This window comes from Ixodes scapularis, unplaced genomic scaffold (genome assembly GCF_016920785.2).
Source record: "Ixodes scapularis isolate PalLabHiFi unplaced genomic scaffold, ASM1692078v2 PGA_scaffold1__304_contigs__length_218370807, whole genome shotgun sequence".
NCBI lineage: Eukaryota > Metazoa > Arthropoda > Arachnida > Ixodida > Ixodidae > Ixodes > Ixodes scapularis.
Window position 1 is genome coordinate 146,607,402 of NW_024609846.1, and position 68,871 is coordinate 146,676,272.

At 47.4% G+C, this 68,871-nt stretch overlaps 1 protein-coding gene across 1 annotated transcript; it reads right to left on the reverse strand.

Moving 5' to 3' along the window:
* Positions 1-15,491: 15,491 nt before the first annotated feature.
* On the reverse strand, positions 15,492-49,321 carry LOC8039827 (maleylacetoacetate isomerase). Its single transcript, XM_002413721.5, has 7 exons — positions 49,271-49,321; positions 43,997-44,048; positions 40,648-40,709; positions 27,762-27,842; positions 24,487-24,564; positions 23,378-23,504; positions 15,492-15,742 (listed from the first exon to the last, which is right to left on the reverse strand). Exons 1-7 carry the CDS (start codon positions 49,280-49,282, stop codon positions 15,492-15,494), a joined length of 663 nt encoding a protein of 220 aa, XP_002413766.3. The 5' UTR covers positions 49,283-49,321.
* Positions 49,322-68,871: the final 19,550 nt, after the last annotated feature.

The window sequence follows — 68,871 nt, forward strand, 5'->3', positions numbered from 1 at the left end:
TTGAGACTTGTTGTTGTTTTGTCCGTTTTTTTATTTTTCCGTGTCTCCGGTTTACGATAGAAGTTGGACGCTTCTTTCCAACAGTGCTACACCGCATGTGGCTTCTTCGGTCCCGACGGGCACAAAGACACTTGACGGCGGCGGCAGGTTTACGTGGCTTGTAAGGACTCGCACTGCAGCTAACGTCGCTTTCGATTTTTCCGCCGATAGGACAGGATTCCGAAGCGTCAGCTTGTTCTCCGCAAGGTCGATAATGGCACCGTATTCACACAAGAAGTCCATTCCGAGAATGACGTCCCTCAAGCAGTTTTGCAGAATGACGAACTTCACAGGGCAGGTTTCACCGTGGATCTCAACGCGAGCAGTGCACCTGCCGACAGGTGTGATGAGATGTCCGCCGGCGGTTCGTGTCTGCGGTCCGTCCCACGACGTCGTAACTTTCCGAAGCCGGCGAGAGAGTCTCCCACTCAAAATGGAGTAGTCTGCTCCGGTGTCGACGAGCGCCGCCCCGTCGTGGCCGTCGATGATAGCGTTGAGGTTATTCGACACTGTCGCAGAAACCTCGTTTCGGGTTGTTGCGGCGTTAGAGTGGGAGGGCTACGACGATCTTGGAGGATCTTGGCATTGTTCGGCTTCGGCAACACTACCTCCCAGCATTGCCGCGCTAATTTTCCCGACGGGATGCGATGGCTGATCGACGCCGGCTGTCTCGGCGAGACCGGCGGAAGGGTGATTTGCGAGTGTCGAGGAGACAGTGAACGGAATCCTCGGCGGGGAGACGACTCAAGAAATGAAGAGCGGCTGAGGTGGTCCTCGATGTCCCGAGGTCGCTCTCCAAGACGTGGTCGAGGGTCGTTGGGCGCAAACCCTCGTAGGCCCAGCTGGCGGTAGGGGCATCGTCGGTAGATGTGGTCCGCTTCACCGCAGTGTTAGCACAGCCGGCGTCGATCAGCCGTTCGCCACACGTCGGTCTTCCTGGGCGCCGGTTGTTCTTGCCGGACGTACTGATGTCGATCGTCGGGAGGTCGGGGTTACGGCTGTGTTGGTGCGTCCCGTCGTCGTGGCGCAGGAGGTTGGTGGGCAGCGGGTGGCGGTCGTCGGGCCATGGTGGCGTAGCTCGCCGTCGGTTGTTCCGGTGGTGGCAGGTCGACGGGAGCTTCTGGCTGGAAGGCTCGCTGAATCTCCTCTCGCACTACTTTGGTCAGGGAGAGCGAGGCAGGTCGACCGGCAGTTTACAGCACCTTCCTGATCTCCTCCCGAACGACGTCGCAGATGATCTGGCGAAGGTTGTCGACGCCAAGGCTGCCCAGGTAAAGTGGTGACGATGCCATCGCTGAAGCAGCATGGGAGCCGGCGAGTCGATTGTAGTGGTTTGATCGTGCTTGCAAAGCCCGCTCCATGCTCGTGGCTTCAGCGACGAATTCATCTACTGTCTTCGGGGGATGACGAACGACGCCGCCGAAAATTTCTGCCCTGACTCCAAGCATGAGGACTCGATGTTCTTTTTCCTCGGCGGCCTCCGGATCGGCTCGGGCACTTAGACGCAGGATGTCCTCAACAAAGCTGGTCACACTTTCGTTGGGTCCCTGCACCCTTTTTTGAAGAAGGTTCTCTGCTCGCTGGCGACGGTGGTGGTTAATGAATGTCCGCTTCAGTTTGGCGACGCAGGACTCCCATGAAGTGAAGGAGGCTTCGTGGTTTTCAAACCAGTGCCTCGCAGTGCCTTCAAGCGAGGCGTAGAGGTTGTGGAGGCACTGCTCAGTCGTCCGTCCGTTGTGGCGTGCTACACGTTCGTAGTGTCGCAGCCAGTCTTTAATGTCCTCGTGGACCTCCCCGTGGAAAGGCGTCGGAGTCCGGGGTGCGACGGGCAGGACGACGACGGGTCAAGGTCGGGATCTTCCGGTTCTCGTGCAAGAGGCCAAATTTGGGGGACTGACCTCTGGTACGACGGCTTCTTCGGGCTTCGGCGTCTTCGACGAAGGGTAGGTAGCCTTCCGGGGCTGAGCACGTCGCTTGGTCGGGATGTCTTTGGAGGGGTACGCTCAACGGGCATAGAATGCAATACCCCGCACCTCCACCAAAATGTCACGAATGACAAGTGATGAGGCGAAAAAAACTGAAGTAAACTCAGCATTTAATGAGGCGAACTTGTGCCCAAAACAAGAAGTAAACAGAAGATAACAATAGAGCGCCGCGGGCGTCGAAGTCGGCGTAACAGCGGGATCGAACGCTGGGGCGAGACTGACTCGACAAGGTCGCGGGCGGCCTGTTATCTAGGGTGCGTCACTATCTAAAAGATTCGGCGAAGGAGGCTCGAGCGTCGCGCGCTCGGGACGAGAATGAACACGCACTTGTAGAACAACAAAAGCAGGAACGAATGGTAGAAGTTATATCTGGATCAAGAATAAACGTGAACCTTCTACAAGCTCGTGACCGAGCGTTGCTTTCTCGGCCTTGCGTCAGAAATATTACGTCACGCTTCGGGGTTCGTAATTTGCTCCTCGGCGCTCTTATCGGCCAGTGGCTTAACCTGATTGAGTTTGAAGCCATAATGAGACCATTGAGAGTCGGCGCTATCTGCCAGTCACTGTACCATAGATAATTGACGAGGTAAGAAAAGTTTGCACCTAAACGCAAAATCTGTGATGTTGTCGTTTGTTCCGGCACAAAAAAGAAAAGGTTTTCATTAAATTAATTCATATATCGCTATCTGCCTTGCATTACGCGTAACTTCAGTATTTTGCGATATCAGTAATGTCATTAGTTTCGTGTTTGTTTTTCGGTGCGCTTGCTGGAGCATCAAGAAACAAAGCAAAACATTCATCGTTTACCTATGGTGGACATTGTATAATGCTAACATAATTTTCGTATAATATGTTTTATTGTTTCAGCTCTCGAGCAGTTGACGAGCTAGTTAAACTTTCTTTGCAGTCAGCTGATGGGATTTAGAAATATCACCGCTATTTCACTATACCCTTTGCTTTGGGATATAAACTATATCATGATCATTGATGCGCACAAATTGACGTGTGTGTGTGTGTGTGTGTAGGCGTTGCAGAATATGCTTAGGGGGAAGTGAGGGTACATCACGGTCTTACATATATTATTGCATACTATCAGCAATTTAATTTTGAAGTTGTTACCTTGTTAGATTGGAACAAGTCCTCTTCTCTAACAGCTCGCGCACATGCAGTAATCCCAAATTGAGGAACTTCTTTTCCCCCACACTCAAATTTTGGTATCCCCTTTAAGGTGTCGCTTCTCTGCAGCACTCAAGTGCTCGGCAAGAAGCGCACCCAGTGAAGCTTGCCAACTTGTCCAAACACAAGTATACTGTCAGAGTTGGTTACGGAGGTCGAATCCTATTGTACGCTGTATGATCCCATATAACAGTTTGGAAGTTCTCGCAAGCTTACATACACGGTCAAGCAATGTAACCTGATATTTTTTTTTTATATTTTTGTTTAAAAACTAAAAAAAAATATACTTTTGGTACGTATGCAAACGCTGGCACAAATTCTTCAGATTTCATTGGAATGTAGCTGGATGAGGTACGGGGAGCATTTTGGTGCAGCTCGCTGCAGATGGCGCAGGAATTAGATCACTCAATTATTTAGCACACACGAAAATCATAACTTCTTTATAATGCGCGATGGAGCTAGGTTAATCGTAAAATTAGCACATTTTATATTTGGAAAACGGGAGACCGTTTCAGCTTTAGCCCAAAAGTAGCCGACGCTACGAGGTAATGGGAGAAATCAAGCCGCGTCAAAAGCATAAGTCCCTAGGTATTTCATATATATTATTTGTTCACCGATGACAGAACACGTTAAAAAACATGACGTACACCATGATGGTGCTCTTTTGACGCTGTCTGGTTGTTCCCATCAGCTCGTAGCCTCAGCTTCGTCTGGAATTTTTTTTTTATTTTAGCTATATATTCTTGAGTTGAAGATGTCCATCAACAGCTAAATGTCGTACCGGTGGTACATTATTAAACATTAAGGTGACTCAAGGTGGAACGAAGTATAGGGTACAGTTTTCTACTCTATTGTCATCTGAGAAAGAGGTTAGGTGAACTACGATGTATTATATTTTTTTGAAAACGGGGTATCTTCTGTAGTAAAGGGAAGATGTAAATAACTTAAAATGTGATAGATAAAAAAAACGTGCATAGTAAGGTAATGCATAATTTGCATATATTTTTGGTACACACAGCTCAGCGCAACGTTACATACAATATGGTTTCGATTCGGTGCACCTTTGAGAGCGCAATAAAGGCTTCAAGAGACATTCTTTCTATCCTAAAATCACTTCAGAAATTAAGCGGCCAAGAAGGTTTACAGAGTCATGCCACAGATCTTACCATGCCCAGTAGATAATTTGTTTCTACTTGGTCGAATCACTGCCGCTGCTGCTGCTGCTGTGTCTGCTTCATTCCAGCATTCATGTGGCGTTAAATCTCTGGAATAGTAGAGCCCATGTACATTTCATATGCAAGCGAAAGTAAAATATCGATGTGCGGCGTTTGAAGCACTCTAACAAATTACCTAGTTAGCGTAGTAATTGATGGTATGAATGTCTAGACAGTCGGAAGTTAGCCTGCCGCGAGGAGCGTTTGATGCTTCTGCGGCAGATGAGAAATTTAGCGAGGGCAGTGCGTAATTCACCGGGTGCACCACGTAGTAATAAGACACGAATGCATGTGGGTACGATGATTATCTATATTAAAACGCACAGGGGTGGGGACTGAGGAAAGGATTCATGAATATTTGAGCGAGGGCATTCGTTCTACCTGCTCCGAGCTCTGGTGCTCTAATACAGTCCGCCACCAGATATGTTTTTTTTACTTGATTAATTATTAAAGTAAGTTTTAGTACGTGCAAACTTTGTTTCATTCAGATCATATTTTTATTCTCAAACGACTTACCGAGATAAAATATAATGGGTAATTTTAAAGACATTGTTCCCCGATATATGTTCCATCTTCTGGATGTGCCCAGTTATAACGTTAACGTCACCCAGCAGAAAACTTTCTACACAGAGTGTGTTATATCGCTGGCCACTTATTTACACGGGGAATGCTTTTCGGGGCATGTACGTGACGTCAGTGATCGGCGTAACCAGCGGGACTCCCTTCCGGTCTCAAGCATCCAAGCGAACGGCGGAGAGCCGAGAGGGAAGCCGGTGTTATCAGACGCATTTAGCCCTGTCGCACTCTCCACGGTACAGGGCTCGGTGCACGCTCACGAGAGTAGACAAATGGATGCGTGCACGAAACGTCGATACGCGATATAGCAGCAGCGCAGTTGGATGCAGAAGACAACGAACGGCTTCATGCTAAAAGAAAGACGCTTCTTGATTGGGTAGATGCACCGCGAATGACGTGGTATCAAAAACCAGTTTTATGTGGAGCGACTTGAGGACGGCACTGATGCGTATCGAGGAATCTTTCGGGTGCCTCGGACCAACGTTCTTATATTTTTATAGTAAAGTGGCCTCGAACGACACGAAGCTCCGGACTCGGAGCGAAAATAAAAGTTTTCTCTCTGTCTCGAACGACACGAGCAACAGCGCAAGCGCAAGTTAGGCTGTCCCGATCGATCCCACCGCTGGCATCACGCTGAGCGAAATCTGTATAAAGTTGCCAGACACGCGAACACCATACCGCCAATAGACCGATCTCACTCAGCGTTTGGCGCATGCGTGACGCCGCCATAACCTTAGTTCACGGGAGGCAGACGGCCGTGCACGGGAAGGCTCGTGCCGTCTCGTGCTTCACACGGGGAGAGCTCAGGCGGGACGTTGTTGCACGTGCAGAAAGACTAATAAAGTTCCCTCGACGCATTGCGACAGCGATGTAGTACTCAAACTGTCCGGTTGAGATCGGTCTATTGCAAAGGGATCTCACGCCATGGTGGGGAGTGTATGTGCAGCCCGAGCAAAAGTTCCCCCGGGGTGTCTACGCAAAAGCGTGACGTTGTCACCACGCGAAGCGCACCCCGGGGAGCAAAGGGAGAGATTTCTTCCCCGTGTGAATACCCTTTAACCGTTTAGGTCCGTGCTCTCGAGGCGGATCTAGAAAACGCGAATGCCGGCCGAACGATGACAAGGCGTTCGTGTCTTCACTGATTGAACGCAAGTGCCAGCCGCGTGTCTTGCTGAGTAGATGCGAGCTATCCTATAACGCGGGTCATATCACGCGATGAAACATAGACGTAGCGGCGCGCTCTATACTCCCATTTAAAAGTGTTCTACGCTCTGCTTTCATCCATGTCGGGCCCCTCACTCCCGCCGGCGCTGCCGCCGTTTAGAGCGGGGCGAGTCTTTCATCTTCTCCGTTGCGCGTCTCGTTCCCGGTGTTATGGCGCCGGAGCTGCCGCGGCGCCAGAAACGATGGTGCTGCGATCGTGTCTATATTTTTGGGGGTTGTATAAATATTTGAACAGCGTGTAGTTGGTGATTCATTTCAAAGCTGCGACGAGTCACTCGCTGTAGATGAGCAATTTAGCCAGTGCAGTACAACCGCTAGCCTGGGGTCTTTAACGTGCACCACGCAGTAGTGATGCACGACCGCACGCCGGTACGATGCTCATCCAGATCGAAACGGGCAGGGGTGGGGATTGAACCCAGGATCCCTGGGTTCTGCAGCGCGAGCTCTCGCTCTACGTGATCCTAGCTGGTGTGCTCTAACCCATATGGCTTGCACCTATAGACGATTGCAAGCTGGGCGACTGGCCGCCGCCATGTCTCTGCTCGAGCAGGCACGCCCGTGCGATTACAAGCTTGCGAAAGCTACGTTCACCCGCGCGTTGCACGCGCTTGCACGCATGGGGCACCACTTGTGGCGCCATGCTTGCAATTGTCTATAGCTCGACGCTGCATCACATTTTGTGTTATCACTGCTGGTAACACAGTGGGGAAAACATAGTAATGGAATGGGACAATTTATTTGATGTTTTTTTTTTATTTGGAGAAGAATGTCTCTTACGCCCGTCCACCCATGGGCTCTGTCAACACACGAACTTAGGGTACATGTTCGATATTGCGGAAATAGATTTCTTAAGCGGATTTCACAAGAAACGATTCCGTGGCCGAGATCGCTGCCGCTAGCGGCGCGGCGACACGGATCGCGAGGTTTCATTTCGCATGAGCGTTTTCTGCCGTTACGATGGCCAATGTTGCTTGGAGCAAGCAGATGCGCACATTGGTTACAGCGGCTTCTAACACTTCTAACAACAATTTTAATGCATTAGCTTTCAGTTTACCCTTTAATTTCACCCTAATAAAACAAAAACAAAAAAAGCGTTTAAAATACTAAATCAACCTTGCTCTTATTTGTTTATGTTTTTTTTCAAACTTCACTGTCTCGGAGGATGAAACCTCGGATTATCCTCGCCAACGTCACGGGCAGCGCTTTCCTCGGATGTAAAGACTCCAACTTATATGAGCGACCCGAACCTCCTTGACTCGAACCTTCCGTAGTAGTGCAGTGGTTTCATACCGGTCTTGTAGATCACTGTTACGGCCTCAGTCACCTTTTCCCAGACTTTCTCTTTGGTCCCATCGTTCCTAAATTATTTGAGCTGCGCGTCCTAAAGAATCCGACGCTTCGGCACTTCACTGATAGGCAGTTCATTGAACTGGGCGCTATAAATTTGGTCTTACTTTTTGTTACGATCACTGTTGGAAAAGACACGTCAATTTCGCTCAATTCTTCTTCTTCTTCTTCTTTTGTTTTTCTTACTAGCCCTCGCACGAGCCTCTTTCGATTAGCGTCACTTGCGCTTGCTACAATCGCTACTCAGGCAAGGAAAGTAAAAAAAAAAAAAAAAAAGAGCCGCGTAATTTATTGAGAAAACAAATCCCGAGGAAGGGGACAGCAATCCCGCACCTCCATAATCTCCTGAGCAGTTCCGACGCGAATGCTGAAGCAAAGAAGCTCGAACCGCCGGAAAAAAGAAACGGCAAACCAGTCGCTAGCGTACTTTCTCTGCTTGTCGTCTGCTTCAAGAACGTGAAAAAGCCGCCGTCCTATGTGCCAGCTTTCCCGCAATGTTTCTCTTCCTGTCACGTGATATCCCGCCGCGCTGCGAGTGGCCAGCGCGGAAGCTGCCGCTCTGCCGCGGCGAAACAGTAGGGAGTTTTCGTAGATCGTTTTTGTCGTCCCGCAAGGCCCTCCGGAACCCGCTACGATAGCGGGAACTCCACAGTCAAGGCTATCGGCGCGCAGGCGCAGTATCAACTTCTTCGTTGCGGAACGCTTAGCGGAGGAGGCAGCGCGGTCTACGAAAACTCCCTATTTCCAACCTGGTGGAACCGTGCCGCTCGATCAGCCGCTGCGGTAGAGTGCCTTCATACACACGCGCGCCTTTGCGATAGACAGACATGCAGGCACCCTACGCTGCGGCTGACCAGAGCGCCGCGACGGCAGAAATCGCGCCGCTCCAGGGCTAAAATCGCTGCATGTGAAACCCGCTTTATCCTTCGGTTTCGTGTGCCTCGCCGTCATGCGGAATCGCCAAATGCTAAACGATCCTGTCAATATTAACGGATGATAAGGAATGCAATCTTTTGCTTTCATATTCAAAGACTTCACTGTGACAAACGTTACGTAACAAAAACTCTTTGTTTACTTTTGGTTGGAATGTATCCCAGAAGAAAGTAAGCGTCCCAACAATGACGAAAACATCATTTGTACTTTCGAATTGCTTAGAAACAAGGCTTTTGCCAATCGCAGCTACATAAACCCGGGACTGATTATGTCCGCGGAAATGTCCGTGATTGGTTCTTTGGCGTTATTATCGGCTTGCACCGCAACCGCATTGCTTGCGGAGCGATAATGAGACGCCGAAAGATCGTCACGCTCCACGTCTTTTTTAAAAACCTATCGTTGCCTATAGTTTGCCGATCAGGCTACAGATGGACATCTTTATTTTTCCCACACCTTTTTGGGTAACGCCGAGTTGCACAATTTGGAGAAAACACTATTTTACCCACGGCTACTGGCCTTTCTTTTTTTTTTTTTGTTCGCGCTAGTGCGTTTGCTGGGACCCCATTGTTAGCCTAGAAAGCACAACATGGCGTGGCGCCAGCTGCAATTAGTGGTTCGCATTCCCATCCCACTGGCCGGGTCGTTGGCTGGTGCCAAGGAACGCGGTACTGTTGAATACGCAACCTGCCATTCAGCGACTGCCGGGCCACATGCCAAGACTGATCACTCGCTCTTTCCGTTTTCCTCCTCCCTCTTTTCCTCGCTCCCCTTACCCGTGAGTTGGTTGCCCTCCTTGAGCTAACTCGGTCGGCTCCTCACTTCTCCGACGGTGGTGTGTGATGTACGCCTGTTTCTCACAACTAGTGGCGCGAAGAGAGAGCATCGCGAACTGTAGACTTGGAGGGATGTCGGAGAGGAAAGCCAAAGGCTACCCCGGACACGAACGTCGACCGAGAACGACCGTGAGCGGAAGGCGTTGAAAAGGCATCTCTTGAGTTGGTAAGAAGCGTACTTGACACGTTTCATCGCGATGTCACGTGACGTCGTTACACCACGACTTGATGCCCGACGTTATTATAGTCGGCGAAAGTTTAGTATTCAGTAGATGCTCCGCCCTACGCGACTTGCCTTAAAGGACCATTGAAGAGAAAAAAATCTTTTTACACAGTCTGGTTGAGACACGGGTGCCAAGAAATAAATTTTACAAAAGAAAAAAAAAAAATGTTTTAGAGCAATATCGACGGTGCGAGACGCGATTTAGTCGGTAGTCACCTCTTTTCCACTTGTTTTCTTTCTCGGCATTTCGGGCGCGTGGAGGAGGGGTGGATCGGCTCGGCCAACACGTTGAGGTGGAGAGAGTGTATGACCACGTCGTTTAGCTGGAAAGAGTGCATGACCATTCCGTGACGTCATGGACTTTGCGCGTAGAACTTGAAATAAATCTCGCGCCTTCAATAATGCTCTGCAGAATTTTCTGTTCGCTTAAAATTTATTTCTCATTACGAATGTCCCAACCATACTGTGTAAATTTTTTTTCTTCTTTTCAGTGTTTTTTTAAGAGGGCTTTGAACGTTCCACATTTTCTCAATTCTCAGAATCCAGATGGCGCGTCGAACGGGCCGTCATCCGCGCCATCTAGATTCTGAAAGGCGGAATAATATAAAAATTGAACGCGCTACTTCTAGATGGCGCCAGCATCGAGGGGAGTGACAAGGCTGGCGGTCTCCGCCACATTTTCATGAAGAAGATAGACACCGCAAACGTGGCCGTCCTCGGTCGAAGGAACTTTCTCCTTTCACTCGAGCGTTTGCTGCTGGCGCTGACGAGGTGTTAGTCCGGTCGCTGCGCTGTTTGATTATGCAGCGAGTGGCACTCATAGCTGATGGGAGATAGGATGCCTGGATTTCTGCCTGTGTTAGAGCAAAGCCACATTTTCTCTGTGTCCATTGCCACTTATCAGATGCAAACATTCTCGAGCTGTAAAATGTTACCAACTAATAAATTCGTGTATATTAATCGCATCCGATTTGAGTGGGCGGTTGTAAACATTACTGATTTTTGGCGTAGACATTCCCGCTTTGGAGTTATAGAATTCCTGTCGCATGTTAATTCTGGACAGTAAAATCAAAATGCTGGTCCTCCTTTTTTTTTTAGACGCTTCTTTCTAAAGCTTTGCATTTTACCTCAATACAGCCGCGCCTTTTCTGAATCGTACTTTGCCAGGAGCAATTGACAGGTCGTTTAGCATTTTTATGTGGTCGCTACTTCAAGATTCCTGGCAGCGACGTAAATATTTTTTGGTCCCCAAAGTGTGTTTCATGTCAACTGTATTAATAACCAGACTGAAGTCACGGATTGTGCGGTCTTTAGGTAACTTGCTTCGTGTATGTGAATAAATAACTGTTGTACCTTTTCCGTACTCGGTGCTTTGCGAGAATCGCTGCAGTCAAAAGAGAGGTTTTGATAGCGTTGCGTGTGGCGGCGTTTTGCGTGCTGACTATACAGCTATTGCAGCGCTGTGCACGGCGTGTTCATATCAAACGTTTCAAGTCGAATTTCTGACCAAATATACGTTCACTTTGATATTATGTCAATCATACTTTCGTGATTTCAACTGGTTCCTCCTTGTTCTGAGCCTAGTTTCAAATTCTAGAGTTCCCAGCGCCGTAACAGCCATATTGCGCAGAAAGAAATAAGCACGAGGAAAGACTAAAACCAGCTGCCACGATCTTATGAAAGCAACGAATGTAGAAAGGATATCATCGTACATTCTCACTTGCTGCACGTCTTGACACGTGAAACGTCGTGACATATTCAGATAAGGTTTATTAAACTTATATAACTTACATAGGATACTTCTAAAGCTATTGAGGGAGCCTTTTCCGACGAGGCTATGCTGCCGCAGAGGTATGACGCTCCAACCGCTTATTTCGACGAGCTCGGCGGTCCTACGAGAGCCAAACGGGAAATAAAGGGAGAACTTTGGGCGCTGATGGATCCTACAGGCATCGCGATGGTCTAACTATAACCAGACACACTAAACAAAGTAGGCTTTTCCTCTAAAAATGGTGCAACCTTCCAAATAAGTCACAGCTACGGAACCGCCGCTAGGTATTCCTGGTTTTGAAAGGACTCGCGATCGTTGGGGCATTTGCCATGCTTCCCTGCAATGACAACGTCGGAACCCAGCTTCCATCAGCGTATCTCAGAATACGCCAGGAACTATTCGCAGCCATTTCTTCAGTGTGTCGTGAACCGGTGAGTCCTGGGAATATTCTCTTCGCACCAGCCTCCACAACACTCTTACCCTTCCCGGCCCTTCCGTCCTCTCTGCTTTTTTCCCCATCCCAATTCCTCCCTAGAGAAATATGTTTCGAAGTCGAAGGAAATAAATATTGTTGCAAGCTCAGAGTTGCCTTCTGACGCTTTGGCACATTCAGCGACTTCATTGTTCGGCGTTTAACGTTTCAACATTTCGATTATCCATGCGTTTCGACGTTTGACATTTTGATAATTCGAAGTTTTGAACCACACAAATCACCTCTCTCTCTCTCTCTATATATATATATATATACGATATTCGAAACGTCGAAGATTAAATCTTCTGTTGTTGTTGTTTTCACCAAGGGTTTTTTCTTCTCAGTTATATACCCACGCGTTCGGCCTCCCGCCATCATGCCCGTTATATATATATATATATATATATATATATATATACGGAAGAAAACGCACCTGAGACGGTTCTGGAGCTTTTAAAACATATTATTGGTAAAGTTGGTTGACGTTTCGGCCTGGCTCAGGCCGAAACGTCGATTAACTTTATCAATAATATGTTTTAAAAACTCCAAAAACCGTCTCAGGTGCGTTTTCTTCCGTATATACTTTTCGTCATACTGCGCTACGTTTCTCTCTCTCTCTTTCTCTCTCTCTATATATACATATATATATTCTTTCCTTTTTCATGACGTACTTCAATATTTTGAGTCTTTACTTACCCCACGTTTAGGGCAATATATCAATTTCCCCAAGAACGGAGAGTTATCGCGCTCCCCTAGCTAGGAATACCCAGACTACGGGACTCGAAACCGGATTCTCCCCGAGTCAGATTGTGGTGGGACGGACCGTACGGTGGTCAGAGGACTTCCGTGACAAGCAAAAAGGACGGAAGGAAAGAGATACTTTGTTCATGTTTAATCTCCGATTCTCGGGACCCCACGAAGGATGTTTATGTAAAAAATAACAATACAAATACAAAAAAAAAAAATCTTTGCAGTGTTACAAAAAATACAAACAGGCAGCAACTTATTTAGGAGCCGCGACGTCGTGGAGCACCCAAACTATAGGAGTGTTCCGGCGTTCCCGCGGAACGTAAGGTCTAGGGAGGTTGATAGCTGCAACGCAAAGAAACAGATAAAAAAAAAAAAAAAAAAAACGCAGCCTACTTTGTTTATAGATAAAAACAACTCCGCCTTCTCCTTTAAAATAAGGTCTCCGACAACCCGACCAACGGGTAAATAAAGTTTTGCGCGAATGCCGCTCAAAACTGTTGTTTTCGGGCTGTCATCCACTCCGCGCAGCAACTCCGCATCGCACGTATTGTTTGCATGCCGTGCAATCGCCGACTTTCTGTTTCCGGCTTCCCCGGCGTCTTCGCTCACCACCGCTAGATCGCGGCGTATGAATACGACTTTGTGTTTCGGTCGACTTAAGAATTTTTTTGTTTGTTGGTTTAACTTAAATATTGTCAGAGAGATCGTTGTTCCCAAAGTCATTCCGCTAAAGAAGCATTCGCATTCTGCGGGACCTTACCCAATAGTAAAATATATTTTCCAAAAGCGTTCTGTGTGCAAATAAAAAAAAAAATGACCGCATCTCCACGTGGTGAAAGATGTTGATTGGGGCAAAGCTGTGGAGGTGCTGATGATACTGATTTTATTGTTCCTAGGTAGTGCTGATGGTGCTGATTTTTTTTTATTGCTCATAAGTAGTGCTGAGTTCCGGGTTGCGTTTCGACTTCATTATTACTGCTTTATGATCGGTGAAATGCAGAGGCAGTGCTTCTTCTAGCGGATCAGCTTGGATCCGCTAGAAGCCGTGGGAACGCATCCCCACCGCTTAAGTCAACGGTCCGTCTCAGAAAGAGAATATGTAGTATGGATCGTGGTTATATGCGCATTTGAGCATTTGACCGTAGTGCCCTCTTATCTATAAACGTTGAGCCAATGCATGCAAAGTTTAACGCGATTATATACGCATTTGACCGCAGCGCCCTCTCCTGTAGAGACGTTGAGCGGCTACAAGCAACGTTTCATCCATGACATCCCCAGCTCTTGAGTTACTACCACATCTCAGAGCCCCCTACTCGTCCCGCAGTCGCGGCCGAGTGGTTAAGGCGATGGACTAGAAATCCATTGGGGTCTCCCCGCACAGGTTCGAATCCTGTCGACTGCGCAGACATTTTTTTGTTTTTTAAGACAGATGGGATGGCAATCGATGTGAGCACGGACGCCGGACGGACAAGGCTAGACCCTAAGGAGCTTCGCCCCCAATAGATTAATTTGAGTTGGGAGTCAATCATATTTCTTCTGCTGCCGAGCTAAATCCTTAAAACAACGTAAGTTTTTTTTTTTTCTATTTACCCATTTAGACATCATCCAAACCAACTTTTCTTTTTTTTTTTTTTAAATTCTGGAGACGGGGCATGGCGATGACTTAGCATCTTATGGGAGTTGCTCCGAACACATCAACCGCACTTTTTCATAACTTGGTACCCATAATTAACAGATAGATGCGTGTATCCGGTAATGTGGTTCCTGACTTTGCATCGAACGCAGTCTCATCGAAGCCGTTTCATCAAACGCCGTTTCAGTGGACGCGATTTAATCAAACGCGGTCTCGTTAAGTAATTAAGTTTCACAAATATTAACTATAGCTTGAATTATAGTTGTAAAACGATCGTGAAATTGGTCAATATTGACTGTTTTATCACTTTGGTGTTCGAAGAAAATGTAAATTCCTCTTCTTACAAGTAGGCCCCACTTTCCACTTTTACGACGTTATTGTCCAGGTTGGGTTTTAATTTCAAGCGACATAGAGAATCGCCTCTTGTGGATCGTACTCAATCCGACGATTGTCATTTTAGCATTTTGTTTTGGGCAGTACACCGTAAAAATAAAAACATATGTCCTCGCTTAAATATGTCAGTCCCCGAAGCGCGTTGAAGGCGCGCGACCGTCGGTGGCTAAAATATCTTCGTCGGACGCAACTTTCTAGACAAATCCTTTTTGCCAATCTAACCATCATCTGTTTCAACACAGGACATGGTCGGCTCTGTATATAACCTCGGGTAAACTGAAACCATGGATTGTGCGGTCTTCAGATAACTTTGCTTCGTGTATGTGAATAAACCGCTGTTGCCTCCTTTCCGTACTCGGTGTTCTGCAAGAATTGTTGCGATCAAAAAAGATGTCGCCTTAGCGTCAGGTGGCGACGATACGTATGGTTGCTTGCATTTGGTGTGCACTACATGTTTTCAGATGGAACGTTTCAAATCGCATGTCTGATTGATCTGATACGTTCGCTTTGCTGTCGTTCTTTCGTTATTGAACAGATTTACTTGTTTCTAACTGCCTTTCTTTATTTTACCAGCAGAAAATGCATTTTCTTCACAAGTTTGAAAGTTACCATGAATCATTAATACCTATTTGAAACGCGAAGCAAGTTACACCAGCTGTTGGATATCAATATAAATGACGAACTGCGACACTTGGAAACGCGTTGTGGGGTTTTCTTGGGTATATGTTTTTGAAGTGCACTTCTTTTAAGGCTTGCGCATGACGTCATACCGAGTGGCTCCCCGACCCGCCCCAAGCGGCAAAGCTCGACGAGAGAAGAAGCGTCGCGCTTGCGAGACCCACTGGCGGCGGCAAGACCTTGTCTTCCAGGCTTTTCGCTCTTGGAGACAACGGCGTCATGGCGGGAATGACCGGCGCGGTCTTCAGCAGCGCATGTACGGGTCCTCCTCCCTCATGTTCGCCGGCGTGTCCGGTTGGCACCGTGGGTGGCCAAGCCTAAACGAGGGCAGTTCTTCGAGAGAGCGGTTTAACTTCTCGACGACGGGGTACGGCGCCATGTCCACGCCGAGGCGCTTGGCCTGGTACACCATGGGCACTAGGCAGACGTCGGCGACGGTGAGGCTGTCACCCACGCAGTATTGACCGGCTGTCTTGGCGAGCACAGCTTCCAAGGCTGGTGCGAAGCAAGAACGAGAGAAAAAAAAGTATTAAATTAGTAAATCAATGTATTTTTTCACGTGTATATTTTTTTTCAGTGCCGTAGGTGCCACCTTTCGCATTACGAAGTAAATATGTGGCACTTTTAAGAGGGTAAATCAGCTTTTCTCGAGGCTAAAGCGCTAAGGGACACGCTCACGGCCCGTTCACACTCTTGCGACCGAGTAAGACTGAGAGAGACCAGACCGGTTTTTAAGCCTCTTGTGATCTCTTAGGACCAGCTCCGCTGCAGTGCATCCGGTCCTAAGAAGTCGCAAAAGGCTTAAAAACCGGTCTGGTTTCTCTCGGTCGTACTCGGTTGCAAGAGTGTGAACGGGCCTTTAGGCTAAAGCCCTAAAGGTGTCTTACAGCTACGCCCTTTGGGCGTAGCTGTAAGAGAGACTATCTAAGGGTATTACAGGAACACGCTTAGATAGTTGGTGAACACCCAAAGACAGAACTTAGGGGTGTTACAGCAACACCCTAAGATAGGTGAACACGCAGACACACCTTACGAGTGTTACCGCAGCACACTTAGACAGGTGCCGCCTCGGTGGCTCCGAGGCGAGAGTGGCGGCCTACGGATCCCCAGGTGGCGGGTTCTAATCCCGACCGAGGTGCCCGCAATATGACGGTGGCTTATTGCGGAGAAGGCGCCGTGTAACCGAGCTTTCGGTTGCACGTCAAAAGATCCCCAGGTGGTCGAAATTAATCCTCAGTCCTCCGCTGGGGCGTGCCAGATGCCCGTCGTAGGTTTGGCACGTAAACCCCCCCCCCCCCCCCCCCCCCCCCCAAATTTGACCCTTAGACAGGTGAACATCGAAAGCCACAGCAGACAAAGGACACGGTGTTCGCTACAGATATGATGACAGGATTACTTGCGGGCATGCCTCACGCAAGTTTGAAGCATTCATACATACCTATGCTTCGAACCTATCTGCAGACAGCTTGTGTACGTACATGACCAATGTGATGGATCATCGTACAAGGTAGAAACACGTCTCAGAGGTCGTGTTTCAAATTTTACTCACCCTTAGACTAGGACAAGGGTTTGGTACCTCGGCGTTCCAAAACTTACCCGCGTCCAGCGCTTTTCACCCAGTGTTGTCACGTGACACGACCCGCCGGAGTAACTCGGATCCATTTGGGTTAGATTTGGAGACAGACAGTGTGTGCAGACTGCCTGTTGTGCTTCCGGTAGTGCTTCCGTACCTCAACCGTGTTTCCCATATTAGGGTCTTTAAGCAAACCGTTGCCGTGTTCCGCGTACCGCACTACCTTTGAAGCATGCTTTTAAGCGCGCGCCCGAGTATTACTGTGACCGCGGGGCGCGCACTTAATAGCATGCTTTAAGGGCTTCGGTAGCGGGGTGCGCGGAACACAGTGGACGGTACAAACCAAAACGCCAAACGGGTCCCGCAATATTGCGGCAGGCGGAACCCGTTTTAATATATATATATATATATATATATATATATATATATATATATATATATGCTGTAAACGACTCAATTTTCGCGGCCACACATTTTCGCGAATCGGGCCAAAGCAGAAAATTTGAAATTATTCGCGGGTTCTAATTTTCGCGAATCGAATGTAGCTTCCGTAGCGTTCACATATGGCCCGAATTGTTCGCAGGACATTTTTTTTTTGCGAATTGTAGGCGATTCGCGAAATTTGCGAAAATTAGGTCCACGCGAAAATTTAGCCTTTTACAGTATATATATATATATATATATATATATATATATATATATATATATATATATATATATATATATATATATATATAACTTCCGCCTGCCTTTTTAGCTGTGTTACTCATATGACTGCAAAGTGCTTTCGGCAAGAACAGGAAAAACTGTTATAAGTGCTATATCGACCACCAGATCACCTAGGCCCGTTTGCTCGAAGCGCTAACCATGGCTAAAGCACGGTGTAAGATAATACTCTTTAGGTGAGGACAGCGCGCTCCTCGCGACGTGCCCGATAAAGTTCGCTCTTCACTCTCTGTCACTATGGTTTGAAGCGGCGCCGGCAGGTGACTCGTCGACCCTTGGGCACGTACGAGACGGTTCGTGCCGCCTCATGTACCACACGCGCAGAGCTCCAGCGAGGTTGTCGCACGTTCAGAAAGACCACGGTGTACCGGGGTGTCATGGCAGCGAGCTAATTTTTTTCGCTCTCACACAGTTTCGCCGTTTGGCCGCCGGTGACACTGTCAGCCGCGGGCACGGTGGCAGCGAAAGATGCAGCCTTTCGGATGCCCGTCGAACGAACACTATCTGATTCCTCGCGCCGCGCGTTCAGCCCCGCCGTGTCCTCAGCTAAAGAGTGTATCCACTGATCTCTATGACAATTGCTGGATCGCGCTTCCCCGCACCGAAAATGAGGCCACCGTCGGCCATCTCACGAGATATGCTCCATACTCTCTTTCACCTTATGATGTACCGCAGGAAAGGCTACAAGCGCGAGCTCCTTGCTCTCGGCGGCACAAGCTCTCGTGCGTTAAGAATAGCTCCCAACGCTATGAGCTCGCGCTTCTAGCCTTGTCTGCGGTACAACATAAGGTGAAACGGAGTATAGCGCTGTCAAGTCTAGACAGTTACCATGGTTACCGTGTGTAGGTCACGTGAAAACAGAGGCAAAGGTCACGTGACCGCCGCCTTGACAACGCTTCAGCGGAACTCGTAAGATGGCCGACCGGTGGCCTCAATCGCGCAGTGGGCTCGAAGCGGGGAAGCGCGATCCAGCAATTGTCATTGAGATCAGTGAGTGTATCTTACACCATGGGCTAAAGTTAGGCGCAGCACCTAGGAAAGGGATTTTGAAATCACGTGACTGGCTCGGTAGGGATGCGGGGAAACATGGCGGTGCCCCGGTAAATGAGCGCCACTCGCTTTGAAACTAATACGTCGTTGTAGCTGCAATATCGGGCGCGTTAGTCAACAATGAATGGTGCAGGAGGCTTTCGCTGCCTTAGCTCACTTAAATCGCAAAGCATGAGCAAAGACCTCGCCGCATTTTTTAAATAGTCCTTCGATTCTGGCCATTCCTAAGCCTAAATGAACGCCATAATTGTCGGCATGGCAACGCCTTTGGAAAGTGGATTGCCTTGACTCAATCGGCCGGGTATTGATAGCACACAAAAGCAGAGAGCGTCTCAATAGACCTTTTCCTAAATTTGCCTAGCACCTAGATGCATGCTAAGAGCGTAGTTACACGCGTTGCACGTGCTGGCGTCTGCAATAGTAACTGTTCTAAAGCAAAAAGTCTAAAACAAATTTTGTCTTGCACGCGCGTTGTGTCAAAATTTTATTATGATTATTTACTTCAAATCTTTTTTGAGAGGAAGGCCAGCGCGCGCGGACCGTAGGATTACACGTCCAGCGTTCTTCTCGATGGTTGGGTAATCTAGAAAAAGGTCTATTGAGACTCTGTCTGCTTTTCTGTGCAATCAATACCCGGCCGATTGAGTCAAGGCAATCCACATTCCAAAGACGTCGCCATGCCAACAATTATAGCGTTCATTCAGGCTTAAGAATGGCCAGAATCAAAAGACCATCTAAAAATTGCGGCGAGGTCATTGTTCATGCTTTGCGATTTAAGTGAGGTAAAGCAGCGAAAGCCTCCTGCACCATTCGTTGTTGACTAACGCGCCCGATATTGCAGCTACAACGACATATTAGTTCCAAAGCGAGCGGCGCTCACTCACGGGGGCACCGCCATGTTTCCCCGCATCCCTACCGAGCCCAGTCACGTGATTTCAAAATCCCTCTCCTAGGTACTGCGGCTAACTTTGGCCGCGGCTAGCGCTTCGAGCAAACGGGCCCAGATGGCCATACTAATGATTTTGTTTTCTGTTTTGTGAGTGGTTTTCTTATGACATTAACGAAAACCATTATAATATTAGCGATCAACCTTCCAATATTCTTGTGCCTAAACGTGAAGCCACACTAAAAAAAAATGAAACCTTTTTCATTTCAACATATAACAAGTGATAGCTTAAATGCTTTCAAATAAGATATTTTTTAAATTAATTGGGATCTACTGTTGTCTTAGAAGACGTAAACTTAGCTTATGATGTGTCTTAGTGAATTTCCCACTGTTTACAAGCGCCAGTTTCGTATAAAGCTGTGGAAGTGTCAAAAAAGATCCGTAAGCCATGGGTGACGCCCGGACATTTGTAAAATATCAACGTAAAAATATACGAATAATTTCTCATAACAAGAGATCGTTATCAGCTTTTAAGATTCAAATTATAACGGAATCAATTAACAAAGCTACTGTGTAATGCGAAAATCAGTTTATAATACCCACGTTTTTCAGACAGAATCTAGACGTACGAATGCTATTTGGAAAAACTTAGAACTCAGTTTCAACTTGTATTCGAAATGGGCAACCTGTCGAGAAAATTATTCCTAAAGGACTGTCTTCGGCGGTCGCTCGCTAGCTACCCTACGTTTACTTGGCGAACTTGGGCAGTGACTGCAGTCAAAATGGCACGTCTAGCAATTGCTTAGAATATAGAAATAACCATTCCTTTGTTTTTAGCCCGTCACAAATTTCGAGGTACCTTATTTTTATTTTTATGCAGTTGAAGAACAGCAGTAGCTGTGACTGTAATGATTCGCAAATTCGACGTATTAAGTGCGTACATGAAATAATAACACCCTGTCTATGTCGCACTTTCAATCTGTCTTTAAATCCAGGATGCAGATGGCAAAAGTAACAGTTCTGCATAAGAAAAGAGATACAAATATTCTCAGTAACTTTGAAATCCGTTCTATCGTCCCGTTATTCTCAACAGGCCTGGAAAAAATATTGTAGACTCGTTTAGTACAATTTTTCGACAAGCATAACTTGCTGACCTCCACACAATTTGGATTTAGAAAAAAGTAAAAAAGACAACATATATATATATATATATATATATATATATATATATATATATATATATATATCTGGAGGAAAATAAGTTGGTGCTGAGTGTATTTATTAATTTCACAAAAGCCTTTGACTTCATTAATCATGATGTATTACTTCTTCAAATCGAATGTTACGGTATCCGTGGTTTGCCCCTACAGCTTTGAAAGTCCTACTTGCAACATCGGAATCAATTTGTTTCCATTAGACGATATTTTTCCAATTTTAAGCCCATTCAGTTATGCGTCCTATAGGGTACCCATCCTTGGGCCGTCCTTTTTTAATATCTACATAAATGACATTGTAAACATAAGACCTGCGAGATTTATAATATATGCGGACGACGGCGGCATTTTTTTTTCTTCGAATAATTGCGATGATCTTGTTAAGAATGCCATATTACCTTCACCAAACGTTCCGCTTGGGGAAAGGATAACTACCTAAAAATTAATACTGATAAAACAAAAACCAAAAATTTTCGTGCAAAAAATTAGTGTTTTTCAAACTATAGAAACATCGTACTTGACTCCACCCCAATTGAAATCGTTAGTACTTTTAAAAATCTCGGTGTTATTTTTCCCTGAACGATTGTCGTGGGACAGTCATATTAACCGTTTACAAAACTGTCTAGTATTATAGGACACTTACCGCAAACGAGACGCACTACCATTTAATGTACAACTTGTAAACCCATATTTCTTTATTTCAATCCCACTTAAACTACTGCAGTCTCGTCTGAGGTAACACCGCATACCGTTACGAACCTGCAAAAAGTATGTTTTTTGCAGAAAAGAAGGAGGTAAGAATAATGTAACGTGTCTTATGACTCGCACACAGAGAGTTTGTTTCATGATCTTAAAATACACACACACAAAAAAGGTAACCTTTATGAATATACATTAAGTATGAGTTTAAAGCTAGAAAAACGTAAACGTTCTACATTTCTATCAAATCTAGCGGAACTGATATCCAAAGAGCATATTTTAACTCTAAATGTGGAATATGGAGGAATTATGGTACGCAAATGCTACATTATATCGTACCTAAAGTGTTAAATTTCCTAAGACAAAATAAGATTTGTATAGATTCTATTCCCAACAAGGACTTGCGTTTATTTCATTTGCGCTAGTGACTGTCTTTATTTTGCAGTAAAATTGCTTTTTGAAATGAGTTTGACAAGGTACATTTTTTTCTGTTATTTATTTTGCGTGTGTGTGTTTATTTCTTTTCTTTTTTCCCTTTCTTGTATTGCCGTAATGCACTGTATGGGACTGACGGCTGGTCAAGCCTCCGCTGAGGCTTTTTCTCTTTTTGCTCTACCATATTTCATGAAAAATAAACATTATTAAAAGCATGCAGAAGTGTTTGGACGAGCAGGACAGCCAGCGCGCAGGAGACGGGAAGGTTGAGCGAGAAAGGGAAAAACGCACATCACGGGCGGGAGAGGGGAAAAAGTCACCCTTTGTGGGATTTCTTAGTGGATTGGAGAGAGAGAGGGGGGGGGGGGTACCAACTCCACCCCGCTCAAGGTTGTCAAGGGGGGTGAGCCATTTTCTCCTGATCGGCTGAGGGGGTTGCTGGGCCCGGAGAAACGTCACGCTGACGTCGCCGTTATTCCTGGATTTCTCCGGGACCCGTTTTTGCGGCTTGGTTTGGACCACCCAAGTTCCTATACTTAAAAATGTCGTTGTGCGTTATGATGTGCCGGTTGTTTTCAGTGCTCCCAGCAAATTGCTGCGGTCGTGCAAGAAGGTTCGCTTGTCAGGAAAGGAGATGTGCGTTTCCTCATGGGGGAAGAAACATGTAAATCATTTTGTCCACTGCCATGTGGGCGTTGTGTATTACTAACGTAGCAGCTTGGGCGAGTTGGTTGCTCATATTAACACACACTACAGCGCACTAAAGCAAAAGTACACTCACACCGTGCACTCACTCCTTACACACGAAAAAGAAAAAAATCAAATTAACAGTGCGGTTCGTTTGATTTTTTCTTTCTTTTTTGTGTGTAAGGAGTGAGTGTACGGTGCGAGTGTACTTTAGCAGTAGTACACTGTAGTGTGTTGTGTATACCATTCCACTGTCTTGTGGTACGACTTATGTGGGCCAAACGGGACGTTGCATTAATGACAGATTCGAAAAGCACTGAAACTATCTTCGTACTACTATGTCTGACCATTTAGCAGTCCCTTGCAATAGGGTGTGGGTTCGCTCCTGTGTTTGAAAATACAAATATGTTAGGACGGTTTAAAGACCAGGAAGCGCGGGAGTCCCTAGAGGCTTTTGATATCAAAACTTTTGGTGATGGCTGCATAAGCCACCCGTCGCATGTTTTGACAGAAACTGATAGAGCATACTTATCCCGAAAAAAAAGAGGGGGGGGGGGGGGGGGGGGCGGGAGGCGCACGTCGAGTGCCCCCTCCCCTTCCCCCCGCCGGATGCGCAGCAAGGGAGAGGGCTAATCGTTGGTTTCTGATATCCTATCAAACTTCCAGTAGTGAGTAAGCACTTGTCGATCGTACGTGTCCTCTTTGTTTGTCCTGGTTTTATGTGCGCTTTTTATTTCAAGATGAACCACTACGAACTAGCCCAGCTTTCGACGCGGCACCAATAGAAAATCTGCCTTTTCTCCCTCCTCAGTCTGGGGAACACTGCCCAGAAGGTTTTCGGTGTAGAAATCGTTCCGTACCTCGAAATCCTTTGTTGATGTAGTGGAGTGCCCAGCCACTTCGCTTCTCTTCATCCAACCGAAAGAGTAGACTCTTGTTCTGTAGCGGATGAATTCCTGACACGATCAGTTCCGCAATGGCGCGGGCCTGAAATTGATTTATAGCCCGTTACGAGCTGTACGCGGTCGATGTTATGATCGACAGTTCTGATAGAGTGCACGCGATCGTCCCGGATATATTGTATGGCTGTTTGTTAAATTGTCACAAACCCCGAGTGTAGTTCTAAAATGGGCGCAATCTCAAACTTTCACCAAAGGTGTAATTTAGTGGTGTGATTTCCCCGGTGAAATTTCAATGCGTAAATTCTTTCCTGCAAAAAAAAAAAAAAAAATTCAGGTTACCAAGCATGTTATTGTCAAAGGCGGACGTGTTCGCAGACGACTGAGTTAAGCCTGACTAAGATGGTACGATTTTACTTGCGATTTCGAAGCTGCGGCGTTAAGCCCAGCAGCCTTCACCACGAATTTTGTTTTGTTTTTTGCCGCACCAGGGACCTTGCAATTGCGGAATCGGAAGCGAAATCGCACCATGTGAACCAGGCATCAGCAAAGGTAGAGAACTTGGTTGTAGAGAGGGTCCGTCTCACACCATGGGGCAATTTATTTGCAATTTATTGGCGGACGCCTCCGACGAGTGTTGGTCTCAAGTGCGCGTGCGCTAAGTTTTCAAGGTCGCAAAGAGGAAAGCAGGCGGAAAGGCGGGGGACGCTCACAGGCGACCAACACGCTCGTCACCTGCTCGTAGCTCGTATTGCAAAGGCGGCGACCCTGATCCTGATCAATAGAAAAAAGGCGTGACACTGATCAATAGAAAAAAACTACGCTTCGAAACTGAAAAAAAAAAAATAAATAAAGGCACCACTAGAATACACATTTAGCGAAAATGTGAGATCAGGGGCAAGCACCGATCTTTCCAGGCCGGCCTCAGGATTTCTGACTCTAATATTATCAGCCAATTACTCTCTTGTGATACATTATCCGAGCGTAGCTAAGCCGATCGTGTCCTGAAGGACGCCTGACCTACAATGACGTCAAACGTATTCCCCCATAATGTTTTTTTCTAAACTCACTTTTTGACGTAGAATGAGGTCCTTCGGCAGCAATTTTGGCTCCGGGTATCTCTCGTCCAAATACTCGATGATGGCGAGCTTTGAAAGAAGTTATTCACAACGTCTATTAGCATGCGTATTCCTTAAACCGAGCGGTTGGCACCGCGAATGTGCACAAGCTCACTTTACGAAGAGCCACACGAAGAGATGCACCAGTTCCTGTAATTACGTCTTTCGCAAATATAGTTCAACTGAAAACACTATAAGCAAATTTTAGATTTCCGTGAACAATTAGATGTTGGTTTACATACTTGCGTCTCAGTGTTGCACAGTGTGTTGCAGCGTCTTGCAAGAAAAACAAAAAAGAAGAAAAAACTAGCACCATCTAGCGCTAGCTCTAGAACACTTCCGATCATCGTATATTTCTAGTTTCTTAAGCATTACTCCTGTACACCGTGGTCTTGAAAAAAAGTTTGACAATTTTTTAAGCGGTCATTTTTCATAGATAGCTTTGCAGCTGCGATCTCGCAAATATTAAGGCACCTTCATTCTAGTTTTAATTAGAGATGCCGCAATATTTCGGCAATATTTCCGCAATATTTTAATTAGAGATGCCGCAACCAAGGGCTTCGAAAGAATCGCAAAATTTCAAAACGTCAAAACTATTACAAAAAAAAAAGTGTACGATTTTTTTATTTTAAAAATTTGTGGCGCTGAAAAATACGATTGCTTTCAAACTTACGATATTTTTTTGCGCTATGAAATTCGACGTCTTTGAGCTTATCACGCTAAGAAATTCGAAGCTTTTCAAACTTTCGAACCTATTAAGTTCAAAAGGTCGACGAACTTCGACTTTCTGAACAAAAGTTCGACGAAGTTCGAAATAAGTTCGCCCCCATAGGTTCGAGTCAACAAATATAAATAACGCATACTGTCAAGTGAAGTTGAAATCGCACTGGAGTTCCACCGCTGATCGTGCCACAAATGACTCGCTTGTGAAGCGCTGTATGATCACTTTGGGGTGGAACGGAGTCATACTTGACACCTTTTTCATTCGAATTCCACGCCTCTCCCGCGCACAACTCCGAGGGTTGCCCAGAGGTAACCTATCGGCCAACAGATCCCTGATCTGCTGTGGGCTTGAAACTCAACCGCGGCGCTTCGCTGGGAGCGTCCTTCATAGCATTAGTTGTTTTTAAATGAAAGTCCCCCGCTTTCCTTGAGTCAAGTAAAAACGCGACGCCGATGCGCTACAGCGAACGCTGAATTGGCGCTTACAAGAAACGAATGCGCCGCTAAACTCTGTTTTGCTCGGACAGAGTGTGACCGCTCGGACGGCAAATTCCCGGACCTGGGCGCTCGGCGTAAGGATTTTGTCGATCGTTTCGCTAGTCGCACTCTTCCACCATCATTTTGAATGAGCGTGATTGAAACATCACGTGCACCGTATTTTCAGTCACCGAGAGTTACTTCAATGCATTTATCAGGTTTGTTTCTCGCGACCACCGCCAGGGTATTATTTCCGGCTTCTGGTTGGTCACATCCGAATTTCTGAAGACGCCCTGGAACACGCCCAGCCCGCCTTCGGCCAATGGCGCCGCCTCATTTGTCTCCTATACTTCCCAACAAATGGCCAAACTCTCTACATATACGGCTTTGAGAGTGGCCAATGTCTCCATTCATCGAAGAAGAAAAGTTCCAGGCAGCGACAATATGGTTAGCCCGATAACGACCGGTTTTCACCTAATAAACTGTACTGTAGGGGGCGGGTGGTCCCCTAATTTAGTCTGGCTGCATCCTCTTTAACTTTGCCTTGTGTCGGGTACTGTGCCAGTTTTCAGTCTTTTTTCCACCCCACGGGTCATTCCGCTGAAAATAAACGCACAGAACAGCTAAAAATATTTGGGAAGCCTGGACGTCTTTATATGCATGCGTTGTCCCGTATATTTGGTTGTCTTATGCCAGCCTTGAATTTAGGCTTCGTTTAATCGCATTGCCACTAGTTCGCAAAGTAGTAGTAGGTTGCGTTCACCTGACCGCCTCAGGGCTTTTCAATGAACTGTTCATCCAGTTCAATGCTTTTCTCACAAGTTACGACAAATACCGAGTAATACAGGTACCGCAGGGTTGAGAAGGAAAGAGTAAATTTACGACATAATGGCAGTGGGCAACTTTTTCCATAAAATTTGTAGCACATTTTGCGATATTTTGTAGATTTATTCATAAAAAAAAAACATTGTTTAATCTCTGGAATTTGATTTACGTCCGTGAAATTCAGTCTTCGAACTTAAAATCGAAACTTCCTAACTTTTCAACCTTGTACTTCGACAAAATTGAAAACTTCGAATATTTCACATTTGAAACTTAAATAAATTCGAAATGTCTGAATTTTTCAAACGGTCTGTAAAAAAAAAAATTAAAATCTTTGAGCTCGAACTTTAAGAACCTTTACATTTTCAAATTATTTGAATTCGAACCTCAGCGGGGTTCTAAAGTGGCGAATTTCTCAAATTCAATCTTTAGCGAGGTTCTAAATTTTTTATATCTTACGAACATAATTTTTGGGAGGTTCGCGGCATCAATAGTTATAAAACGCAGTTCCATAAGAATTTAATAGATGGCGACAGTGTTTTCTCTTAGAGGCGGTTGCAAGAAAATACGACGCGCTCGAGCACGCTCAAATACAAATGTGTGAACCAGCCTTCCGCACTCAAACGGAAGTGTGTGAACCAACCTTCCACACTAAAATGCAAATCTGTGAACTACCTCTCCGCATCCAAGCGCAAATGTGGGAATCAGCCGTCCGCACTCAAACGCAAGAATGTAAACCAGCCTTCCATACTCACATTCAAATATGTGAACCATCCTTCCGCACTTAAGCGCATGTGTGAACAAGCTTCCATACTTAAGCGCAAGTCTATAAACCAGTCGCGCACTCGAACGCAAGTGTGTGAACTATCCTTCCGCATTCAAACGCAGGTGTGTGAACCAGCCTTCCACATTCAAGCGCAAGCGTGTGAGCCAGCCTTCCGCATTCAAACACAGGTGTGTGAACCAGCCTTTCACACCCAAGCGCAAGTGTGTGAGCCAGCCTTCCGCACTCAAATGCAAGTGCGTGAACCAGCCTTCCTTATCAAAAGGCAAATCTCATTCAAACGCAAGTGCGTGAACCAGCCTTCCGCACTCAAACACAAGTGTGTGAACCAGCCTTCCACACTCAAATTCAAATGTGTGAGCAGGTTTCCGCGCTCAACCGCAAGTGTGTGAACCAGCCTTAAAGGAGTGGGACATTATACCGATTGTGATAGCTGTTCGCCGTCGATGTCGAGCACGGGGACCTGGGCCATGGAGTTCAGGTTCATAAATTCCGGGGAGTGCTGCGGGTGAACGAAGACAATGACGTCATCAACAGAGATATGGTTGTACACAGGGGTGTCTTAATTTGCTCAAAACAGCAACTCCTTGTTATGCTGTGCACCGGCTTTTTGGAGTGAATGCTGGAACACGCGCGAAAAGTCACACGAAAATCGGAAGACAATTGGACAATGTGAAAATTGTTTTAAGCTCTTTTTCTAATTTATTCGAGGTACCCTTCAAAGCTCGAAAGCATTACAAAAAGGGGGGAAAGAGGGGAGGGGTACATAATTCAAACAAATATACACAGCCATAAAATAAAAAAAGTACATATATTACAGCGTGCAAACTTCAAAAATGGTTTTGTTAGAAGCACATTCAAAAGTTACGTACCGCAAACCCCCTTTTGTGGTTCGCCTCGTGAGAAAGAAAAGATATGGAACTGCATTTTCTAGGCTCTGATTTTGGTGCGTTTTTTGGTAGTTTTCGCGTGTTGCAAAGCAACCGGCGCAAACACGTAGCTTCATTTAACGTCTCATTTGCATAAAAGCGCGTGCAAATCAAACACTAAATGAAGACACAGGCTTGCGCCAGAAACTTTCGACAACATTGTACAGAGGCTTAGGAACGAAATATAGGTCAGCAGAATGCTTAGTCTGCCTCTTCGTCTCTGTGAAGTTGCGGGCATCGGGTGAAAGTATTCGAAGAAAGATTGTCGAGAAAGCAGGGACTTAAACCGAAATCTATAACGTGTCGGTTAAGGTTAGGTTTACCGTTTTCTGTTGATATCGATTTCATTTCGGTTTTTTTGCGGTATTAATTTTTCGCGGTTTCGGTTACCGGTTACACGTTCTTGAAATTTTTTTTTCGGTTTCTCCAGTAATTTGTTTTATTGAAATGCTAGAAAACCTTTTTATAATGAACGGTCTAAAGTAGTCCCAAATATCCAAAAGTTATTGTTATTGTGAACGTCCCGTTCACAATAACAATAACTCAAAAACGTCTTAGTACGTCTAATTGGTCAAAAGTTGCACACGTTTGTAGCTCCAACACTTGTTCACTGGATCCAATAGCATTACTTAGTTTGATACCCAAGCACATATGTTATCCCCGCTACTCGGGAATCATCGCATTCTATATAACGTGGAGACTCAAGAACAGACAACCGTTTCGCTGGTGTCCACACCCGTTCTAACCCGCGCTCGTCCTGAGCGCGCGCTCGCTTGACGCGCCTCACGAGCCATCTTTATTCTCCTCTTTTTCAATCCCCACATCATTCCCCCTCTCGGGGGGGAGGGGGGGGGGGGGGAGGGAGGGAGGGAGTTTCTTAATCAGGTGGTTTTCGTTGGTCCCCTCCCAAAGGAGACGCCATGATGGTGGAGTTTTTGGCAGGGGGCATAGTGATGCCGTGAGTCCAGTCACTGCACAGCCTCTGTCGACGATAGGGTTGCGTTGGGAGCTGTGCCTCGGCAAGTGATGCCGGGGTGGCCAGGACAGACGTGCTTTGTCGGTCACGACTCGTCGGTGGGGGGGGGGGGGGGGGGGGGGCGGTTGGTGAAGTCTTGGTGATGGGCGGTCGTGGTACCCCTGCGCAGCGCCAGGCGGCGCCGCCTCCGACGCACAGCGGAAGCCCCCCGACATTTTCCATGCGGCCGGGAGTCTAAAGTGGCACGGCAAGTCGTCGCACGCTTCAACGACCATGGCTTGGATACGCGCGCTGCTGGTCGTCGTCGCTCTGGCCGCCCCAAGAGATGGCTTCTATGTGGCGAAAGATGGGTTGTATGTTGACTTAGCGGAATGGTTTGAGTATTCTTTTGCTTGTGAGGGTATAGACTCTAGAGTTTGATGTGGTGGTTACATTTCGTCGTCGCTTCGACTGATGTTCGCCAGTTCTGGTGGTAAGGTTAGTGTTGGGCGCAAGCGTTCAGGGCAGGCACGGCCAACAGTAAGGAGGGCGGCCTCGATGTCGGCAGGTGTGAGGGCCCGTGATTCAGCCCGCACCAGCGCCCGCTGGCGGTCTTGTCGGTCGTGGTGAAGTGCTCCTTGATGATGTCGTTCGCATGAAATGAGTGGGACGCGGAAAAGTTCACAGATGTCGGTGTATTCTTCATCGTCGTAGGCGGCGGGCAGATCTGCAGCACAGCGCTCCGTCAGTGTCCGTCGCCGGAAGAGATGGGGAACGTCCTCTGGGGACGTGTGGCACTTGAGGCTGGTGTTCCCAGGCCATCCAGGACGCGAATGTGACCATTCGCCCGGCCTCCATCGCGCACCAGGTGGCAGCCTCGGCAGTGCGTGGCGGTTGCTGACGGCGGTTATGTCGCCTGGCGCGGCGACAGTGGCCTCGTGGGGTGAATTGGGGGCGTAGGGGGGAGCGGCTGCGAGGCCGCCTGAATGAATGGGTGTTGGTGCGTCCAGGTGGCATGCCTGGATAGAAAATAACCACGAGCAACGATCTTTCGTGTGGCAAAAATTGACAGGGAACTGTGTTCCTTAGGACATTTCTAAAGGGTGACATGTCTAGAAATAAACGGCTTCAGATCACAAATGTTAACGGGTCCAGTTAACGACCCGTCTTCGACATGTCGTAACCTATACACCAAACGTGATACCCGTGAAACAACTTCCAAGTGACCTTCCCAACGAGGAGCTAGCGATGCCGCGAACCCCTTTGCTGCATTACTAAGCGGGTGCACGCGCCGGAGAACGCAGTCTCCTATTGAAAATTCTAGGGGTCTCCTGCCTTGGTCATATTGGTTCCTCTGATCGAGCTGCGCTAACTCAATATTTTGTCGAGCCACTCGCACAGCGTCGGTGATTTTATCACGAAGTTGTTCAATGAATCTCGCGTACGAAGTGTTTGGTCCCCTATTGTCCTCAGAAAAGCTGTTCTCGAGGGGAAATCGCAGCTCGCGTCCGAAGTTTATTTGGGAAGGTGTGAACCCTGTCGTACGGTTCTCCGTAGTACGAGTGGCGAAAGCCATTTCCGGGATGTAATTGTCCCAGTCTTTGTGTCTCTCGGTGTACACCACTAGCATTGCTTTGAGGTTTCGGTTGACTCTCTCAGCTATGTTGGCTTTATGCTGGCTTGAGGGTGGTAAGGAGTGGTGCACTTGTGCTGGATGCCCAGTGTTGTGCAACAGTCCTCAAAAGCCTTACTTGTGAAGTAGGATGAGTTGTCGGAAATTAATTGGGAACAGAACCCGAAGCGGGTGAAGGTGTCCCTCAATTTGTCCCAAATCGTCCTGGAACTCAGTTGGCGGAGAGGGTGAAGCTCCACCCACTTTGAGAAGTGGTCGGTGACTACCAGGAGATACCTGTTTTCTTCGGGGCTGCGTGGAAAGGGACCCATTCTGTCACATGAAACAATCTCCCATGGAAAACGACTTTCCACTGACTGCATCAAACCAGGGGGTTTACCTCCCCTGGGTTTGGCTTGTTGGCAACGTAGGCAACTGTGTGTGTAGCGGAGAACATCCTGGCGCAACCTCGGCCAAGTGGAAACGCGACACAGTTTCTGGTAGGTTTTCTGACCGTCGCTGTGGCCCGCTAGCGCACTGTCATGAAAATACCGGAGGAAAGTTTGCCTTAATGTACGGGGTACAACCACACAAAAAGGGGACGTGGTGAGGTCGGCTTCGTCTGCCTGCGGTATGTAGTGAAGGAGGAGTCGAATTCTCGCTGTGCACATACGCGTCCACCGACCCATGCGTCCCGTTTCCATCGGTTTGATTGGGCTGAGTCGAGCACTGAGATACTTTTTGGCACATGTCGTCTTTTTGCTGGGCTTCTCGTAGCTCGTCCCGGTTCACAGAAAGACCCCAGGAGACTTCAGTGTAGGCAACAGCGACGAGTTCCGCTGTGTCATCCGCCTTTCGGGGGGGGGGGGGGGGGGGGGGTATTGGTGCTCGTGACAGAGCGTCTGCAGCGACATTGAACTTTTCTGGTTTGTATTCAATCAAAAAATCATATTTCGGTAAAGCCAGAGCCCAGCGAGCGAGGCGTCCAGCGGGGTGTTTAAGGTTTTTCAGCCATGTTAATGCTTGATGGTCAGTCTGGATTGTAAAGGTCGCTCCATCTAGGTACATGTCAAACTTTCTCAAAGCGAATAATATAGCTAGACATTCTTTTTCGGTTACCGTATAGTTACATTCGGCCGCGGTGAGAGTATGACTCGCGAATGCAACGGGCCGCAACGCTGCGTTATGTTCGTGGAGTAGTACTGCACCTATATCGTAATCACAGGCATCCGTTTGGAGGACGAATGTAGCATTGAGATTAGGAAGTCTCAGAGATGCAGTATCCGCAATAGCGCTTGCTAACGCTTTAAAAGCTTGTTCCTGAGCGGAAGTCCAGGTCCATGGAACCTCCCGGCGTAATAGCTGGTGAAGGGGCCGGGCCAAATCAGCGCAGTTGGCAATAAACTCGCGGTAGAATCCCGCCATGCCAAGGTACCGTTGTAAACTTTTTTTTTTTGTCTCGTGGCTGGGGAAATTCTATAATTGCTCTGAGCTTCTCTGCTTGCGGCTGGAGTGATCCTTGGTCGACCACGAAGCCAAGAAGCTCCACTTTGGGTGATGCAAGTTGCACTTTTGACGGGTTAATTGTGAGACCAGCTTCACTCATGCGCTTCAGGACGACCTGCAAATGGTGAAGGTGGTCCTCGATAGTATTAGAAAACACTACTACGTCGTCCATGTAGGCCATTGCATAGTTAAACTTTGCGTCACCCAAGACTGTATCCATGAGCCTCTGGAAGCTCGCAGGGGAGTTAGATAGGCCGAAGGGGAGTCTGACAAATTCGAACAGACCCCTGGGGCGAACAAATGCTGTCTTAGGGACGTCATCTCTTGCTACGGGAATTTGCAAAAATCCTCTACTACAGTCGAGGGTTGTGAATATCCGCGCAGACCCGAGGGCATATAAAACAGACAAGGCTGATGGAAAGGGGTATGCATCTCGCTTCGTGACCGCATTCAGAGGACGGTAATCTACGCAGAGCGTGCGGTGCCATCCTTCTTGGGTGCTAACACAACCGGAAAAGCCCATGGACTTTTCGAGGGACGGACCGCTCCGGTCCGGATCCTCTCATTCAGTGCTGCATCCAGGAGTGTGCACTTATGAACACTAAGGGGCCGCGTGTTAAATGGGATAGGCGGAGTGTCTCCAGTATCAATTCGGTGTTCAAGGACGTTAGTCTTCCCAGGTGTTTCTGTAAACATATGTGAGAAATTCTCCAAAAGCTTCACTATACCGGAACGGTCCGAGTCGGTGTCAGAAAATGACCTCATTGCCACGTGCAGATACCCGGACGAGGGGAATTTCTCACATATTGTACTCTCTAGAAGACGAGCTGCCGTAGGCATTGGTCTGACTGCAAACTTGCAAGTAGCGCACTGCGAGCCATATCGATATTCTTCTGCTGACAAATCTAGGACTATCTTTTCTCTGGAGATGAAATCTCGGCCGAGAAAAATGGGGCAGGCGAGACCCGGCAGATATGTGAAATGTTGTCGACATTGTCGTCCATCAAAGCTCAACTTCAGTCGAGCTCCTTCAGTGGCGGAGATAACTTGGTCAGATGCCTTACGCAGCTCTCTCTGAGAACGCCGCATTGAGATGTTCCGATCTTTGCACAATTTCCTAACGAAGTCTCCAAAAAGTGAAATTGCAGCTCCGGTATCCACGAGAGGTGCGATCTGTTGACCGGCAATGTTAACCACAATGTAGGGTTCTGCTGTATCTCTACTTTCGTGACGCATAGCGTCAAGGGATGGTATAAAGTACGTGACTGTACGGAACCTATAAACTCGAAGTAGCTTGTCATAGACTTTCAGCCGACTCACCCATGATACCATGGTCGCTAGGATTCCCATGATCAATGAAATGCTCAGGATTGTCACGTCTCGTAGACCCGCCCAGGTCACCGTTCGGTGGTGGGCACGGGGTTCCGGTTGGACCGCACGTGCTATACACTTGTCTACTGGTTCTCCAGCAGGCCGCGCTGGTGTGGTCGTATCAGCCGTTTTTCTGGCATGTGGGTGAACGACGGGTGGCCACGCCGCTGCCACTTCCTGCGAGCAGCCGTTGTCGTCACGTCTGTTCTCCGGAGTCGTCTCGTCGGGGACCAGGACGCCACCAAGAACCGCTCCGTGGGAAGCCTTGGAGAAAGCACCGGTGCTGGTACTACCGGGGGCATCTCCGCAAGCGCCGCCGAGAGCGTCACCGCATAATCCGTGAGCGGGAGCATCATCGGTCCCTCGAGCGGACGCCACGCCGGGACCTGGGGCATCTCCGCGAGCGCCTCCGAGAGCGTCGCCGCGTAATCCGTGAGCGGGAGCGTCATCGGGGGCTCGAGCGGGCGCCACACAAGGTGCTCCAACATCGGGCTCATCACAGGAGGCTCCCGGCGGGGCTGCTCGTGAGGCTGGGCCGGGACTGCTGAAGAACCGAGACGGTGGGGTGACCGAGGGCCTGTTACGAGGAGAAGCCACCGACAGACAGGGCCGTGCTATCGGTGGCCTACCTCGTTTCCCGAGTTGTTGTTCGAAACCCGCCGGGTGCAGTGCCGGCGAAAGTGGCCGAGACTTCCGCACCGGAAGCAGTGGAGCGGAGCTGAGGTGGCACTTGGGTATCGCTTTCTGGATGGGGCTTGGTATTGGCGGCCACGCTCGCGGACTTGAGCACCGTCGCCCAGTCCGTGGGTGTAAGAATCCAGCGCTCGGGGTACCCTTCCGGGGAGAACTGGGCGTGACCCATGCTCATCCATGGATTGCCGGGTCGAGCCTATCCAGGCGCAGGACGGTTCCAGGCAAGCCTCCGGCGGTGGAGGAGGCCGATATCTTAGTTCGGCCAGGATGTCCGCCTGGATCTGGTGGGCTACTTGGGCCAACTCGTCCAAACTCCGGAACACCCGCCCACGCAGGTAGGGATGAAACTGCGGGTGGCTTTGCCGGGTAGCCCACGACACCTTGTCTGAGTCGGACGCGCTAGGGTCAGCCCTGTCATACAGAGTTTGTAGCGCCCGAACAAACTCGACTAGGGACTCGTCGCGGTGCTGAGTGCGCGCCCTAAGCTCATCGAGCATTCGCGGGCCGTAATCGGGAGGCAGAAATTCATTTTCGAACTGCTCCGAAAAGTCTTGTAGCGTCGAGAAGGGTGGTTGTCTCCGACGCCATGTCGCGGCGCTTCCCGTGAGGGCGATCGGTAGTACGCGTGATAGAAGTTCAACTTCAGACATTTCAGACACCGCCTCGTATTCACGCAATTCGTCAAGAAAATCGGCAACCGATTTTCTATACGCGTAGCCTGAATATTTCGGAATCACGGCATGTAAACGCAATGTCTTCGTCCGAGGTGTTGGAACGGGAGGTGGTAGCGGACGGCGTTGTTCCTGCAGGAGCCGCGATTTCTCCGCCAAAAACAATGCCATTTGTTCTGGCAATGGGCCCAACACGGTGAGAGGTGCAAGCAGCACAGGTGGGGAAGGGCCCTCAGCGGGCAACGAAACCTCCAAGTCTGTCGTAGGTATATCAGAGCCCGGTCGCGAGTCCTCCGCTCTATCACCAGTCGCGGTAGCCCGGGCTGTGTTCGCTGCATTGGAGCGGCTATGGGATCGCGTCAGCGAGGCGAAGTTGACATTCTAACGGTCACAATAACAAACTAGGCAGTGAAGTAGTCTAATGTCCGTATAGGCTCAGCAATTGCGAAGGCCAGCCAAACGTACCTGACTGTACTGGAACCTGGGTTCGGGCCCCACGCTGTGGCGCCAATGTGGAGACCCAAGAACAGACAACCGTTTCGCTGGTGTCAACACCCGTTCTAACTCGCGCTCATCCTGAGCGCGCGCTCGCTTGACGCGCCACACGAGCCATCTTTATTATCCTCTTTTTCAATGCCCACATCAATAAATATAAAAAAATAAACATTTCTGCTTTGTTATTTGTAAACAACAAAGTATTTTGTTGTCTACGTTTCTAAACAATCTCAGAAAGTTCCCACTGAGTGCTGGAAGAACCATTCGTACCTTATCGTCGCTATAGTTTATTGCAACCTATAATATGAATAAGAGGCTTCGCCCACACTGAAGGAAGGAGCAGAACTATAGCCCTCCTCTAGTAGAATACTGCTAAGCGGAATAAAGTAACAAAATTGTGAGCTGGTTTAGTCGGTGACACTCAAACATGATGTAAATGCAATAGCGCAAAACAATGAAGACTTGGGCGAGGAACGAGCGACACAGAAAGCTCTACAAATCTGTCTTGTGTTGTTCGTTCCTCTCCCTAGTCTCCGTCTTGTGCGCTGTTACACCTGCGTCATGTTCGCTATTTCCAAGCGATTGCATCTGGTTATTGAAGCGCACGTTTCTCGGTGTCCGGTTCTGTGACGCTAGAAAAATTGTGCATTTATATAGTAGCGCCATTTTTCTTCGGGTATTGGAGGCGGAGCTTTTCCTACAGATATGTTTCTACAAGGGCTGTCACGAACTTTTGTCGACCCAGATTTTTACATCGAACCTCAAGGTTCAACTGGTTCGACAAGCCTTCGAACTTTAAACCAGGTTCTACAAGGTTCGACTTTGTGGACGGTGTAATAGACTCTGGTACAAGCATTTCTAGGTTTAGAGAAAATGTTTTTACGGAAGAGCTTCTTTTAGTTTATGCATAGTTACAATCACCGGAACATATTTTTAATAATCTAAAAGTTAATATCATAATTTATTCTTGCTATATTACCGAAAAAAAAACAGTTTTGCACTTACTACAAGTAGAATGTTTGACTTGAACATTTGGTCATCACCATCCAATCCAAAGCCAACTGAGACAGCCCTTCGCGCATGCGAATAACAGTCAAACCTTAGTCGAACACTTGAACTTTCCAATAAAAGTTCAAAAAAGCCGAACCCGGTCGAGGTCGTACCTTAACCGGTTCGCGAAATTTCTAGTTGCAGCGCACATATGACATTAGGTGGGAACTCCGCCGATTTTTTTACTGATAGTCCTCGATTTGGTTGGAATTTGTCAGACCGCGTCATAACCCTTTCTCAACCGATAGCCAAAATATTTTATATAAAAAAAATTTGAAGTTATTGAATATTTAGTTTTCTCCGGTCGCGAGGGTTCCAGGAGGTGAAATGGCAGCAATGAAAAAATCCCTAATTTTCCCTACCTGCGTACGTCACCGGCGGGCGGGCGGACGAGCGACCCGGGCAGTCGCGAAGTGGCTTTCTGGGCGCCAGCGATCGAGATTATTTTTTTCACAAATTCAAGGTCGAAAGAGTCTTTGTGATGGACAGCAATCTGTGCTCCGAGGTAGATTGTAGGAACAGTGCCGGGAAAAGCTTCTTTTAAATCCTTGTTTTCGTGGGGGAAAAAAAAAGCGCTCTCCGACTGCAATGGAGGCCAGCCAAGTCAATGTGCTTTTGCGCGAACTGTGTGTCGAGAGAACTATAGTAGGTTACAAGTCAAGAAGGCAGCGTCAAATGCCCCTCAAAGGGAATCATATATCCCTCCACCACCTCCGCATCCAATAGCGTCCCATCGTTTCCGTGACGTCGTGGCCAACTGGCGAAGAAGGTCTTGCCTTTCTCTACATGCTTGCTTTATCTTTCGACTTTGACTTAGCATTGTGGAAGCCACGAAAGGGAGATTAGAGTTTCCCCCTGCGATGGAAACAAATACAAATTTCGGGGATTAGGTTCCCCCTCCGATGGATACAAAGATCGCTTTCTTAAAAAGTGGAATTGTAGACAAGTTGGCATCACTCTGTAGCCAATATCTATCCATTGAAGCGGAACAAGGGGCGTTTCCAGTGAACTCTTTTTTCGACTGCGGAGGGATTTGAAACCGGCGCATCACGCTTGTGGGAGGAGCTTCTCCTACCTTCTTAACTTGTAATCGACAATATTGTCACTTGCAACATGCGCACTTACGCTCGGAATACTGCATAGCCGCGTGTTGCGAGTTGAGTATCCTTCTGCAGCTGGAACCGCTTCAAGAGCGGCAAGCGCTGACTCAAGCCGGCTGTGAGTACTACGGTATCTGCCCATAGAGGAGCGCTAATAATATCGTGAAAAATAGTGCACATTCTAGCACTATTATCGACATTCGGCGAAGTCACATTTGTTGCTCACAATTGCTTCGGTGTTTTTTAAATTTTTTTTTGTCATAAACATCATATCCCTTTTTGATATCGAATCTAGCTCGGGCTACTCTCGGAGTTCAACTCACGCGGCCGATCTCGACACACTGCCACTTGTGTCTGGTATTACAGAGGTTTATGAAGCAGGTGTCGAGCTCCGCTAATATACGATAAAGCCGTTGCCTGGTTTGTCAAATGGTTTTTGGCATTCAATATTCTCTCGCAGAAGGGGAGGTGAAAACGTCATTATTTTATTCTATTACGGAGAAATGTTATATGTGGCTGAAAAGTTTTTAAAGCCATGAAAATATTAATGTCATTGAGGGGAGGCATAAAAATGTGTAGCTGATAGAAACTGCGCAAAGCGAAAACTTAATTTAAAAAATCTTATCTAGAATTACATCATTTCCATGCGCACTCGTGGATCAGTGTTCGAGCGCGTTGCAATCTACTACGACATAAAAAAAAGAGAGAAGCATGGGTGCAGATTGTTTTTAGCAACTTTCGTTAACTTATTTTTAACTAAAACTTTTATGATGCGTTTCTGTACTTTACGCACTATAGTATCTTTTAAGCAAATATTTATTTGAAATTAAATATTGTATTTGTGTATTTTAAACGCCATTGATTGCACCTTGATAGTTGGCTTGGTGCATATCGAGTTATTTTAATTGTCATTTTAGCACGATCTTCATAAACAGTAACATGCCCCCTGGCCTACACGAATGCAGTTCATTCCATTTTATACATTTCAGTGTTTACAAGAACCACAGTCCACGTGTGTAAGGTCAAAGCCCAGTACGCGCGTGTTCACCACTTTGGAAGGCGAGCAAAGTACGCGCCACACGCACGATCACTGAAAATGACACCGACCAGACAAGAGTGCTTTTCTGGAATGGTCTATAGATATTTTGCTAAATAACGTAAGCACCAAAGGGCATATGCATGCTATAAAAGCAGTTACACGGGCTGACATCTGCAACAGTAACCTTTCTAAAGAAAATCGAAAGAAAATGGCACGTTCCTTCAAGTAACACGAACGTCTGTGGCACTTGCACGCCCATTCCGTGCATTCTCCGTGGTGCTCGGATAATTAGTCGAAAAATGTATTGCGTGATTCTTCGACCTTTCTTCGCGAGCCTTACTGCCAGTTTTTGATGGAAGGAGAATGGATTTGCTAGCGATTTCATGAAAATTGTGAGCTGCGGTTTGAGCGTACCGAGTTGCAAAAACGGTTTTCTCAAAAACCCCAATTGCTTTTTTTTTACCTTTCTCATACGTAGACCAAGGTCATACGTTGCACAAATAGATATTATTATCAACTTGAGTTGATAATAAGCCCTTATTTTCTCGCTTTTTGTCGCGAGAAAGGGGGGCGAGAGCCTACCCGAATGCCGGCCGGGCGTCTCGCTGCACGCCGGTGACGTCATGTATAGATAACAAGAAAAACTGGGGAAAAAAAACACAAAAAAACTGAGGATAAGGATGTTATGGTTCTGGCAGAGAACAAAATATAATTTTTTTTTAAAATTAACTACAGTGGATCTAGAGAAACGAGATAGCATTTCGGAATCAGGAAGCAATCCGCATTCAAATGATGCATCTGGATTAGATAGCTAAAAAAATTGTCGGAGCGTGGTACAGCACTTCGCGCTCTCCCTCTTTGCTCAGTACGTCCTCTTTTCTACCCTCTTCACCCTTCACTGCCCAGGTCGGATTACCCCCCCTCGCCGTTAATGAGGCGATTGCACGATTAGGGGAGGGGAGGGGGGCTAAGTTGGTTATCTTTCCTGTAGAAAACCGAGGCCATACGTCGGTGGTGAAGTTTAGAGCTACCAACCGACAAATACTAAAAGGACGAACGACAGAGTCATAGAGGAAATTAATATCAGGTTTTGTTTTCCGCCAGCTCTGCATGATGGCCAATGTACCTCGTTTTTTCATACTGGCTACTGCAGCTCAGTAAGATCGGTGGTTTGGAAAGAGCCGAGTTGGGTGGTCATTTTAGAATTCCAACCTATTAGTTAATACTCTGAACGGCACAGTTGCTTGATAGATGTGGCGAGTTTAGGACTCTGGGAGATTTAGAAAGGCAATTTTTATTATAAGGTTGAACACTGATTCCAAAATAAGTATTCTTAATCCTGAATGTAGATTGAACGGAAATCTGTTAAAAGGTGCATCGTTCGTTGACGGTAACTCTCTCAAATTGCTACGTCATTTCAGGCGAGGTCATTCTTGAGAAAAAAAAACATTTTGATTTTCAGTTTAATATCGGTTAATATATCGGTTACCGGTAAATAATTTAAGGTAAAGGTTACGGTTACGGTTTCAACAAATTTCAAATAGCGGTTTGGTTCCGGTTCCGGTTACTGAAAATATTTCGTTCCTAAACGGTTTTTGGTTTCGGTTACAGTTGCGGTGTGAGTCCCTGGGAGAAGGTCGACAGAATAATTTCGGCACTTTATCGGCGGGTTTAATCAAAGTGCCGAAATTGGCCTGTTGACGTACTCCACAAACATTTCATGAACGTCACATCACGTGGTTTACGGTTTGCGCGCTAATCTTTAGCCGGCTTTCTGATTTTCTTCGCTAATCGGGTAAGCATAAGGTTCGATGTTACTATGCCCTCCTATATACGTCCGATACGTTTCAACGAAACACGTTTCTGCATGGGCTGCCGTTACTCACCTGTTCGTTGTTGTACAGGTCGATAGCCTTGTATTCGTAGTCGATATGCTTCAGAGCCAACACTGTTTGAGAACGAATAAAAAAAGAAACAGAGAGGTGTATTTTGCACTCCAGAAATATTTGCCCGCCTCTATCTTTTTCGCACATCACTCGAAGAGTCAACTGCTTCAAATTATACATAGAGAAATCGGAGCGTGTACACGCCAGAAAAGCGTGGACATTGACGTGATACCAAGCATGAAGTCTTATAAAATGGATGTTCAGTGTATCCCATCGGAAAGTTGAGTTTTAGATCAAAACTTCTCGTCATTCATCAAGCTCCATCCATAAATTGCGGCGATTGACCCTTCTGTGCCGCGGCCACACTGCGAATACGTCATACGAGGGGCAGTCTGCAGATGTACTGTCTGAGGCTTGTTTCTTGCTTGTATGATGGTCACATCGGTGATGCCAAAACCGCCTGCAGACATGTAGAAGCAGACATATGTATAAAGCCATAGTCTCCTATATACTCATGAAGCTTGGCAGATCGCCACGAGAAGCGGCCACCGAAATGGAAAAAGTGGAGCAGCAGATAACGGGTGAAAGAAGAGCCGCGTGACTGGCGCCCCGATGCGGCGAGACGCCAAAACACATTTCTCCCGAGCGAACAAGTGTGTTTCGGGTCCTCGCCGCTGCAAAAGCTCTGCGCTGTCATCCAGGTTCCCGAGAAATGACTATTTGACGCTCTGTGCTACCAGATCCTCACGCTCTAAATCTGCGACCGGGCACTCTATAGGCCGATTCACATATACAGCGGAGCGCTCAGCTAGCGCCTCATGAGCGCTGGAAGCAGTGCTCATGTGACACCGACTTGCGCGTGACGTAGCACTCGGTTAGCGCTCCAGAAGCGCTTTAAAAGTAGGCGCTCGGTTAGCGCTTCAACAGCGCAATGTAAGGGTTCTTACGCTCCTTGTGCCGTGCTTGCTGGTGGGGAACAGCGCGTGCACGGCGATTCTGTTGTTATTGTTTTTTTCCTTTGACATTGAAATGAGAGGAAGTAAAAGAGCCGATCTCCAAGCAAACGGTCGGGCAAACGATCCAGAGTCATGGACTTTGAGCGACTAATTGATTGGGTACGACCTCACCGCTTTCTATTCTACAAGCGTGACCTTTGTTTCAAAGACACGCAGTTAAAAAAAATAATCACATTCGAAAAACCTCTGTGTCTCGGTCCCTGAGCCTGGGAACAAGGCTCTCCAGGTACCCGTCGGTATCTCGGTGGGGAAAGATTTTGCGCACCCAGAATTACTCTTCTGGGCGTTAAGCCGTCTACAGACATATGCACTAACTGCGTATGTAAGAGAATTTGTCGCGTATATATTTGAGTGTCCCGCATGTCCGCCATGGTGCTGCTGATGCACGCGCTAATACGCAGCAGTAACCGCGGTACGAGAAGCGCTAACAAGGCGCTACTGAAGCGCTAACAAAGCGCTACAGAAGCGCTAATCGCGCGCTACATTGAAACTAAATCACGCACTAGGAAGCGCCACATGAGCGCTCTTTTAAGCACTCACGTAGCACTCACTTAGCGCTCCACTGTATGTGTGAACAGCCCTTATGGCTACGCCGTCGAACTGCGAGGCTTTGTGACTACAGAGGAGACTATGTTGGGGTCAAATGCGCGAAAGCTTGAGGACCGTGCCTCGTGCGGTCTTTGGAAGCAAATGATGGCGCAGCACTGAAACGAGGGACCGTTGGAAGGGAATGGCGGCACGGTACTCGCTCGAGGCGCGTATTTGGCGCGTTCGCACAGCAATGGTTGGCGGTACTTCGAAGAAACGCGAAGCGTGGTCTTTATGAGTCGCCCTTTTCGCAGACGCAGCGGGGTACCCCACTGCGTCTCCGAAAAGTGATACACCCGCCGCACGTACGGCGGGTGTATCACTGGAACGCGTTTTACCCCCCCCCCCCCCCCCCCAGGCCGCATGGCGGCCTGGGGGGTAGGGGTTTTGGCGACAGTTTCCATGCGGCCTGGGGGGTAGGGGTTTTGGCGACAGTTTCCGGCCATGCAGCCTGGGGGTAGGGGGTTTTGGCGACAGTTTCCGGCCATGCAGCCTGGGGGTAGGGGGTTTTGGCGACAGTTTCCGGATGGCTGATTAAAAAATATTAACCCACCTGGCCTACCGTACACACCGCTTCGCTGCACCCCGCCGTCGGCCCAAGTAAAGCCCCTCGATGTGTCTGCGTTTGTCTTGCAAGTAGCGTCAAATGCGCCAGGGCACGAAGCCCGTTTCTCAAGCGGCCTTTGGAAGCAAATGGCGGCGCAGCACTGAAATGAGCGGCCCTTGGAAGCGAATGGTGGCGGAGCAGACGCTCGTGACACGTACGTGCCTTGCACGCTTCCACAAAAATGATTGGCGGTACGTGTAAGCGTGAATTTTATCGAGGGACTTTAGGCCCAAGTTCCGCTGTCTCCCATAGCAGATAGCCTTGTTCACGTCTCCTTTCTTGTATCTTGTCCTTGTGTATTTTCGGCGCCCTGAAAGTTATCATGAACCAACTAGCCCAGATTGCCATTCTAATGCTCCCATAGCAGCTCCGGAAAGGGAGTCCCGGATTTCATCAAGGGTCTTTAGTAGCTTTGTGTCTCAACGTTGCCTCAATATTACCAGGTCTGGCGGACTTTCCTTTTTTTGTTTCTGTGGAGCCCTTTTATGGTTTTTATTTTGGAACTCATACTAGGAATATCAGCGTCGAGCGGCAAGTTCGATGGCTCGTGTAAAAAGAATGTGGAAGCTTGGCGCCATCGCGTTCCTAAGCCGACACCGTTGAAGTTGGCAGTCTGATAGTTCACTTATATCTCTCGATTAAAGCAAAATTGATCAGCAACACTTCCTTTGATTTCCTTGCTCTCAAGACTGTGACTGACTGACTGCAAAATTGATGCTACTTAAATACTCCATAGTGTACGTCTGGCCAATCGTGGAAGTACCGGCCACAACGATGCTTTTGATCTTGCACGTCGCCAAAAGAAACGCAACGTATTCAAACATAAATTTGAATAGCAGGACGTCTCTTTTCAAAGTCCAAGACGCGCGTCGCTTTCCGTCGTGGTGTAGCTGTGCGTGCGCGCTCGAAGCCTACGAGGCGCCGAAAAGGTATCGTATAAGCAGGGAGTCGGGAAAACTCAAGGACCCTCTCCAATCCTCTCAGGGACTACATCGTTCATAAGGCGTCCGAAACTTGTGAGATCATCCTTATCAGGACGCGATGATTTGCAACTTGCCCTGAGCACGAGTTCCGAACATTCGTTTTGAACATAAACCATAACCAAGTAAAAGCAAAAAAGTGAAAGGGTAAGACGTACCTATCCTCACCCTGTACGAACAGGAACTGAGAAACTGGGAGTAGAGGACCGGCTGAAAGGAAAGATTTCTCAGTGGAAAACATCCAGCATTTCTGGAGGACGCAGGATTGTTTTCTGCGATCTCATATAGGGCTTCAGATAGCTGACAACAATGAGTTTAAAAGAGGGCTGAAGTGACGTTACTCCAAAGCGTAGCTCGTTGGGTGGCTCTGAATGCCCTGTTCACAATGCACCGTTTTCTTACGTTGCGGTATGTTACAGGAGCTCTCCTTACGCCCGAAGTTGCCAAAACATCCGTGATTCGTATGAAGCGCGGTAACCAATACAAGGAGTAGCTTTGCAGGCAGCGTACGAAACACGCGTCTCCTCGTGACTCATAACCTAAGGGCTGGTTCACGCACACCCGTTTTCTTACGTTACGTTACATTACGAAAGTTTACGTCTGGTTACGCCACAAGTTACCGGGACACCTGTGCTTTATATTAAACGTGGCTACCATTTCAAGGAGATAGGCCTGCATGAATGTTTCGGTAAATGTATGTTTCGGTGACTTCTACGTAAGCAAAAGAACGCAAGTAAACGGTGCTGTGTTAACGCCCGACCTACGAAAAGGTTTTTCGCGGTAGGAAAGTCCTTCTCGCCACTCTTTCCATTTCCACCTCTCCCACTGCTATCTTGACGGCGGAGGGACTCCTTTTGTTGCTGCATCTTGGTGCCATATGAAGGCCCGTTCACACTTTTGCGACTTCTTAAAACTGGAGTTCTTAGAACCTTTTACAACGAGAGGACACACTGGCGCCATCTATAGGTTAGCAGTGGAAACTTACCGGTCCGGCCTATTTTTCTATTTCTCTCGCGCATTATTCTTTCTTTCTCGGCTCGAAAAACTTTTGTATACGTTATAAACGAGCCTTTATTGCAGGTATTACGCACATTTTACCTCGGAAATACCGCAAAACCTTCGCTCTTGTGAAATGAAGTTCCAGGGTCACCGCATAGATGGCGCCAGCGTGCCGGTGTGTCCTGTCGTCCTAAGAAATTTTAAGTGGTTTTAACAAGTCTCGTCTCTCTTTGTCGTACTCGGTTGCAAGAGTGTGAACCGGCCTTGAGCCGGGAGCTTATCCCGGCTCATCTAGCCGCAAGATGGAGCAACAACAGGAGCAACAACAGGAGCCGTCAAGTTAAGAGTGGGAAAGAGGGAAACGAGAAGGGTTGCGAAGAGCATTTTCCTACCTTACCGGAAATGTTTTGTAGGTCGGCCTGACCATTTTCTTGCGTTTTCTTACGTCACGTATGACTTATAAGTCACCGAAACATTCATGTGTCAAATGTCGCGTGCCAGACTATCTCCTCGAACTCATAACCATGCTTAATACGAAGCACAGATGTACCGATGACTCGCGACGAAAGCAGACGAAAGCTTTTGTAACGTAACATAACCTATCGTTAGAAAACGAAACTGCGTGAACAAGCCTTAACGCTCCTGTGCGAATTAAAGTCATTGAATACTGGGAAAGTACACGTCATTGCATTTCCTGCCTGCTAGCTCGACACAAACAGATACTTCCATACAGACGACCAAACCCTCGGAAGGGGATGGGCTGATTGGTCTCTGTTCCATGGCAATCGCCAATTCGGTTCTTTAAAATTCGTGAAGCTTCGAAAAGGTCGTCCTGAACCAGCCGCGCTAAAGTCGCCATGGAACTTCATGGTACCGAAGGCGTTCGTCACCGATATGAACGACCCTGGCACTGTGTATATAAAATCAACTTATCAATCGTGCTCATCTTCTCAAACCTTCTAAATTTCTATTGTTCTTCTTGCGTATTTCAAAACATGAAAGTGATTTTTCAATTCCGCCAAGCACCGACGCCGTGTGTGGAGGCGGTGCGAAGATGTGCGCTTGTTTCGCCGCGGTGATATCAAAACCTTAGTATACAGTAAATGTCTCTGTGAAGCAACCTGTCACCGCGAATTCAGATCGGCTCACCAGGAACAGGGAGGTCAAAGAAAAGCTGTTAATTACGCAGACCAAAAAGGGCGACCAAAGCGGGGAGCTTGGCGCTTCTTTCCCAGGATCCACACTGCTAACACACACCATACAAAAGACGGTGTCTGCAGGGTCTCTTTTGTATAATATATAAGCAGCGTGCTTCAGAGTAGCTTCACTTCAGCTAGCTTGGGGCTTAAAGCATGCATGGTTGCCAATTATCGAAGCCTTACATCCAAAATCTAAGGAAACGATTTTTCACTTTACAGTATGTCTGACAGAGCTGAACAATATCGCCTGAGCTCGCTGGCACCACATCTACGAAGCTGCTGGAAGACGCATTTCTGAATCGCCAATATAGGCCCTCTTCAAAAGCCTCATCCGGCAGCGTTGGCGGCCGGCATTTCTTGGTCTCTTTAGACTCAGGCTAGGTGGTGCGAGTTGCGAGCTACCGCCCGTTACAAAGGGTATAGCCTATAACATCCATCGATCCATCCATTCGTCCAATAGGTACAAAGCGCCTGACTGACTTCGAGTCCTTGTCGAAGGCTGACACAGCCCTCATGTCCAATAGATGCTCAGACTCCGCGCAGGCGCACTCGCGTGGCGGATTCGGCTTATTGGCGCAGCAGCTCTAGTTGGTTACAAGTCAAGAAGGTAGGAGAAGCTCTTCCCACAAGCGTGATGCGTCCGTTTCAAATCTTTCCGCAGTCGAAAGGATAGTTCACTGAAAACGCCCCTTGTTCCGCCTCAATGGATAGATATTGGCTACAGAGCGATGCCGACATCTCTCTAACAGCAACTTTATAAGAAAGCGACCTTTGTATTTATCGGAGAGGGAACCAGCCGCTGAAGGTAGCCTTTGTATCCATCAGAGGGCGAACCTAACCCCCGAAAGTTGCATTTGTTTCCATCGGAGGAGGAAAGCTCTAACCTCCCTCTTGTGGCTTCCACAACGCTAAGTCAAAGTCGAAAGATAAGGCAGATATTTACACGAAGGCAAGACCCTTCTCCCGCGTTGGCCGCGACGCCACGGAAATGATGGGACGCTATCCATCCGCAGCTCTCAAGTTTTGAGCAGCGCTCCAGGCGAGCAAAATAGAATATTTGTCTCGCGTTTCGAACGCGCGCCAATGCGGTTCCTCACTACAGTTTTCTATGCTCCGTTACATTGTAAGTTCCAGCGTAGCAGAGGCTACAAAAGCGAGCTGCGAGCTTTCAGCGCCCCTGCCAAGCACGCGTGCTCGTGCAGTGCGAGCCTCGTTCAGGGGAACATGTAGAGCTTATTTAGTGGCACTAGGAACATGCTTTAGCATGTAGCTTCGGCTTTGCTCTCAGGTAAAGGGAAATATACGGGCTCACGAAAGCTATGAAAGAAAGCAATAAAATAAAAAAAAAAAGCTGAAAGGAATGTTTAATGGAACGCTGAGGCCACCAGCTGCATAGTTCTTTTTTTTTTTTCCTTTTTCTTTTTTAGACGTTTTGTTATCGCGCGTTTACAGTGCTGGCAGATGCTTGCTTTTGAACGTGGCACGTGCAAAATTGAACGTTACAGAGCCGCCTGGATGGTCCTGCGAGCATAACATGGTCGCGTCCTGCGGACGCGCTCGCGCCCCCTGCCCGAGAGCAACGGGTCAGCTGGCGGTGGGATATATGAATCCCATTGAAGGGCATTTGCCGCTACCTTCTTGACCTGTAAATTACTATTATAGTATAGAGTAACTATAAGCCATACAGTAACTAAAAGGCAGAATAAGTTTATCGCCCTCCTTTTCCTTTTATCGCCAACTCCTTTTTGGCAAAAAAAAGATCACATGCGCCAAATTTGATTTTTTTCCTTTCACTTGCGGAGAAGCCGCCTTGCGGTGAGCCGGGTTTAGTGGTCAATGGGAGGAGCGCACAGAGCCAGGGCGTGCACCAGATGCAGAAAGCGAGCTTGACATGCTCTTTTGGTCAACCAGAAGCCGAAAAGAATCCAATAGCGGTGGTATCGAGAAAGAGTTTTAATCATGAATATCTTGTTCTAAGTTTTAGTAAGCGTGTAAGACCTAAATGTAGTAACCTTCCATGGTTGAAAATAGGGTACACATGATGTTCCGATTATGATCACGCAGAAAGATGTAAAAAACGAATCTGTCGCTCGAACTCTGTTTTTCTCAGACAGAGCATGACCACTCGGGCGGCAGATTCCTTGCCCTCGGCGCCTGGCGTGCGGATTATATCGATCGTTCCGCTAGTCGGGCTCTTCCACCATCATTTTGAATGACCGTGATTGAAGCATCTCGTGTACCATATTTTCAGTCACCGAGAGTCACTCCGCGCACTTATTAAGTGTGCTTATCGCGACCACCGGCAGGGTATTATTTACGGGTTTCGGTTGGCCACAATCGAATTTGTGAAGACGCTCTGGAACACGCCAGCCCGCTTTCGGCCAATGGCGCCTCCTCATTTGACTTCAATACTCTCCAATGAATGGCCAAACTCTCTGTATATACGGCTCTGGGTTTTCGGTTTGCGCTCGCGAAACGTAGACCTTGCAGTGAAGTACGACGAGCAGGAAGCTCCTTGAACGTTCGGACACTGTGTGCGCCGCTTAGATTTACGTAATTGCAATCTTTTTATAACGCGAGTGCAGTTTCAATGCGGCCGTGAGCAAGCAGACGACACGAGGCGCGTGGAAGCGCGCTAAACTAAATTTTACACAATTTTTTTTATTTTTTTTAATGCAGTATTGATGGCCCGTAGCCACCTCCTTTCCACTTGTTTTCTCTCTCGGCATTTTGGGCGCGTGGAGGAGAAGTGGATCAGCTTGGCCATCGCGTTGAGGTGGTGAAAGTGTATGACCAGCTCGTTCAGGTAAAGAGTGTTTGACCATTCCTTGACGTCATGAACTTTGCGCGCAGAATTTGAAATAAATCTCGCGCCGTTAATGCATGCTCTAAATTTTTTTTTCTCGCATAAATTTTTTTTTTTTTAGCATGCCTGATTTAATTAGACTGTTAAAAGAAGCATTATCTTTTCTCTTCAGTGGTCCTTTAAAGTAAAAAGATAAACGCAGCCCGTTGCCACACTCCGCTTTGCAACTGGTGCAGGTACAGTTATGCTCTGAAAGGTGTCGCCTGCTCTGCACTAAGCCCGAAAATGGCGGCGTCCACGTTCAAATCGGGGAATGGGATGCCGATACTCTAAGCGCTGCGCTTTACCGGTTCTGGAGTTCCCGGTGGAGCGAGAGCCAGAGCTTAGTGACCGTGATAAATGCGAAAGGAAAACACCCGAGAAATTACCTTGGAAGACATTCTTGCGGATTAGTCGATCTTGGCGGCGCTAGCGGTCCCGGGACAATCAAAATAGTGTTGCGTTCTGACAGTGCGATATCGGCCGCAAGGACAGCGATCGCGAGCTCCCTGGAAAGTGCACAGACAAAGGTGCAGCTGGAAAGCAACTCGTGGCCGGATGTCCGCCGCCGATGCTCTCCAAAAATAATTAAATGATCGCAAACAAAAAAAAAAAGAAAGGAAAGAAAATAAAGTGTTAGGCTGGTACACTTGGGGCCTTTATCACGCTCATGCTTGTGCGAAACTTCAGCAAAAAAGTGAAAAAAAGGGAAAGAAACGACGGTGAAAATATGTTTAAGCAGCAACATAAAAAAACAAACAGCAGCTTGCTCTGTGACACATGAGCACGGCAGACAGTAGTTGTAAAGCAGCAGTCGTACTCTTTACAGTAGATCCGCGAGCGCGCCTCAACAAGTATGCTTGAAGCATGTTTTCCTCATACATATATGCAAACTTGTACACTTTACTGAAAAATAGTAAAGAATTACATCTACAATTACTCGAGGCTGAATTGTAATTTATTACAATTACAATTACCCTCCCATAAAAGTAACTGACCGTTACCCCAAAAAGTAATCCGTTACTCTCGTGGCCTTACTTTTAATATTGTTGTCCTCAAGTAAGAAATAAAGGGAAGAGGGTTATTCAAGTTCTTATAGTTGCAACCTGTTCCATTTAATGACCTTGAGTATTTTGAGCAACAGCTGGGTCTCAAAAGTCTTGTCAGACATTTCGCGTTATTTCTTACTCAATATGTCGACTGCTACGATGAACACCATTTGAACTGAGGCACTGGATGGGAGTGCAATGTTGTTCCTCACGAATGCTTCATGCTCTGCATTGAGCTTTTCCAGTGAAGCAATGGAAGAACTCTTTACCTCGAATGCAGAGCAAATGTTCATCATTGCAGCCATTGCCAGCTATTCGAGAGATTTAGTAGATCGTTCCGATACCTCCGATACCCGCGATAACGGCACCCGATAACAATATGATGCATGCGCAAAAACGGCGCCGAAAATCGGATATCGTTATCGGAGTCATCGGACCGATCTACTAAAATTCTCTATTGTCTAAATCGCGAAGCTGTGGAAGTCATCATAGATCTAGCCAAGAGTAGAATAAGAATTGATTTGTGTCCATCTTACCGTACCGATATATATTACCAGACAATAGCAAAACATAATTGTAACAGCAAGGTGATAATTAAATATTAAATAAGGTTTGGCTCGATATTCTTCTTCCTTTCGTTCTGAACAGTTCGACGTTGGTGAATAAAAAAAAAGTTTCCAGTATATAGATATAAGTAATAAAAGGAAAAAGAAGGACACTCATAACAACAATTATTTAGAACGTCTGTTAAAACAAGGAAATGTAAACGCACGTTTGCCGTGTGTACCTTTCATGGTGCCCTCCAAAAACGCATAAAGCACGAACCGACTAGGGTGCCTTCATGTGCGCTTCGCACATGAAGGCTCCCTAAAGCGCGATCCAAACCAACGCTTCTTTTTGCGCCTGTAGGTCGTGCGGCTGCGGATGTGACGTATTTTCGTGACGTCGCGCCGCTTCTTCGCTCCTTCCGGGCGCGCACAAGAAAGTTGGTTGATTTCAACTTCTTCTCAACGCGCACAAAAACGCGCGGTGACGTAGTATGGCGCTCCTGTGTCCCGGCCAATCGGTGGAGGGCAAGCTAGTTCCGGCTCCGCGTTTCTCCCCGTCTGGCTGCCCTCTCCTCCTCCCCCCCCCCCCTTTTTTATTCTCTTCCAACATGACAACGCGATCTCTCTCTCTCTCTCTTTCTCTCGCCGTCTGGCCGGTCAGTCTGTCGCAGTTGCACCTTGCTTGTGCGCTCGTGCCTGCGTGCGCGCGTGCGCGCTCGCCCGAAGTTTCGCCCGTCCAAACCAAAGCGCACGGTTCTGACTCAGAAAGCGCGCCCGGAAACAGCAAAAACGCCACGAAATGCGTCACATCCGCAGCCGCACGACCTACAGGCGCAAAAAGGAGCGTTGGTTTGGATCGCGCTTTAACCGACTGCAGTTTACTCCGGTGCTGGGGTCCCCCCTCTTTCTAAATTTTTTTTTTTTTTGTGAAGTTGAGCGCAGTGACAGTCACGCGAATTGACCGGCGCAAAAGGAGGCTTGGTACTCTCCAGTGCCGCAAAGCCTTTTTTTTTTTGCAAAACCAAGTTTCTGATTTATTTTTTTTTTTAGACCCTAGCGTCAATGTCAAAAATCTGAGGAGAAATGTAGCGGATTTCAAGGAATCCGTTACGCCAAAAATGTAAGGGAATTACTTTAAAATTACTCTAGAAAATATGCAATTATTTCGTTACTAAATTACTGATAAATGTAAGGGATTACAAATAATTTCGTTACTTGTAACGGATTACGTACAAGTCTGCATATATGTATGCTTTGAACAGAGATATTTCGTGTGAACCATGTGACAGGACCCGAGGAAGAAGCACGCCTCAGACAGCGTGTGCACGCTGACGTTTGTACGATGTGCTCTAGCAGTTTGACCGCGGCTTGAGCGCTTTGGCACGACTTCAATCGAGTTGGTGCAAACAAGTGTAACATGAATATCGAGTAAAAAGTTCTCTATAGTTGCGCCAGTTTTTTTTTATCTTGATTCTTTTCTGGGCGGTCTTTTCTTTTTCTTCTTTCTAATTCCCTAACAAAAACACTTAAATAAATACAAAACAAATATATAGGGTGTCTCAAGTCACCAGGTTCGATCTAAAATGGATCGTAAAAATCGACGCCTGCGCATAGCAATCTAAACTTTTTGTCAAAGGTGTATTTCACAAGTCGGTTCTTTCTAGTAAAATTACAAAGCGTAGCTCCCTTTCTGTAAAAATAGAGCCAACAAACTTGCCAGGGCCAACGGCGGAAGGCGACGCAGACGATTGAGTCAAGTGGCGGGGTGCGCTTGGCGCTCGTATTGATAGATGGCGCTACCTCCTTATCGAGACTCAGTTCCTGTATACACGGACTCAACTATGTTACGTCGCGGCGCGGTGGTAGCGCGTCGAACGCACTTCCGGTCTGGGGTTGTGGGCGGAAGTCACCATGCGAGACGTGCGAAAGAAACCAGACAAAAACCTGCCTTGTCGTCATAACGCCGTGACTGGGGCTGTACCAAAAGAGTCGAGAAAGGCTTGAAGTTCAGTTTTCATGTGCTCGGCTCGTCCGCAAACGTAGATATCTACCGTGAAGAGGGAAAACCAGACATCGTCGGTTCATGTTTGCTGGGCGTGAAGCACTTCAGATTGCATTCATGGATATTTGTGGTCATCAGATTTATTTGTTTTGTTCCATCCTGAACCACGACCGGACTGGAAGCGCGCGCTCTCTTTCTCTTCTTGCGGCCTTTGCAATCGCCCGGGAGTCAATGGCATTTTTTCTCCGTATGTAGTTCACCTGCTTGCCGCCAGGGGCGCAACCACCTCACCCCACTTCACCCCCCTCGGAGAGTCTCTTCGAGCTGCTTTGCGCTGGTGTTCGAGCTTCGTATGTTGTTGTTTTTGCAACGGTTTATTGAACTTCGCTCTAATTTAGGTTTATTGAACGACACGAGCTACAAAGGAATTGATTTCAAGAGGCCAATTTCCGCGCTAGACGAGCATCGAGTGCCGTGGCTTGAGAAGGAGTTTCCACGCTACATAAAGAACATTCAGGAGAGTTCTATTGCATCAGGAGGGGATGGTTTCACCCAAGCAAGATGTCAAGCTTTGCTGTTTACTACATCGTCTACTGTAGAAACAGTGCGGTTTCTTCTAGAAAGCGGAGTCAAGAATGTGTTGACCAGAAAGTTTAACAGTGACCCAGATGAAGCAATCTTTGGACGGCTACGGTCCATGTGTGGAGGGAATGACATGCTTGATGCAGGGAGCTGTCCCAGCAGCCCTTGATCAGATTGTCAAGAAAAAGGCCCCTTCTAAGCGAATACAGATGTCAGACACTGATTCTGAGCAGTTGGCAGCGGGTGTGCCCGACTCGGTTACCACTGACCTGAAAAAACTGAGAGCCTTGCGCTCCATCTCCATCCGTGACATACTCTGGTCTGGCGTACGTCGGTGGCTATCTGGTGAAACTCATTAGTGTGTTTGGGTGCGCCGCCTGTGTTATGCTGTTGACTACGAGTAACACAGGTGATCCTCTGTTTGTCTTATTGCAAGGCCAGGATAAAAGCGGACTTCATCATCCAAATCCTAGGTTCCTCGCACTTTTGAACAACATTGTTGCTTTTTTTTTTTCTTAAAAAAAAAGGCTATTAAGCACCTTCCGCGTACACATGTGCAAGAAGTTCTGCAACTACTCATTGCAACCTATCTTGAAGACGCGCCAATCCTAAGTTGCCCAGAAGGCATTGACAACAGTCACTCAAAGCGCTTGGCTGGTTTAATTTGCAACAAGTTCCTCAGAATACTTCTGATTAACCATGCAAAGACGGTCACGGACAGAAACGAAAAATCAGCTGGATATGTGCACAAGCCCTCGAGGAAGCACTTTAGGCTGTAATATGCACTTTGCGAAAATTGTACAGACTACTATACCGTCGTCTAAAGCAGCTGACCGACTTCATGTGCGGCCTATGAAATGATAATGCAGAGCACGGCAATAGCTAGATTGGGCGTGCTTACATTTCACGAGAGTGTACGAATTATTTATAATTTAAAGTTCTTCCACGTAGAAGGGGTCCGTCTCCTCGTGTTTTTGAGTTGCAACGGAAGTCCTGGAGGTAAAAACGAGTATAGTTTTTCCGCAATTGCATTCGCTGTCTCTACTTACTACTCTTTACTCCCGAATCTCTCGGAGATGTGCGTCAAATATTCACCGTTTTGGGCTCATCAGAAGCGCATTAGATAGTGGCTGAGGGTCTAAACGTAAGGATCAAGTGTCAAAGGCTATAAAAATCTCGGCCGCAAGTTACGACAGCGCTGAGATACACTGTCAGACGTGCTCTGTGTAAATGGCAAACGGCAACCGGGGGGTGAGGTGACACCGCCCCCCGCGAACTGCGGCTGGAGGCGCCGATTGCCACAATTGCCAAGGCCGTAAGAAGAGAAAGAGAGCGCGCGTTTCCAGTCCGGCCGTGCCTGAAAGCGGGAAAACCGTAAACTTGTAGGGACCACCTGCAGACTACGTACAGTGCGTCTTCAAGTTCAAACGGCCATCTGATTGTTTGAGCTGTCGTCTGCTCTTTCAAACGTTTCTGCTTGTCATCTGCTCTTTCAGACAACACCGGCTCCTAGACCAAACGTTGACCTGATAATTCCGATAACAAAAAAGTGCAGGCGTCAAAAGACATCAAAGTTCGAAGGTTGGTTGGGGTAAGCTGGCTAGGTGTAAACAGTAGATGAAAGGAGATGCTGATCATTAAACCAGTGGCCATCATCGACTTGTTATGCCTGATTCACTTGGTCCAATTCCGCTGGCGATTTTTAGTGTCGACGTCGACAAAACTCGGGTACTGTTCATGCTTTTGCAGCCCCAGCGACGTCATGACTGACATTCGAGGGCAGAATCTCATGATGCGAATCAGGTTTCAGCGTCCATATTTTGTGGCATCCACGCGGAATGAATCGCCGCATGTCCCATTATTTGCGTGAACTTTTACGGTGAATGTTCTTGTGAATTTTCCTGGGGCTACTAAAGTAGTCAGACATCGCCAGGAAGACGTACATTTGACAATTTTAACGCAAAAAAGAGCACGGGACTCGGAGCGACGCCCAAAACATTGCATTTCAATGGGTTGTTTATGTGCGACGGCGAGCTTCTTGCCCACATTTCATTGCGCAGGCGCGGCGCCGGTGGCGTCCGGCGCCGCGCCTGCGCAATGAAAGATGAGCGCTAGAAGTTTTCGAGCTCGCAACGGCGCAGCTCCGTACACTTAACAGTTGTCGGAAGTCGCGGCTTTGACTGCATTCAAGTTGATCGAAAAGCGATTTCTGTGCCCGTGAAGCATCACTTCCAGCTGAGTGGATATCCGCTCTACAGAGATTAATTCAAGACGGCAATTCCAGCTTTGCGCGAACAGCACAAATAGAAAAACGAACACTACAATATAAATACTGGCTACGAAGGGCCATGCGGGAAAACAAACTCATGGCTTGGAACCACATTGGAGCGGCTCGATTTATTGGCTTTCAAATAATTATGGCATGATCGAGCGTCTTCTTTTTAATAAGAGATTCATCCCCTGAGCCATTAAAAATAGCCTCAGATGTATGACATTGCTGGAAAAAAATGAACATGTTCGGAATATTTTTTTTTTGCTTAGGGAGTCACTGAAACATTCCGTACGTTCAAAACGACCACTATAAAAGACGGAAACGCAGGGCTCGGTAGTAGAGATCGGGGTAGTGTGCTGTTGTATTGATGTTTGTATGTGTGATGCCTGTGTATGCGTTCAATATATGGTGACCTGATGTTTGTAGTGTGCGCAACGTGTCTACATATGTTAGAGATTCCGAAGAAAAGGAAAACAGAATTGTGGCCTAAGAAAATAAAAATATTTTTTTTTGTAAAACATGAATTGTGCGGTACCTAGCGCCACCTAGCCTAGCTACGTGCGATTACTCTGCTTGACCCTGCCATCTGGTGGCAAGCGATTTAACATCCTTTTACGCTACGCGGCTACGCCATAATTTCGTGTTACCGTGCTGAGATAAGCCAAGAGGTTGCTTCGGATTTGCTTTTTTTTGAGAGCGGCTTTTGGTTTTGCGGGCGAATGATTTTCACTCCTCCGTGATGTGCGGTTGACGCAACGGTTGACGAAGGAATTGTGGCTCGAGGAATAGCAAAGGTAGGACATAAAGTGCGCGAACTGAGTGCCGGTTGTCTCCGTTGAACATCGCAGTGCTGACGATGAGAAGACTGAGTGACTGCATGCTTTCGAAACGTAAGTTTCTTTACTTGCAGGGGTAAAGAAACTTCGGAAATAAATACAGTTCGCGGAAAGCTCGTGTTATGTTTTAAAGGGATACTTCAACGAAACTTGAAATATTCCCGTCGTGTTCAAAAATAGGTTGAATATGATCCACAATATCCGTAAATGACAGTCGCACGTTTGTATTTTGAGTCTGGTGGCTGTATTTTTCGCTATAAACGGCCCACTCTGGCTAGCGCTCGGAGAAGGCCCAGCGGAGACCACGTGACATCCAACGCAACCGTGACGTAGGTCGTCTCAAGACGAGCAAAGCTACGGCGAGGCTGACGTCGAGAGGATGGCCTAGTCGTTCCAGCCACCGAAGCGGCTGCTTTTGTACGAATTTTGAGTGGCGGGTTAATCTTCTGTAATCTTGTAGGGGGACAATAGCGACTTCTGCGACACACAAAAGGGATTCTCGGGAAGAGGGGAGTTCCTCCTGCCCCCCTTCTTTCGTCGTGGCCGGAGACGAGACAACCTCCGTCACTAGCTGTCAAGGTTCCTAGACGGGCATTACAAGCGAGGCGTTAGCGACATCCACCAGGTGCTCTTTGCTAATCGTTTAATTCGTTTTAAAATTCCTTTTCGTGACTTTTTTAACAAGATATTGGTATGTTCGACGTGATGCTGCTTTTTTGAACACATATAGACCAAAAAATGAGCGCCGAAATTTCGTTGTAGTATCCCTTTAATTTCCTGCTCCTCTCGCTTCGTGCAATAGACTTAGTGTTCTCGTTAAGCCTTACCGAGCTCGATTTGCTCGATTCGTGGCCGCCATAATGAGATGCAGTCGACGGAGGAACTTTTCCTCCCCTGCTTAAGGGACGAAAGTTTCTCCCTTTCTGAAGGAACATATGTGTCAAGAGCGTTCCTCCCTTTAGGGAGGACTATACTGACCCTTTTTTCTAAGAGTGTAGGCGAGCATTAGAGCCACCAAGACGGCGCACCGAGAACAAAACCGCCAAATAAGGTAGTTTTAATCAGAACATTAAATGTATTCACTAGTCAAAAACAAGGTAACCAGCTCTGGTTACGACATAAACTGGGAGAAAAAGAGTCGTCTTAGCGACAACAAAGAGCGTGTTTGGCCAAGCTCTGCGAGCGCGCCCCAGAACATGCATGCATCCTTCTGAAGGCCGACTCACCTGTACGTCTGGTTCAGGTTGTCTATTTTGTCACTGACCTGCTTGCGCATCTTCACGATGGACAGCCTCTCCAGACCGACACGGAGCGTCTCGTTGACTCCCGAGTTCCTTCTGTGTCGATAGAGTTCCGCTAAATTATCCCGTCATAGGCGACTGAGCGCCCACGTCTCCGACTCAAGCCAGTGTTCTCACGCGTCCTTTTTTTTCTCGCTGGTACCGCTACAGCAGGCACTCCAGTTCACTAGCTGAAGAGCTGACGAAACCATCGTCTCGAAAATGTCCTGAGCAGAAGAGCGCGACTCGTCGTCGTTACATGCGAGAGGAGGGATAGCAGCCATTGCGTCTTTCGTCCCCGCCGCCCTTGCCGCCGCAGCTGCCTGCTGCCAGGAGTATCAATTTGTTCCTATTGTACAACGTGGTAGAGGGCGTTAGAGCGATAAACTGGCAGCTGAAAGTGACCCCTTCCCCGATTTCCCGCGGGCATGTCGTACATTTTTGACCACTAGACATGTGACCTTAGAGTTTTACGTCTATAGATTTTGACGAAGTTCCGCGCACAAATAATTTCTTATCGAACTTTAATAACAGTACCGGCGAGATAAGTTATGTTTCGTTTGTTTTAAATCCAAAATGTGCTCTTACGACAAAAGCTGGGGTAGCTTCGCAGTGCCTTCGATAGATGCCGTCAGCCGCGCTTTTGTGTTTTAGGGTTTTATCGGAGCTAGACACTGATCTCTGGAGCTAACAGTATAGAAAAAATAATTTATCAAGTTTTTTACAGCGATCGCTATACAAATCTCGGCTCAGTTTTGCCTAAGAGCCCCAGGATTTGGTACGGCGACGTGTCTAGTAGTCAATATTGTACAACATGGCGGCGTCCAAGTGAAAGTCACTTTTGCCTGGTGAACGGGATACCAGTTTATCGCTCTAAGACCCTCTACCTCGTTGCTATTGTATCACGTTTGTTGTCTCATCAATTTTAAAATTTTGACTTTCTAAGATTCTAGTACCAACGACGCAATAAACGACAAGAAAACATAAAGGATAGATTTTGATTTGGAATTTATGGGTCCGAGACTACTCCCTGTAGCTCCAAACGGAGGTCGGGGAGCTCCGTTTACTCCAAAGGTACCTTTACCGAAAGGGACCTTTACGCTCCGTGTGAATACGACCTCCATCTCCCTTTACTATAGGGACCTATGTCATAAGTACACCCGCCGGCAATACGAAGGTGAACACCTTACCCGGTTTCTTGCCTGTTTTACGGCTCCCTAAAGCTATATTAACTGTCAACGTCTCAAATGGTACGTGGTTTGGGGTATAAACTTTGCGTTCTAGCCCTCTTCTGGAACAGAGCTTGTTCCAAAACTTGCAGGAGCGTCAAAAACAAGAAGAGGGCTGTTCACCTTCATATCGCTCACGGGTGTACCTTTAGGTTACCGAGTGAAGGGGGTATTACCGCTCATTCACACTGGAAGCGGATCCGCGTTCGCAAAGCGGTTGCGAACGCGGTTGTATAAAGATCCAGTACAATTGCACGCGCACGTGATGTCATCGAGTGCGCGTGCAATTGCACTGGATCTTTATACAACCGCGTTCGCAACCGCTTTGCGAACGCGGATCCGCTTCCAGTGTGAATGAGCGGTTACTCCAGAACTCACGAGTCACGAGCGCCCCCCCCTACCCCCCCCCCCCCCCCCTTTTTTTTTTCCCCATTGGCATACGCGCATTTCTCCTTCACTCGTACGAAGGGTTCAAAAACTCGTCCGTCCAGGTTCGAGGATAGCACTCACATTTGAAGTCACCCGATTTTTGCCGCAAGAACACATTTTTTTTTTTTAACCTGGTTTTTCCGTTTACTGCGGAACCCCATAAATCCGAAGACTCACGAGAATTACAACAGAAAACAGTGCGCATACAGGCAGGGCACATTCATTGCGCAAGGTGATTCCTGCACGTGTGCCCTTACCTGACAGTGCGGCGGAAGCTAAGTGCTCGTTGATCTAGTCACGCGCCTATTTCTCTCCACGTGAGCACCCTCCCGCCCCAATATCCATATCAGAACATCGTCCCTCGAGTCGGGCAAAGCGAATTTGCGTCAGAGGCTGTTCGTATAACCTCTACCCCGGCGAGAATGCCGCCCCGGGGAAAAGGGCCACCCTTCGGGAAAGGGAGATGACACGTCACGGACACTTCCTGCGCGCAGACTAAAACTGCGCATGCGCGCGCGGAGGAGCATTGAGAGCAAAGTCGAGGTGCCGGACTATATTGCAACTTATTCATCCTCTGCATGGTCGGCGAGCACCACCTCGGAGGAAACACATAAGGTAAAACACTAAAAAGACCTTCCCCCTCTACTTTGTTGGTTCTTTAAATTTGACGTAGTTAGGGAACGGAGCGACTTATATAAATAATTTTCGATATGATTCGGTTCCTTATGAAATTTAAAAGAGAAGGAGCTGGAGACGTTTTTAATTGTAATTAAGCGAACTTTTTAAATTGTCTTAAACGCAAAGGTGCCAAAACAACCAATTTTGTCAACTAGACCTTTTCCGAAATTCAGTGCCATCTGGTGGTTTGTAAAGCAGTTTAGGTTTTTCCATATCAATGGCGGAAATGAACTTGTATCGGCACCGTCACTTTCGCAAGTCAACGACACGCAAGGAATTGTTCGGTGTGAGTTCTTTCTTGATCACTTTGAGTTCGAAGGTGACCAAGAACCTGCATTCAGAATTAAGCTCCAACCCACTCAGATGCCCCGGGAAAATTCTATACACCAAAGTGCTTTAAAGCCGATTGTGTGCCGCCCCCAGATTGACTGAATCTGAGTTATTAGAAATAAACGCTTACGTAGCTCTTGTGTTCAATTCCTACGTCGCGTCGTACTGACCCCCCGAATTGGCGACGTGCGAGACCGAAAGCGTCGCTGTGGTCGGCCTTCCACGATTGGCAGAACGCTGACTATGACGTTAGAAAAGGACTTATCATCGACTGAAATAAGAGGAATGTAAGAACTTCAATTTTTACGGTGTTGGCAGTGTTCCTTTGGGAGCGCAATGATTTCAAGCTTCCACCATGCTATTTACAAACACCATCGAACTTGTTTTTTGCAAGGTAATGACGTCACAAGGGGAACCAATGGAGGGCGCCACCAAAACATCTCGCCGCTAATACAGGCCTCGCAAGATCCGCTTAGGAGCATCTTCAACGTCTTCCTTTATCAGTCACTAGAAGGCCGCCATTGGTATGGCACAGATGCCGCTCCACAGATGATGATGATGATCAAAGTGGCCAGACTGAATTTAGAAAAGGGTCTCTTTCATAACTTTTTATAAATATAAAAAATGTAGCTGAATATTCATGCCGTTGAATTTCTCAATAACGCGGCAATATCGTTAAAGTAAAAGTTTCAAAACGATTTGTGCAGTAGTTATCGCGTGATAATTTTTTTAAAACCTCATGTATTCTCTATGGGACACGCTGTTGCCATATGCCTTTCCAATAATCGCCTTCTGAGCGCTGCAATGTTTGCCTACCGGGCTGTGAAACGCGTTCTGAGCGTGCGCATTAGCCATTTTCTACGAAACATGAGACGCCGCGCATGTGTCCACAGCCCAGTGACTCAGCATTTTTCGTCCGTGTGATAAGCGCTGGAAATGTCTATAAGAGCAGAGCTACGTTTCGGGTGGAAATAGATCGGTGACATGAGATTTCTATGACAGATGCCAGTTCTCTATGGCGCATGCCATTTTTTCAAGGTGCGCTCCCTTTTAAGCGCTGACAGTGTGACCTCACGTGACACCACGACTTACCGCCGTGAGTCACGTGATCTGACCTCACGTAACGCCACTATGTGGCACCGTGACGTTACGTGACCTGACACATGTCATGAGGTTACGTGATTCGCAGTGACACCAGCCGCGTGACCCACAGTGGCACCAACCACTGGATCTCATGTGACCTAATGGACGTAACCCCTTCACATGAGCCGTACTGGCACCTGCCACGTGAGCCGTAGTGGGATCAATCACGAGGCACGGTGACGCCAACCCCGTGACCTGACGTGGCCTAACACAAGTCACGCGGCCACGTGACCAGACGTGGCTAGCTGACACACGTCATGTGATAACATGACCCGTAGTGGCACTAGCCACGTGACAGTCAACGTCACTAGATCGGCTCACTTAAGGAACTGACGAAAGGGCTGTGCGGCTGAAGTTTCGCTGTGCATACTGCCGACGCGCATACTGTTGGGGTCTGCCGACGTAGGTGGACAGGAAATAGTTTGCCACCAGATCTAAGTGCCTCCACTGGGATAACCTCCAACACATCTTGAAAGGCGGGCCACTGGGATTTCAGCGGTCGGGAGAAGTGGCAGAGACATGAACATCCTTATCTGAAAAATGAACGGTATTAGTGTATTGGGCCTTGACATAAAAGAACTTTCATACCATATCCATAGAAGCCCAAGTCACTCACCTGCACTGCAAAGTTCTCTTGTGCGTTTTATGTGTTCTGCAGGCCGGAAGCGCAGACCCCCCGGTACACCAACTAACTCAAGTAAAAAAAAACAAAACGAAACTATAGAATTTTGGCGTTAAGTATAAGATCTAGGACGGCCCTCATAGCCGCGATCTCAAAGTCAGAGAACACGGCTTCACAGTGCTGTGGGGACCCATGGCGTTGAGAAAAGCAAAAAACGAAACAAAAAAACATAGCAGAAGATTATAAAAAAAATTTCCGTCCAAAATTATTTAAGTAATTATTTCCTATCGCGCCACTTTTTAAAAACTGGGTTATATCCGGGTTCATTAATAATGACAAAGGTTCGTCTTATTTTTAAGGGCGGAAATACTAATGCTAACGACCCTGAAAATTATAGACCAGTATCAGTTTTAAAGAGCATAAACACACTATTCGTAAAGCTCATAGTAAAACGTATTAACGCCTTCTTGGATTAATTTCATATAACCCCCTCAAACATTGCATTTCAGAAGGTAGAGAAGTGCTGCTTCATTTGCTCCTTAAGTGTCCTGTTTGGACAACCCTTCATATGCTTGGGTCTTCTACCTGACCGTCTTTAAATACTTTCTGGCCGCGTCCCTGGAAACTCAATTTTTCGCTTTAATTTTTCTTAACTTCCGCCTTTTCATTTCTCTTCTTTCTTTCTAACCTTGCGTTGTTCGTCGTCTGGTGCTTCGACCGAACCAACTGGCAGCACTTTAAGAAATCTGGAATGTCTGCTTTCTCATAAAGGACTTGCGAGAGGAAAATATTGCAACCTACGAAAGAAAAAAAAATTGGGTTGTGTGTATGTTTATACAGCCTAGAACTTGGTCTGCCTCACAGGGGCGACGAGTCTCCCAGCTGTAGATGAGCAATTTAGCCAGTGCAGTAGAACCGCTAGCCTGGGGTCTTTAACGTGCACCACGCAGTAGTGATACACGACCGCACGCCGGTACGATGCTCATCCAGATCGAAACGGGCAGGGGTGGGGATTGAACCCAGGATCCCTGGGTTCTGCAGCGCGAGCTTTCGCTCCACGTGCTCCGAGCTGGTGTGCGCTAGCCCACTCGGCCACCGATCCCCCATCTACGAAAGAAAAAGTTTGGTGTGTGTATGTTTATGCAGCCTGAACTTATACTCCGAAACAACCCTTAAAGTGCCCTAAGGAGGTTTCTGAGATCGCCTAAATATGGCGATAACTCGCTCTGCTGACTCTAGATATTCTACAAATCCCTAAATCATGACAATACGCGGCCGATTTACCCGTTAAAAAAAGCAATCAAAGATCGCAACACATCGATTTCATCTCCGGCGATGAGTGGAGCACGTTCCGAAACCAGGACCACCGTCGGTCAATAGCAAGAGTCGGATCCTCACGCCTCCGACCGTTGGAACCGCAGAGTGATATCTGGAATGCTCGAGGCTCGTTGCCCATAAAGCCCGGACTACGATTCAACAAAGCGGCCCTCGAGCGCTTGAGAGCTGACAACCGAACTGCACTCCCCAAAAAAAAAATAAAAAAAAGAAGAAGAAGAAGAAGAAGAAGAAGAAGAAGAAGAAGAAGGAAGAAGAAGAAGAAGAAGAAGAAGAAGAAGAAGAAGAAGAAGAAGAAGAAGAAGAAGAAGAAGAAGAAGAAGAAGAAGAAGAATTTGTTGTTTTTAGACAATTAAGGAAAAAGAAGAGAACGTTGGAACTGATTGGACGTTCACCTCTTTGCTCTCTGACTTGATCGTCCTGAACCCCGTCCACACACTACTGACTGGCATCTAAGACATCAGACGTGACCGCGAACCGTCCGCAGCTCATCGCGGCACGGGTTACTTCAGGGGGGCTATGTTGCGCTTTTTGCACTCCCAGGAGACTAGGGAGAAGGAAGTGACGTCAACGACACAGTGAACGCAGATTGGGTGTTGATTTCGTTTTCTTCTGTCAACACCCAATCTGCGTTTGCTGTGTCGTTGACGTCACTTCCCTCTCCCTAGTCTCCTGGGAGTGCAAAAAGCGCAACATAGCACCCCAGGTAACCGACACGGAATAGCCCCTCAACCCGGCATGTCTCTGCCGGCATCAGCGTTGGATCCATCGTGCTCCCAGCAGACTTCCGCTGACAAGGACCACGCTTACCATGTCGTTCAAGGCAATCATTCGGGCCCTTCTGGACTGAGAAAACGACACAACGACACCGACAGTGATTCTGCTGATCATTCATTGACACCTGCCAAAGTACCGGCAGCAGCAGTAAACGAGGAGATGGACCAAGATCTAACAGAGGGTGACCTAGAAGGCTTCGTTCTTGTGGAACACCGCCGACAAAGGACAACGGGAGTCCCAGTACTTCTGACGCCCACTAACGAGGCACATCGTCTCCAGCAACAAAACCCATTGAAGCTGAGTGCCGAAGTCAACACGGCAGCGGGTTGCCCCATTCTGCGCCATCACTTTACAGCTAGGGGTGGCCTCCTAGTGGAAGTCGCAGAAGTAAATTCGGTAAACAAGCTCTTGCGAGTCCGCAACCTTGGAGACATGCCAGTACAAGCCACCATACCGAATACGTACCTACAGAACTTCGGATTAATCAAGGGGGTACCCGCGTGGTACACAGATGCTGAACTGGCTAACTTCCTCCAACCGACAGGTGTCGTCGCAGCTCGCCGCCTCTATCGCCGCCGTGGAAAGCCTGGTGACGCCGCAACAGCATCTGATCGTGTCGTGCTCACGTTTCGACCGAACACAGAACGCCCGTTGAAAGTAAACCTCGGGTTTACTCAGCACGAGGTCACTGAGTACATTGAGGCACCACCCAGATGCTTCAATTGCCAGGCACTTGGCCACATAGCCAAATACTGCAAAAGAAGCACAAAGTGCAAGAAATGTGGAGAACCCCATCTAACCAAAGACTGCAAGGGCGACTCACCTGTAAAATGTGCTAACTGCGACGGAGAACACCCAGCAGACCATGTAAACTGCAAGGGACGTCTAGCTGCTCTTAACAAGGCGAAGACATTCGTACGAGGACCACGTCAGAACCCTCCGAGTAAAGAAGCTCCTCCCCCTCTGGAATCTTATCCACCTCTGCCTCCTCAAGATTCACCAGACTTGACATCTTCTCAGCAACAGCTACAGAAGAACAACAAGAAAAACAAGACAAAGCGGGCTTCTTCGAATGAGCAAGCGGCGACAAAGAACGTGCCGGGTAGTGAGCCACCGCCTCCTCGACAGACGACAAGCACTCCTGTGCTGCCTCCACCGGCTGGCAAGCGCACATACATCGACGCAGCCACTCGTGCTACTCGAGTTCATAAGCCGTCGTTTACTGCTTTCGGCTCGATGACAGTCAGTGACATAATAAGTATTGTATTTTCTATCATTCGAAACTCGATTTCCCAACCGCCATCCGGCACCTTTAAGAACATAATTGAAGGACTTTTGGTCCTTGAACCTGCGATCACAGCATTGTTGAGTAGCTCGTGCCAATCTACTGGCTAATGCCCTCTCCTTTGAAAATAATGTGAAACGTGCGACAGTATTCCAGTGGAATGCAAGAGGGTTAAGTTCACGTCTTTCTGACTTCAGACAGTTCATTTTCAAATATAAGTTCCCGATTTTGGCGGTTAGTGAGTCACGTGTACCAACAGATTTTCGTCTCTCTGGATACCAGGTTTTTCAATCGAATCGAGAGTCTGGTGCTAGTCGCGTATTTGTCGCAGTTCGAAAAGGCTTAACATACATTACACATAACATTTCGTCACACCCAAGCAATGAATATGTCAGCGTAACCGTTAGTAAGGGGAGGCTTTCATTCACTGTGATCGCTGCATATATTGCTCCATTATGTCACTTCGATGTCGACAGATTGAATACCATCATAAGGCAGTGTCTTCACCCTATATTAGTGACCGGTGACTTTAATGCGCATAATCCAGCTTGGGGTAGCGCAAGAACAACACGCCGTGGAAGGGAACTTCTAGATTTATTGGACGAACACGATCTCAGCGTCCTAAATGACGGGACACCTACCTATGTTCGTGGCACCCGATGCAGCAGCTGTCTCGACGTCTCATTTTTGTCATCTGAACTAGTATCTCGAGCGTCTTGGTTCACAGATGTCGAGACCCATGGTAGTGACCATACACCAACGTATATCACATTACATGGCCTACAACCCAAAGTTCACCGAAACCTGATTTCGTACATTGATTGGACGTCCTTTAAGGATAACGCTGAATTAAAGCTGCCAGACACGAGTACATACAATGAGTTCATTTCCACCATTCAGCAGTCAGTAACTGAGTGCAAGCGATCCGTCCACCTCCCTTCCTCGCGCACCGAGGTGGGTGGGGAATATGAGCGTCTACGTGCCATCCGGCGGCGTGCAGAACGACGAGCACGGCGCACTAAACTACCTGACGATGTTCGGATTGATAGGCGAACTCAAAAACATATCCGCCGTTACTTAGACAAGCTCGCTAGAAAGAAGTGGAGAGGGCTATGTGCTTCTTTTGATCCACATGCTCCCATGACACAAATATGGCATATTGCGCGGGGCTTGCGGTCCACACCGCAGCAAAGATCGCCATTCAATGCCCTCTCAATATTCTTGCGAAGGTCACTCTTGGATATTGCAGAGGATTATTTCGCTTCATTAGTTGATCTGCCAGCTGTGGACAGCGTCAGTCCACCAATCGTGTACACTGAAAATTCCCCTGACCAATTCTCCACCGAGATTGATGTTATATTTACTTCCCAAGAACTTGGTCAAGCTCTGGCGTCACTTAATTACTCTTCTTCACCTGGATCAGATGGAATTACCAATGGCACGCTGGCACACCTTGGACATGAAGGCAGCCAGCGTCTCTTAGACATATTCAATGATTCGTGGGTCACTGGTAACGCTCCGCAAGAGTGGAAAATAGCTAGAATTGTGCCTGTACTCAAAATTGGCAAATCTCCATTGGATATGAAATCTTATAGGCCCATTGCACTGACAAGTTGCATCGGAAAATGCATGGAGCGCGTGATTCTCTCACGTCTACAATGGTTTTTAGAGTCGAAGTCAATGTATCCCGGAACAATGACCGGCTTCAGACAGGGTCGAAGTTCCATCGATAACGTTATAGATCTAGTTACTCACGTTGAAGATCAAAAACTTCGTGGGAAAATAACAACAGCCGTGTTTCTGGATGTACGAGGTGCTTTCGACAATGTAAGTCATACCGCTGTTTTACAAGGCCTTCGAACGATCGGTATTGGTGGTCGTCTTTATCACTGGATAGCTGAATACTTACGTAACAGAGCGATCTTCATGCGCACGAAAGAAGGAGATACAGCACAACACGTTCTAAAGAAAGGAGTACCTCAAGGGGGGGTATTGAGTCATGTGCTCTTCAACATAGCTCTTATTGGTCTTTCTAAGATGGGCTGGAAATCCACTCGCATCACAACTTACGCCGACGATATATGTATTTGGACATCTGCAATTTCCCTTAAGAGCATACAGACTCGACTGCTTGGTACAATTGCTAACGTATCTCAGTTTCTGGCAATGCGCGGGCTTGAAATATCCCCTGAAAAGTCTGCCGCTATTGCCTTCACACGAATGAAAATGGATCGATACCCGTTAAAAGTGAATGGTGCTAAAATACCCTATGTTTCATCTCACAAATTTCTTGGAATTTTTATCGATCGTGGCCTAACATGGAATCCCCAGTTGTCTTATCTGAAAGTGAAGTTGTCTTCATTTCCTAACCTTGGCCGGTTCATAAGCGGAACAACCTGGGGAACTTCGACGGGTGCCCTTCTTCGCCTCTATAATAGCTTATTTGTGGGAATTCTTCGTTACTGCCTTCCTGTAATGTATGGCCTCTCTTACTAATATGAAGAAGCTACACTCACTACAAGCACAGGCACTCAGAGTTTGTCTAGGTGTTCCTCAATGTACATTGACCATAGACACAATAGCAGAGTCCCACTGCTTTTCCATAACAGCTCTTCGTACGCAGGAAACTCTTCGAAATCATATGCGCCATCTTACGAGGCACCAAGCCCATCACTTAGCGGACATCCCGGAAAGGTGCATCTACAGCCGCATTGCACAAGAGATACTTGATCACACGCACATTCTTCCAGCATATTTTCAGCGATACAATTTACTCTCTACTCCTCCGTGGTCATTACCTCGAATTAAGATCTACAGCACTATTCCGGGTATTACAAAGAAATCAATGCTCCCCGCTGTCGCTCTTCGACAGCTCTCTTTATCTTACATTCATTTTGAACACTTATCTTCATGTCACATTTACACTGACGCGTCCACAACGCTCAATCAGTCCTCTATTAGTATGGCAGTTCCCGCACATTCCTTAAAAAAGGGTTATAAGCTCTCCCATAGGATGTCGTCCACAGCCGCCGAGCTGGTAGCTATTCGTGAAGCGATGAGATATATTCTAACAATTCCTCCTCGACCTTGGACAATAATAACAGACTCTAAATCATCCCTTCAGTCACTCCAGCACCGATGTAAGAAAAGCCCATACGGACAGATATTATTGGAAATCCTCAAACTACATTGGGACGCAGTTTGTCAAGGTAATGAAATATGTCTTCAGTGGATACCAAGTCACTGCGGCATTCAAGGCAACGAATTGGCTGACGCTGTGGCAGCAGATGCTCAAAGCTCTACACACGAAGTTCAAGCCCCATTTACTAGAACGGACATAAATAGTACCATAAGAGTTTTGGGGAAGACTATAACTGCACGCCTCTGGGCTAACGCAACCGATCAAGATACACACTTAAGAGCTATTGATCCTCACCTAACGTTTCGCGTACCTCGCGGTCTCACCCGTCGGCGCCAAGCTGTACTACACCGAATACGTTTAAAAGTAGCTTACACCAATCAATACTTATACCGCATAAGTAGAATTGCCTCTCCACACTGCGATCACTGCAGAATCATAGAAGACTTAGGAC

Bases quoted from the DNA above. Each gene is read 5' to 3' on its own strand.
- LOC8039827 (XM_002413721.5), bottom strand. The intron at 23,505-24,486 runs GTGAGTTTAGAA...AATCAATTTCAG, and splicing joins ACCTCATTCTACGTCAAAAA to GCCCGCGCCATTGCGGAACT. The intron at 15,743-23,377 runs GTACGGAACGAT...GCTTCGCACCAG, and splicing joins CATCAACAAAGGATTTCGAG to CCTTGGAAGCTGTGCTCGCC.